The sequence below is a fragment of the Grampus griseus genome, assembly GCF_964374135.1.
Source record: "Grampus griseus genome assembly, chromosome: X".
Taxonomy (NCBI): domain Eukaryota; kingdom Metazoa; phylum Chordata; class Mammalia; order Artiodactyla; family Delphinidae; genus Grampus; species Grampus griseus.
Genome location: NC_138999.1, coordinates 32,908,314 through 32,980,402, shown reverse-complemented (window position 1 = coordinate 32,980,402; position 72,089 = coordinate 32,908,314). Strand labels below are relative to the sequence as shown.

General features: G+C 41.5%; 1 protein-coding gene across 1 annotated transcript; it reads right to left on the bottom strand.

Moving 5' to 3' along the window:
* Positions 1-18,930: 18,930 nt before the first annotated feature.
* Positions 18,931-71,294, bottom strand: XK (X-linked Kx blood group antigen, Kell and VPS13A binding protein). Its single transcript, XM_082680909.1, has 3 exons — positions 70,918-71,294; positions 63,685-63,947; positions 18,931-22,936 (listed from the first exon to the last, which is right to left on the bottom strand). Exons 1-3 carry the CDS (start codon positions 71,160-71,162, stop codon positions 22,110-22,112), a joined length of 1,335 nt encoding a protein of 444 aa, XP_082537035.1. The 5' UTR covers positions 71,163-71,294; the 3' UTR covers positions 18,931-22,109.
* Between the last annotated feature and the right edge of the window lie 795 nt (positions 71,295-72,089).

Genomic DNA, 72,089 nt, shown 5'->3' with positions numbered 1-72,089 from the left:
ATAGATCATAATGGAATAGAATATGAAAAAGAATATATATATGTATAATTTTTCCTGTACAGCAGAAATTAATACAACATTGTAAATCAACTATACTTCAATAAAATTTTTAAAATATTAAAACATTAAAAAAAAAGAAAACTACAAAAAATATCTGGCCAGGTATATATAAAGTGAGAAGCCTCATGGGAGGAAAGTTGCCCAAATTTGCTCGGGCTGCCATCATGAAGTACTACAGACTGGGTGATTTAAAAAACAGGAATTTATTGTCTCACAGTTCTAGAGGCTGTAAGTCCAAGATCAAAGTTTTAGCAGGGCTGGTTTCATTCTGAAGCCTTTCTCCTTGGTTTGTAGATGGCTGTCTTTTCCTCTGCCTTCACATGGTGTTTCCTCTGTGTCTTGTCTGTGTCCTAATCTCTTCTTATAAAGAAATCAACCATATTGGATTACAGTCCACCGTCAGGGCCTCATTTTAACTTAATTGCCTCTTTAAAGACCCCATCTCCCAAAACAGTCAAATTCTGAGGTTCTGGGGGATAGGACTTCAACACATGAATTTGGAGGGGAGGGGGACATAATTCAGCCCATATCAGTTGTAAATGAGAATTCCATTCTTAAAACAGTGCAGATTTGTCAAGGTTTCTGGTCATAGAGTAAGACACATTAGAAGCACAGAAGTAAAAAATGTTGAGAGAATATAAGTTAAGTTTTAATAAGATAGGATAATATTATATAATAATATACCAAAAGGGAAAATCGCTGAAGAACTACTCACTGAGATGCAAATCAAAACTGCAATGAGGTATCACCTCACACAGGTCAGAATGGCTATCATGAAAAAGTCTACAAATAACAAATGCTGGAGAAGGTGTGGAGAAAAGGGAACCCTCTCACACTGCTGGTTGGAATGTGAATTGGTTCAGCCACTATGGAGAACAGTATGGAGGTTCCTTAAAAAACTACAAATAGAACTACCATACGACCCAGAAATCCCACTACTGGGCATATACCCTGAGAAAACCATAATTCAAAAAGAGTCATGTACCACAATGTTCACTGCAGCACTATTTACAATACCCAGGACATGGAAGCAACCTAAGTGTCCATCAACAGACGAATGGATAAAGAAGATGTGGCACATATATACAATGGAATATTACTCAGCTGTAAAAAGAATGAAATAATGCCATTTGCAGCCACATGGATGGACCTATACTTTATCATACTAGGTGAAGTAAGTCAGAAAGAGAAAGACAAATACCATATGATATCACTTATATGTGGAACCTAAAATATGATACAAATGAACATATCTACAAAACAGAAACAGACTCACAGACCTAGAAAACAATCTTATAGTTACCAAAGGGGAAAGGAGGTAGGGGAGGGATAAATTAGGAGCTTGGGATCAGCAGGTACAAACTACTATGTATAAAATAGATAAGGAGCAAGGTCCTACTCTATAGCACAGGGAACTATATTCAATATCCTGTAATAAACCATAATGGAAAATAACTTGAAAAGGAACATACATATATACACACAACTGAATCCCTTTGTTGTACACCAGAAACTAACACAACATTGTAAATCAACTATACTTCTGGGAATTCCCTGGTGGTCCAACGGTTAGGACTCTGCACTCTCACTGCCAAGGGCCTGGGCTGATCCCTGGTTGGGGAACTAGGATCCTGCAAGCTGCACTGTGTGGCCAAAAAAGGAAAAAAAAAAACCCACAGAAAACCAAAAAACACTATACTTCAATAAAAAAAGAATTACTGGGAATTCCCTGGCAGTCCAGTGGTAAGGACACTGTGATTTCACTGCCGAGGGGCCCGGGTTCAAGCCCTGGTTGGGGAACTACCATCCTGCAAGCCGCACAGCACTGCAAAAAAAAAAAAAAAGAAACAAAAAAGAAAGAATTACTCACTGAGGGGAGAAATAAATAATGCATCCTGCTCCCTAAGGATAAAAGTATAAACTTGTTGAATCAAAGAAACAAATCAGGATAAAACCAAAAAAAACCTTGATGTGGGTAGGTGGTCTTTTTCTATATCTAAGGGCTGAGCTGGTATTTGGATATGTGTTTCTTCTTGGAAACATGGACATAAATGTTTCTTTGGAGTTTGAGCTATGGAAGAAGCTCTGCTAAAGAGCTGCAGTGATGGTGTTGCTGCCCTGAAGATACATCCTTGGAATTGATGATAAAGATGCAGTGTAAATTACACTAAATTATCTGAATTCTCTCATCCAGTCCTTATTTGGAGATCACACAATTTCAGGATGGCCACATAGGTATGGGAAGGAAACCAACATTTCTTGACATCAACCACTGGCAGGGTCTGTGATAGGTGGTCTGTATTCATTAATTTAATACAGTCTTCATATCAAGATTAAGAAGTATCTCTTCTCATCCCCATTCTACAGATGAGTGTGGTGAGGATTAGAAAAACCAAGTATTCTACCTGAATTCTTACGGTGGTAGTAACAGAGGTAGGATTCAAATTTAGGTTGATCTGAAAACAAAGCATTATTACATTTGATTATACCAAGCAAGTGGGTCTAGACCAGTATTGTCCAATATGGTAGCTACTAGCCACATGTGGCGTTTTAGATTTAAATAATTAAATTTAAATAAAATTTGAAATTTAATATCTCAGCTACACTAGCTGTATCTCAAGTGTTCAGTAGCCACATGTGGCTAGTAGCTTCCGTACTGGACAGCACAGATGTACAACACTTTCACTCTCACTGAAATTTCTATTGTCCAGTGCCGGTCTAGAACTAGTAGGCTCTGACATAATTGAATTTATAATTACTTCTGTGAATGTTTCACTGACGAGATGTTTTCCGGCAAGTCATAAAACTAGCAACTAATAAAAATATAGATTGAAAGGTAAAAATTTGATCACTGTACTTTTACAATTTTTTTTAAACTATGAAAGATGAATACCTAGAAATGCATATAACATAAACATATAATTTAACTAACAATGTTAAAGTGCATTCCCATGTAAGCACCAGCAGGGCTAAGAAACAACATGGTCAGTCCTCTGGTTTCCCCCACCTGGTGTCCCTTCGCTTCTGGGGTAACCATTTGCCTGACATGATGTAATGATCACTTTTTAATAATTTTACCACCTATGGATGTATCTGTAAACCGCAGAGTTTAGTTTTGCCTTTTAAAAATTTTACGTAAGCTGAGTCATAAATTACGTACTCTTTCTCATCTTGCTTTTTATGTTCAACATGATGTCAATATGTTTCATCCATGTTATTGTTTATAGCTATAGTTCATTCACTTTCTTTCCCATATACATAATATTCCCATCGCATAATTATGCCACACGCTATGTAGCTCTTCTACCTTTGATGACCATTTGGGTTGTGTCCAGTTTTGGACTACTAGGAATGTTTTTCTCCTCCGAAAACAAAGAAGCAAGATTTTCCCTTCTGTCAAGATGAGACTCAGGTTAGCAGCAGTTTACAAGCATTTGGGACCTCAGCTACAACAAGAGTCTGTTCTATACGGCGAGTCACTACACTCATAAACGTATAGAACTGAAACAAAAATGCCCCCAGAGAATAACTGACTTGACATATGCAAGGCACTCTGATATTTTCCCTTGTATTCAATTCTAGTCTATTTCTTTTTTTAAAAAAAAAAATCTGGTTGTGACCCAAAATTGATTTTGGGATGCATTAATGGTTTATACCTACAGGCGGAAGAATTCTGGAAGCCGCGTTACATAAGACACGGACGGCAACACAAGGCTAGTAGGGCCCTTCCAGAGCAGCCCTTCCATGGTTTCCATGACTACCCATTTTTCAGGCCAACAAAATCACCCATGCAGTGAACCAAAACTGTCACGGCAACCTGCTCCTTCCTCTCTTCACCAGCACGGGGATGGGAACGCAGCACCCAACTACAGCAGCAGGAATGTGGACTCTGTCACCAGCGCTCTCAGAAGGAATTTCGGCCTGGCTTTGTAGGAAGCCTCATGGCCCAGAAATGGTTTGTCAACGCATCCCACCCAGGCTATGGAGGCGCTGGCCCCTTCCCTTATGTCGGAGGAGAATTCCTCCATTCAGGAGCTGGCCCCTCCGTAGGGTGTGGAGGAATTCCTGGTGACCCCGAGAAGCCAAACCTTAGCTCTGAATCAGAGGACAGGCCTCCTCGTAGGCCTCCCTTTGTGTCCCCCTCCTTCCCAAGTTCACGGGCCTCCTTCAGCACTGCAGACGGTGACAGTCAGCTCCCTCACCATGTGGCCAACTACCACTGCCATGGGGCTGCCCTGCCCATCTGGGCCTCACATCTGGAGCCGGGATCCCTGAGTGAAGGACCACAGGCTTTCCAGAGGGCAGGTCAAGTTGCCAGGGCTGATTTTTCTGCAGAGTCATGAGCTGTGGGTGATGAGGGGAAGGCAATCTGGGAATTGTGGGTGTGGGGTAGGCGTGAGGGTGGTGGCCTTGTTCCACTTTTAGCTGCTGAAGCAAGAACATGTGATGTCCTGGGAGACCTCCAGCGAGTCGCGGGGCGGGGGTGGTAAGAGCGAGGGTTTTCAAGTCAGTGGCCTGGACTCAACCCCAGCTCTTCCACTTCGGGGCTGCGTGACTTTGACCAATTGTTTAACCTCAGCCATGGCATCCACCAGTGTAACCGCTACAGCTCAGCCCTGTTCTGAAGATGAAATGCGATGATGCCTGTGAACCACTGAGCACACGGAACAGGCTCACTGGAGGTGGCTGCTGTTATTAACACACCCCTCCATTCCCCCGTCGCAGGCCAGTGCTGCCTCAGAGTGACTAGGGACAGGGTCAGCCACATGGAAGTGCAAAAAAAGCCCACTAATGTGCATTTTAAGGTATGGTTATTACTCTCACTATAATTATATAGGAGCAGTTTATTGAGGACCAGGTCCTGTTCTGTGTGCTTTACATGAATTAAGTCATCTTAATCCTGATCACCACCTGATAAGCAAACAGGCACAGAGAGGTTAAGTAACTTGCCCAAAGTCACACAGCTGTCAAGATCAACTAGGGATTTGAATGTAGACCGGCTCCAGAGTCTATGTCCTTAACCTCTTCCCTCCCTGCATGAGGCCCCTTACCCTCTGCACGCTCCCCACTTCTCTTCTTGAGAGACACAAAGATGAAGAGCTCCCAGAAAACATGCTTTGAACATGGGAGGCCCATGTTATTAACACCTTGCTGTTGTCGTCATATGGGGTGGGGGAAATGGTGCAGAGGCCTAGGCAGTGGCTCTGGGAAGCAGCTAAACGCAGGTGTAGGGCCTGGGAACTGCACACACACTACACTTGAACCCAGAAGCTTGCTCTACCTGAGACGGCAAACATGGGTTTGGCTTGCTCTTCAAGGAGAACGGTGCTGGGAAGGACTCTGAAGCCATGGAGAGTGTCAGGGTGGCCACCGAACGTCAGGATTGGTCACCGTGGCCCGGACGTGGGCTTGGAGTGCAGAGGAGGGGAGAGACTGGAGTGGGGAGACCAGGGGGGCACTTGCCTTTCTTGCCCCTTTAGTGATTTACTATTTAGTGATAAAACCTTTAATCTTCCAGGATGTTCAAGGTGGCTCTTTAAAAAAACATTATTTCTGGTCAAAACCTTGCTGGGTGGTATGGAAGCCTCAACCATATTTCTGCCAGACCACAGTCTGCAAGGTGCATATTTGAGGAGGCCGTCAAATGTATAATGGAGGTGGGTCAAACAGTAGAGAGGAAAAGAAGAAGGAGGAAAGAAACAGCCAGCCACAGGACAAGGAAAGTAAACAGGAGGGAGAAAATTAGAACATGTGTAACTTCTGAAACAGTGTCCTAAACTCACGCCAGGTCCCAGCGTAAGGCAACTGCCAATAATCTGTACCTGACTGAACAACACTGCCACCTGGTGGCCAGGACAATGTGACCGTCGAGGGGGTTCCTTTGAAAATCACACACAGTATTGGAAAAAAGTGAGGAAGGTTCTCCAGGCTTCCCTGGTGGCGCAGTGGTTGAGAGTCTACCTGCTGATGCAACGGACGCGGGTTCGTTCCCTGGTCCGCAAACATCCCACATATTGCGGAGCGGGTGAGCCTGTGAGCCATGGCCGCTGAGCCTGTGCTCCGCAACGGAAGAGACCACAACAGTGCGAGACCCACACACCGCTAAAAAAAAAAAAAAAAAAAAAAAAAGTGTGAGGAAATGGGTGAATGGATAGGAAATTTAAATTCTTTAAAATATTGTGTTTTGTCACTTGCATGTAAATGTGTGCTACAACTAGAGGGCAGCATAAGTGAGACTGTAAGGTAAATGAGGAACATGCACCCATTTTTTTTTTTTTTTTTTTGGCGGTACACGGGCCTCTCACTGTCGTGGCCTCTCCCGTTGCGGAGCACAGGCTCCGGACACGCAGGCTCAGCGGCCATGGCTCACGGGCCCAGCCGCTCTGCGGCATGTGGGATCTTCCCGGACCGGGGCACGAACCCGTGTCCCCTGCATCGGCAGGTGGACTCTCAACCACTGCACCACCAGGGAAGCCCGCACCCATTTTTTTATAGCTGACATTTATTGAACGTTTACGACGTGCCAGGAGCTAGTCTAATTGTTCAATGCGTATTATCTCATTTACTCCTCATGCCAACCTTATGAGATAGTGCAGTTATATCCCCATTTTCCATTTGTGGAAAATGAGGCATGGAGGGTGAATGCATCTAGCCCAAAGCCACTCAGCAAGGAACTGGCAGTACTAAAATCTCAACCCAGGCAGTTTAGCACAGAGCGCAGTGCATATATTTGAAATACAAAGGAAGCCAGAGATTGAATTTAAGTTCCAAAGATTTGAAGGGTAAGCAAGTAGAGATAATTTATTTTTTCCTAAGTGAATCAATATACAAATATGTACTGAGCCCCTTCTCTGTGCTCCCTACTGTGCCCCCAAGTTGGGGAAATAAAATACACATGTAGGACACAATCAGGAAACAATATATAATCTCATCAGAACATGTTGTCAATTGTGCAGGGCCTAGTATAGTTGATGAACAGAAGGAATTAGGAGGCAGTCATGAGCGAGGCTAAGGAGTGAGGGTGGAAACATTTTATAATAAGCCAAACTAGGTTAATGGAGGTGTCTGGAATTCAACAGCGCCTGAAGCAAGGACTTGGACTCCGCAGAGACAGATTATATACTGCTGGGAGGGAGAGTTTTAATGATGGATAATAAACCCAACTGAATTGTCTTCCTGCACATATATTTACTTTTTAAATATTGTATTCCAGCTCCTTCCAAAAAGCATTTTGGTAATGAGATATCCTGGGCCTCTCATGTCCAAAGCATGTTTTCTGGGAGCTCTTCATCTCTGTGTCTCTCAAGAAGAGAAGTGGGGAGCATGCAGAGGGTAAGGGGCCTCATGCAGGGAGGGAAGAGATTAAGGACATAGACTCTGGAGCCGGTCTACATTCAAATCCCTAGTTGATCTTGACAGCTGTGTGACTTTGGGCAAGTTACTTAACCTCTCTGTGCCTGTTTGCTTATCAGGTGGTGATCAGGATTAAGATGACTTAATTCATGTAAAGCACACAGAACAGGACCTGGTCCTCAATAAACTGCTCCTATATAATTATAGTGAGAGTAATAACCATACCTTAAAATGCACATTAGTGGGCTTTTTTTGCACTTCCATGTGGCTGACCCTGTCCCTAGTCACGCTGAGGCAGCGTTGGCCTGCGACGGAGGAATGGAGGGGTGTGACTGAGGCTAGCACCTAAGAGAGAAAGGTAGTGTTGCCATTGGAGGTTGGCAAAAAGAAGAGTTTTTTGAGTTGTAGCCATGATGTTGAAAGCCAGGCTTCATTGTGAGAACCATTCTCCAAGTTCTTTGGTTCTCACTGAGCACATCAAAAGCAAATCCTAGAGGGCTGAGGCCTCTGGCAGAGCAGAAAGGACACTATTTCAGCCTGGGTCACCTAGAACAGACTTGCTGTTCCAGAGAAAAGTGGGCCGTGAGGGAGAGGAAGTGGGTGGCGGGCCCGCAGGGGGAGCTGTGGGAAGAGGGCGTACCCCTCATCCTCAGCCTGCGAAGGGACATATGGAATCAGTTGAGAGATTAGCGGCTTGCTTGTGCTTCTCCGCATTGGTGACTCTCTGAGGGATACTTGTCCAAGGCCCAACCTAATCACGAGCTACCAAGGAGGAGGCGAGGTCAGACAGAGGGCAGGGACTTGCCCTCCGGTGTGGCCTTAGGGATCCAGAAGCCCTGCCTTGCCGGGGAGGTGGGATGTGAGGCTGAGGCCGAAAGCCTTCAACGTACCCTCTGTGGAGCAGCCAGGTCGCAGGCCCTGGAGGAGGGAATGGTGCTGGCTCTGGGGTCTGTAGCTCGCGGTGAGCAGAGGAAGGCCAAGGAAGGCAGCAGAGGATGGGTCTCACCAGCTTCACACGTGGGCAGCAGAGCCCAGCAGAAAGTGTAGGGCCCAGGTGTGAGCTAACACTGCCCTGACCTGGCCCCAGGACCAGCCTCAGGCCAGAAGGTTCAGGTGCCCCTCTGCCATGAGGTCGGTTGCACACAGTGTCTCTCCCACACACAGGAGTACCACCATCTTAGTAAAGGAGGAGGGCAGGGAAGGCATCCTGAAAGACAGAGTGTTTTATATATGGGCAGAAGACCTAAATAGACATTTCTCCAAAGAAGACATACAGACGGCCAATAGGCACAAGAAAAGATGCTCAACATCGCTAATTATTAGAGAAATGCAAATCAAAACCACAATGAGGTAGCACCTCACACCAGTCAGAATGGCCATCATTAAAAAGTCTACAAACAATAAAGGCTGGAGAGGGTGTGGAGAAAAGGAACCCTTCTACACCGTTGGTGGGAATGTAAATTGATACAGCCACTATGGAGAACAGTATGGAGGTTCCTTTAAAACCTAAAAATAGAACCACCATATATGATCCTGCAATCCCACTCCTGCGCATACATCTGGAGAAAACTCTAATTTGAAAAGATACACGCACTCCAATGTTCATACCAGCACTGTTTACAATAGTCAAGACATGGAAGCATCCTAAATGTCCATCGACAGAGGAATGGATAAAGAAGATGTGGTACACATATACAATGGACAATTACTCAGCCATAAAAAGGAACAAAATTGGGTCATTTGTAGAGACACGGATGGACCTAGAGACTGTCATAAGTCAGAAAGAGAAAAACAAATATCATATGTTAACTAATATATGTGGAATCTAGAAAAATGGTACAGATTAACTGGTTTGCAAGGCAGAAATAGAGACACAGATGTAGAGAGCAAACGTACGGACACCAAGGGGGAAAGTGGGGGGGGAGTGGTGGTGGTGGGATGAATTGGGAGATTGGGATTGACATATATACACTAATTGTATAAAATAGATAACTAATAAGAACCTGCTGTATTAAAAAAATAAAATTAAAATTAAAAAAAAAGATGTGGTACGTATATACAATGGAATACTACTCAGCCATGAAAAAGAAGGAAATAATGCCATTTGCAGCAACATGGACGGACCTAGACATTATCATACTAGGTGAAGTTAAGTCAGACAGAGAAAGACAAATATCACATGATATCACTTATATGTGGAATCTAAAATGTGACACAAATGAACTTATCTACGAAACAGAAACAGACTCACAGACATAGAGAACAGACTTGTGGTTCCCAAGGTGGAAGGGGGGTGGAGGAGGGATAAATTAGGAGTTTGGGATTAGCAGATACAAACCACTACATATAAAATAAACAACAAGGTCCCACTGTATAGCACAGGGAACTGTGTTCAATATCCTGTAAGAAACCATAATGGAGAAGAATATGAAAAGAGTATATATGTATATGTATAACTGAATCACTTTGCCCTACATCAGAAATGAACACAACATTGTAAAACAACTATACTTCAATAAAATAAAGGTTAAAAAATTAAAAAAAATGAAAGACAGAGCATTTTAAGTCTAAGATGTCCAGTTATTCCAAAGCGACTATTCAATTTAGCCCAGATGGAGACAACCGGCTTAGCAAAGTTTTGTTTTGTTTGGGGTTTTTCGGTGTGTGTGCACCAAATGGGGATGGGTAGTCCATTCTAGAATATAAAGAAGCTCCATTTTACTTGGCTAAGTGTGAGGAAATCAGTGATTCTGTTACCTTTCGACACATATATCTGATGAAATATTCATCTGCTGTTAAGCCCCAGACACCTGCCTTTCTTATACAGCAAGATTTCTGGAATGCTAGAGAGCCCAGTTGCATTGTAATCATCTGGTGGAACTTTAGAAAAACCCTGATGCCCAGGTCACACTCCCACACTTTACCTCTTAAGTAGTCTGGGGTGTAGCCTGGCTTCAGAATTTTCTAAAGCCCCCAGGTGATTCTAATGGGCAGCCTAGGCCGAGAACCACTATACAGGAAAACATGGGCCCCGTTGTTCAGGACGCTCTGTTTGAACACAGAAATAATAGAGTGAGGACTACCTGTTCTTACTGCAAATACAATTTTCCTGGCATGAGGGGAGGAAAATGATATCCAAGAATGAGACCTGGCTGACCTGACATTTTTGTGATGCACTTAGCATTCTTCACAGAAAAGCAAGGCTTCAAGGCATCCAGCTTTCCAAACGTCTAGAGCAGCACCGTCCAACAGGACACAAACCACAAATGCCAACCGCATTTGACATTTTAAATTTCCTAATAGTCACATTAAAGAAGTAACTAGATGGGGTGAACCTAATTTTAATAAATCCCATATTTAGCCCAATATATCCAAAATATTATCATTGTAACATGTCAAACATAAACATTATTAATAAAAAAGTTCTATGTTTTTGGTACTAAGTCTTGGAAATCTGACGTGTGTTTTACATTTACAACACATTTCAACTCAGACTAGGAACATTTCAAGTGCTCAGGAATCACACGTGGGTAATGGCTGCCACACTGGTTTAGAAATCGTGGCATTCACGAGTATTAGATGCTGAATCAGAATGCTATCCAAGGAGATGACATTTTAGCATAAAATTTATTTCCCTGTGGAAATACCTCGATGATATCACGGCCCTGAGAATGTAATATTTGTTTCCTCCTGTAATCCCAGGTAGCCCTGTCAGGTTACGGGGTCCTGCCTTACCTGAGGAGTTCTTTGGGACCTAATAGAAACCTTACTTATCTCTTTCCTTCAGAATCATCTCTTCAGAGAAAGTAGAGAATGAATTCAGTCTGGGAGGTTAATGTAAAGCAAGTCCAAGAAGTTCTAAGACCAGAAAAAGTGAGGTCAACATTCAGGCAGGGGAATTGGGATCTTTTTCTTTTCCTGTAACTCACGGTACTAGGAGAGAGGTTATGACCCTGGTGGCTGAAGAATACCACTCTGCCTCCTTTCACAACTCTTGGGACCTTCTCTCTACTTTAAGATGTCCAGAGCTGACTGGTCAGATTGCAGGGCCAGGATTCATCCGTTTAATTAAGCCCTTTACAGGTGAAAGATGTACCCTCTGGCACAGGTGGTGATTTCCCTCCCATTTGTCCTGTAGTTCCAAGAGTTGAGTATTGGCAGTAACACAAAATCCATGGGGTAGGTCTCACAGTCTGCTGTGGAGAGAAGGGTTCTTCTAGATGTGTCAGACCAGCTACATCAGGCTTGGGGGAGATAATAAAAGCTCTTGCTTCTTTCTCTCAGGAAACACTGTCCTTGGGGACTTTGAAGAAAGAGGTGAATGGTCTGGGTCAGGACTGAAGTCTTTCTTGGGCCCTGGCCTGACACCGTCAAATGTCACTATGACCCCTTAACCAAACTCTTCCTCTACAATGTAAGCACTTAATAGTCTCCCTCCTAAACATCAGTTTGAAGAAAATATTTTTTTCTCATTTATCTACTTAAGCAGTGTTAACTTCTTTGGTTCCAAAGAACAAAAAAATGACTTGATAAACCAGGTTTTAGGCTCACCTGTGCTGTGCCTCACTAGTTGGCCTTGAGAAGTTCTATCAGTTTTTCTGGGAAAAGAGGACAGTGGCCCTGAGCAGAAATGTTGTTGTAGCAGAACAGGACTTCAACCCAGAGTTCTTTCCTCTGGGACCCTCATGGTTTCAGCCCAGTGGCCCCGTTAACGCTCTTCGGAGCAGGGCTCCAGTGCTGGGAGCTATGGGGGATACCCTGCCTCAGCCCCGCTGCTGAGGCCCCAGCAGAAACAACTCCTCCCTACTGAGTAAGGGCTGCCTTATACGTACTCTGCCCCTTCATTCCAGGGTACCCCGGGAAATGCCACCAGGCTTGCTTCTTCCCTCGGTCTCCAGCATCTGCCAGACTTAACCACAACTGCAGTTTGGGTAAAGTTTAGGAGTCAGGAGAGCCTAGTGATTAAATGCTTGAGCGTTGACACCAGGCACTGTTGAGCTTGAATCCTAACCATACCACTTACTGTGCAACCACAGGAAAGTTCCTTTATCTCACTAGTCTCGGCTTCCTTTTCTGTAAAATGGAAATCATTGCAGTAACAGTCACATAGGATCATTGAGAGGAATCAAAGTGGTCATGTGGATACGATGCTTAGCAGAGTACCTAGCTTGTGTCAACACTATCATTTTGTTCTCCCTCTCATGATGTGGCCCCTGATCCAACCTCCCCTCTCTCCCATGTTCCAGCAACACTGACCTACAAGCTGTTCCCTGATTATAAATGTCCTTTTTACTAATTCTGGGCTTTTGCACATGGTGTCCCCTTTACCAGGAATATTCTTTCCACTGCCTTCACCAGGCAAACACACCTACTCATGTTTCAGATCAGAGCTTTCATATTCTTCCCCAAATCATCATCTTAACTGAACCTTTATTTTTTAAAAATGACAGTGAAATGTCAGGTTGCCCAGCAAATGGCTGTTTCCCCACTCATTTTTGTCTGCAGAACCCTATTTTCGTGGGTGTTCTTCCTCCCATAAGCTAAAGGATGGTGGCCCCTTTGCCAGCCCCAAGGGGTGAATGCTGTGTAGTCAAAGGAAACCATGACAATGTCATTCTCCTTGCCAGAGACAGCTTTAGAGGTAAGGATGTGACAACTCCAGCCAATAAGAAATTTGGGGAATTCTGCTGGAGGGGGCTGGTGGCTTCTAGGAAGAGATTTTCCTCCTGAAAGTACAGAGATACCCAAAGGGAAATCCTTTTTTCTTATTTTGGATTCAGTTGTGTAAATGTGACGCCTGGAGCCCAGACGGTCATCTTGCAATCATAAAGAGACAATGTGAAGATGAAGCAACAAAACTTGCTAGGTCAGATAACAAAATCCTATTGTTTAAGCCACTTCTAAGCAGGTGTTCTACAAATTGTAGCTGAAAGCACCTTGATAGAATTTCTGATAAGGCCAAAGAGGTGAATCGGGAGGTGAACTGAAGAATGTCTAGAAATCATTTCATTATTTTGACAGTTATCATGATTTTTTTGTTTTGTTTTGTTTTTTGCAGTACGCCAGCCTTTCATGTTGTGGCCTCTCCCGTTGCGGAGCACAGGCTCTGGATGCGCAGGCTCAGCGGCCATGGCTCACGGGCCCAGCCGCTCTGCAGCATGTGGGATCTTCCCGGACCGGGGCACGAACCCGTGTCCCCTGCATCGGCAGGTGGACTCTCAACCACTGCACCACCAGGGAAGCCCTATCATGATATTAATATACATTTTTTAGTGCTTGGAAATTGTAAAAGCATTTCACCTTAATGACATAATTGACTTTCTGAAGGTAGAACACTCACCAATTCACATTACATTTTTAAAGTAAAAAGAGTTTCTCATCTCTTGACTCAAGCTGGAAATGAGAGGTGCCAAACGATTTGTGTGTGAACAAACCTCATTTCAAAAGGAAAAGAATACGGCTTCCCTGGTGGCGCAGTGGTTAAGAATCCGCCTGCCAATGCAGGGAACACAGGTTCCAACCCTGGTCCGGGAAGATCCCACATGCTGTGGAGCGACTAAGCCCGTGCGCCACAAATACTGAGCCTGTGCTCTAGGGCCCATGAGCCACAACTACTGAGCCCACGAGCCACAACTACTGAAGCCCACATGCCTAGAGCCCATGCTCCACAACAAGAGAAGCCACCGCAGTGAGAAGTCTCCACAGCACAATGGAGAAGCTAAAAATAAATAAAATTTTAAAATTAAAAAAATAAAAATATATTTAGCACAAAAACAGAAACATAGATCAATGGAACAGGATAGAAAGCCCAGAGATATACCCACGCACTTATGGTCACCTTATCTTTGATAAAGGAGGCAAGAATATACAGTGGAGAAAAGACAGCCTCTTCAATAAGTGGTGCTGGGAAAACTGGACAGCTACATGTAAAAGTATGAGATTAGAACACTCCCTAACACCATACACAAAAATAAACTCAAAATGGATTAAAGACCTAAATGTAAGGCCAGACACTATCAAACTCTTAGAGGAAAACCTAGTCAGAACACTCTATGACATAAATCACAGCAAGATCCTTTTTGACCCACCTCCTAGAGAAATGGAAAGAAAAACAAAAATAAACAAATGGGACCTAATGAAACTTAAAAGCTTTTGCACAGCAAAGGAAACCATAAACAAGACGAAAAGACAACTCTCAGAATGGGAGAAAAAATTTGCAAATGAAGAAACTGACAAAGGATTAATCTCCAAAATTTACAAGCAGCTCATGCAGCTCAGTATCAAAAGAACAAACAAGCCAATCCAAAAATGGGCAGAAGACCTAAATAGACATTTCTCCAAAGAAGATATACAGACTGCCAACAAACACACGAAAGGATGCTCAACATCACTAATCATTAGAGAAATGCAAATCAAAACTACAATGAGATATCATCTCACACCAGTCAGAATGGCCATCATCAAAAAATCTACAAACAATAAATGCTGGAGAGGGTGTGGAGAAAAGGGAACCCTCTTGCACTGTTGGTGGGAATGAAAATTGATACAGCCACTATGGAGAACAGTATGGAGGTTCCTTAAAAACTAAAAATAGAACTACCATACGACCCAGCAATCCCACTACTGGGCATATACCCTGAGAAAACCATAATTCAGAAAGAGTCATGTACCACAATGTTCATTGCAGCTCTATTTACAATAGCCAGGACATGGAAGCAACCTAAGTGTCCATCAACAGATGAATGGATAAAGAAGATGTGGCACATATATACAATGGAATATTACTCAGCCATAAAAAGGAACGAAATGGAGTTATTTGTAGTGAGGTGGATGGACCTAGAGTCTGTCATACGGAGTGAAGTAAATCAGAAAGAGAAAAACAAATACCGTATGCTAAACACTTATATATGGAATCTAAAAAAAAAAAAAAGTCATGGAGAACCTAGGGACAAGACGGGAATAAAGATGCAGACCTACTAGAGAATGGACTTGAGGACACGGGAGGAGGAAGGGTAAGCTGGGACGAAGTGAGAGAGTGGCATGGACATATATACACTACCAAACGTAAAATAGCTAGCTAGTGGGAAGCAGCCGCATAGCACAGGGAGATTAGCTCCGTGCTTTGTGACCACCTAGAGGGGTGGGATAGGGAGGCTAAGAGGGAGGGAGACGCAAGAGGGAAGAGATATGGGAACATATGTATATGTATAACTGATTCACTTTGTTATAAAGCAGAAACTAACACACCATTGTAAAGCAATTATACTCCAATAAAGATGTTAAAAAAATCTGCTGTATAAAAATAAAATAAAATTTAAAAAATACATTTAAAAATAAAAGGAAAAGAGTAGACTGTAAGTACACTTGAGAAAATATTCTGTCAGTGAAAAAACTTTCTAGGGTAATAATCCCGAACAGGAAGGGATAAATTTGGAGATTGAGATTGACAGATACACACTAGTATATATAAAATAGATAACTAATAAGGACCTACTGTATAGCACAGGGAACTCTACTCAATACTCTGTAATGGCCTATATGGGAAAGGAATCTCAGAAAGAGTGGATATATGCATATGTATAAGAGATTCACTGTGCTGTACACCTGAAACTAACACAGCATTATAAATCAACTATACGCCAATAAAAATGAAAAGAAAATAATTCCCAACATTTTCAATTACAAAGGACGTCTTTTAAGGTGACTTCCCACATGATGGTGGTTGAATTTTTAACACCTGTTCATGGTAGGGACTGGAGGGGTGATGACGAAGTTACTTTAAATACAGTGACACTTTTAATCAGTCCTGTTCTATCACTCACAACAGCATACCCATGGGTGTGAAAGACAATTGTACAAATGTGTGCCAGACATCTCTGGATAGTGTCAAACATCCCTAGTTAGTGGAGAGGAACACAGTGCCTCTGCAGTTCTTGGAGGTCTGCAGCTCTACAGCTGGGCATCGTTGTTCTAAAAAATTCTGCCACTCCACTCAAGAAGGTCACCTTGTCAGGAGAAGGCGACACCAGGGAAGCAGTCTCCTCTGCACTGGGGTGGTGGTGGGGACGATCCTGAAGCACCACTCCAAAAGAGAATTTCTAAATCCTGTTTTGTTTCTTGAGTGCTATCGCTCCTGAGAACCTGACTCATTAACTGTCGAATTTAGGTAATTAAAATAGGAAGCCGACTGATAAGAAATTAAACCAGTATGCATAATGCAGATATCTACGGAGGATGATATTCCCAGGGCTCTAGGAAACGGGCTAATCAGGCTTCAATCAGGAACTCATCATTCGGAGAGAGAGAATTAATTCTGGATGGGAGGCAGGGAGGGAGCAAAAGCACAGGCAGAATCTCAAAATCTCTCTGGATGAATCTCTCCTTGGCAGGAGGCAAGTGCTGAAACCTCACACAGGGGAGTCTGGGTGAGAAGTTTTCTGATAACCTGCTGCCAAGAGATGCTGCTGCTGCATCCTGCTGTATACTCCTCAAAGATGCTCTGGGTACCAAACCCTGCTTAAACCTGCACTGTTTTATACGTCCTTGTTCTGATAATTTCCAGAGAAACAACCACACAGAGAGGGTGACAGGGAGGCGTGAGGCATCCCCTCAGGCAGGCTTCTGCAGCGGACACACCTTCTTAGCAGGTTAGGGACCTAGTCTGATAGGGTATCTTGTGCGCTGGGAAAGAAGGGATCAGGGATGTTTCTGAATTCTCAGCTCTGTAGAAATCTCTTCTGATATGAAGTGCCTTTTTTGAAAAAGAGAAGAGGCTCAAAACATCACTCATATAGTGTAGAGTTGGTATTTCTGAGCCCTTTCCCAGCTGCAAAGATGTTCATAGAGAATACAGTCTCCTGGAAGGGGGCACCCGGAGAAATATGGTCATGGAGGAATAATATATACTGTACTTCCTTCATCCCCTTCCAAATCTTTACAAACTTGGGCCTGAACACTGTAAAATGAACTATCACAGTGGGGCAGGGGCAGGGTGTGAGCTACAGGTCCATATATTAAGCAGTCAACACTTGGTGGTTAAAATGGAGATTCATGAAAAAGAATTACCCACAGTTTGCCAGTAAACATCCCAAATTTATGCTTTTAAGCCATTAGTACTGATAACATGCATGTTTTCTTCAAATAGATTTTCAAAGTCTGCTATAGTTTTCAGAGCATTCATAGGGAAGTTAAAATTTACTCATACCTTTAAATAAAGAGAACCCATAAAAGAGGGCTGAGTAGATTCACATTGTTAGGGAAGCTTTGCGAAAACAAATGAAGTAATGGGTACAATTGTTAAATGGAATATGAACTCTAGATTAGATACTAGTATTGTATCCATGTTGAATTTCCAGAATTAGATCATCATTCTGTGGCTGTGTAAGAGAATGCCTTTGTTCAGAGCATAAGAGAATACACACTGAAGTATTTAGGAATAAAGGGTCAAAAGAAGGAAAGTAAGAATTATAAAGCAAACATGACAAAATATTAATAGGTGAAATTGATTGAAGGATAAATGAATTCTTTGCACTATTCCTAAGGCTCTTCTATTAGCTTGAAGTTATTTCAAAATAAAACATTTACAAACACCAAATGAAGTAATTTTACATTGACCTACTTAAACACTACACTTGTTGACCTTCAGTTTTCTCAAGGGGTTGATTTAATACCAAGAGATCTCTTTCAAAACATTTCTCCTATAGCCAAGTCTTTCCAAATTGCAAGGTCACCTTCAGAGGAAAGGAAATTATTGCAACAATCCTTGTCTATCTCATGCTCCGAAATAACCCCTTAAATAACTGATTGTTTTTTAGATTCCACATGTAAGTGAAATAATATGGTATTTGTCTTTCTTAAACAAAAAAAACCCCTCATAGATACAGAGAACAGACTGGCGATTGCCAGAGGGGAGGGGAGTTAGGGGGGTGGGCGAAACTGGTGGAGGGGATCAAGAGGCACAAACTTCCAGTTATAAAATAAACAAGTCATAGGATGTAATAAACAGCATGGTGATGGTATGGTAAATAGAATTATTGCAGTTATCATTTTGCAGTGTATACAAATATTGAATCATTATGTTGTATATCTGAAACTAATATAATGTTATATGTCAATTATACCTCAATAGAAAAAATAAGGCCTTTGGACATGCAGAAAAAACCTGATATTTTTTCCAACCACAGATCGCCATTTACAATTTGACTATTCATTTATGTTAATATCAAGTCGCTCATTTGATATTTTATGTTTCTGGATCAGTATACCACTTATGTTGGAGCAGAATTTTAGTATTGAGCGGTGCAGCTTTAACAAATGGAGTAAATGCTTATCAAACAAAATTTTCAGGTGAGGTTACAAAATCATAATTAATCACAACAAAACCATTTGCAAATTTGTTTCTAAAATAGTCCCTGAAGTCAAAAAGCCATGAAAGGACTGTATAAGGAATGAAAAGCAAGGAGAAATGGAAAAATTAATTTATTATATGAAGAAACATAAACAATATTTATTAGAGTGAATGGCTGCAGAGAAGCAGCCTGCAAAACTCACATCCGCAATGTACTGGCTGAGGAGTACTGACACATACAGTCATAACCCATAGCACTAATGTTCTAAGGAGGTTTCCAAGAAAATGCTGTATTTGACAATCAATTTTAAAGTTTATTTTTCCCATTTACAAGGCAGAAAAAATTATACCCACATTCAATTAAAGTCTAGCGGGATCAGGCATTCAAATTGTAAAGAAAAATTAACAAAAGAGGCTGCTATATCCTTTATGAAAGATGACATACAAAAATGATAAGCTCATTTGTTATCAAAAGCAATTTCTCAGATTTCAGTGGGTCTTTTTCCTCCAAGTACCATATGTTTGGGTGCTAATTTTTTTTTTTTTTTTTTTTTTTTTTGCGATACATGGGCCTCTCACTGTTGTGGCCTCTCCTGTTGTGGAGCACAGGCTCCGGACGCGCAGGCTCAGCGGCCACGGCTCACGGGCCCAGCCGCTCCGCGGCATGTGGGATCTTCCCGGACCGGCGCACGAACCCGTGTCCCCTGCATCGGCAGGCGGACTCTCAACCACTGTGCCACCAGGGAAGCCCTGGGTGCTAATTTTTATAAGCAAATGATGGTAAGAGAAAGGGCAACTGTTGAGTTCTCTCCAAGAGTAAAGGCCATTTACACTTGCCCTTCTGTAAGGCCAAAGGCCGACATATTCACTTAAGACACTCATGTGAATGATGCTACTTGTTTCTTCTCTAACGGTAAAAAAAAAAAAAAAAAAAAAAAAAACCTGTTATGGATTTGAATAACTATAAAAACAACTCCTTTAAACATGCATGGCACTTCAAAAATATTTTCAAAGCATTTTCACACCTATTATTTAATTTGTTCTTCTGACAACCTTGTGAGGTAGTCTGGGCAAGTATATCATGCAAATTTTGTGGGTGAGGAAACTGAGGCATAGAACAATTAACTAACTTGCAGGGTTGGACAGGGAGATGTCAACCTCTACACTGCACTGTCTCCAGTAATGAAGAAAGTCTAAACATATTTGATGATCTTATTTCAATATATTTCGAGGAAATACTTCACCTCCATCCAGCCAAATGATAATGAATCAGTTGGAGTATCTGTTGCGACAAGTTATGGTATGTAATTAATTAGACAAAGCACGGAGAGTTTTAAAAATTGGAATTATTACTGAAAAAGACATTTTAACTCTCAAGATAGGAGGAAATTTGCTGGTTTGTTTGTCTTTAGGGCAACCTAGTTGTGCAGTCTGAGCTATAATTTTGCCATTTCAGAGGTATAATACAAATAATTTAAAAACAAGATTTCTCAGTTCACTATGACTTAAATTGTGGCCATGAAGAAAAAAAGCAGTGGCTTCTCTTCCCCAAAGTGACTAGACGTATATGGCCCCAAAGCAGGGGTATCTGCATATCAAGAGTTAAAGATGACAAAATGTCCAATTTAGTTACCAAACCTCTTTATCCTTTTAAATGTGGCTTATAATTGGGCTTTAGGAGTGTGACAGACCATCACTGTCAGTTTGGTTTGGGGTCACTCAATAGGCTTACCTACATTCTACCTTAAAATGATTTTAAATGTATTTGAAGGCCCAGATTTTGTAGTGGTTCTTGAGACAGGCTTCCAAACCAAGGCTGGGGAAGTACCAGTCTCTCCATCCCTGGCTAATTCTGGCCACAACTCCTACTCAAACTCACCATTTTAACCTGTCCCCTGACAAACTAGCTGTTAGAAACTCGATGGGTCAGAAAGTTCAGCCATTATGAGTCCTAAGACTGTCAACCCTGATCGACCTGCAATGTCCAGCCTCGTCAGTGACGTCACCTGCTCCCAGGTGTTTCATCATCAAGGTTTTTATGGTAGAAATAATGGTACTAGATCTAGGCATTTTTCCAAGACAACTGAGGATATTCTACAAATCCTTTTATGAAAGAAATATGGTTCCAGATCAAAGGAGAAATTATACTGAAGATAGGAGAGTGTAGGAGGATAAAATTGAAGTTCTTATTCAAATTAACTCATAATCATACCAAATCAAAATGCATTCAGTTAAAGATAAAAATCTTCTGGTCATGTTAGCTGTTTGCAAAATTTAAAAGTTTCTGAAGTCACCATCTAACTGAAGGTGGGGAACCCTTTTCCTTCAAATAATGAAAATTAAAATGGCCTATATACATATGCTAGGTGAGAAATTTCTGTGTTTTCTAGAAGAACTTAGGTTAACCAAGGTAACTCTTGTCTAAAACTTTCCTGACAGGCAAGGAAGAGGTGGAGTAAAGACTATGGGTTTTATTTTCTTCTTTCCTAAGAAGGCAAATCCTAGCAAATTCTACTAGAAATTTCCCAGAACTGTAAGACAGGACTCAACCTTGATGAGGTTAAGCCTACCTTCTAGCAGATTCATCTTAAACTACCACAAGAAGGTAAGAACTCTGCTTATAAAAGCCTACAAACACTTTGATATTTTAACAACCCTCTTGATCCAGAATTTCTTCAACATATTGAAAGAACACAACTTTTCTAAAATTCTAGGGCTTCCATAACCAAATTTAGAATTCAATTTTGAATCCATGGATCCTTGAGAATAAAGTCTCCAAGGCTGCTACAGTTGGTTGTGTACAAAGAGCCCTGATGAGATGAAAATGGAACATCTGTCTATTCAAAAACCAAACTTGAACAGCCCTCTCTGAAAACTCTGACAGGACTGTTGTGGCTGATGGCAAAACCCCAGTAACCATCTGTGGTCATCAGATAACTCTTGGGTGAAAACTACGTTCAGGGATAATAAAACATTAGGCTACCTAGACCAGCAGTCCAGAAAACTAGAAAACAAGTAAGCCCCTGCCCTCATTCTACCTGATGGATCTAACCAGCCCAACTCAGATATCATGGGTACTTTGTCAATGAAAAGGCCAGTAACGTCTGGGAGAACATGGTCAACTGTGAATGGTGGTGCCTTAGGCTGCCCCTGCAACGCTCAGGGGTTTCCCTGGCTTCTCTCCATGGTTCCCACATGCCCACCCGAGAGCTCTCCGAAGGGGAGAGACTCACAAGGAGTTGAGAGATAACTTCCTGCTTTGTTAACTGTGCAGGGCCCATCACTTGTATGAAGAACAGGGATCAACCCAGCAAACAATACATCTGTGCCTCAAGAGACTCAGGTCCCATTAAGCAGAAAAGAGCTCATCGGCATTCAAGATCTGGCTGGGCATAGAACTTATTTTACTGCTAGAAGGGGTTTCCTCTCTGTCTGCGGATGACCTTAGATCCGTCTTTTCTGCAGACTCAGAGGATTTCCGCCGCCTGCAGTCACAGCAAGCACACTTTAGCCACTCCTGAAAGCTTTCAGAAACACTAGAGGAAAAGAGCTTTTTGCAAGGGTGGAAGAATTGATAGAACACGATCATGAACAGAATGGCCGTGCAGTAGCCAATGAGCAGCTGCAGGATCAGCAGGGGTGCGCACACATACATGTAGATGTCAGTCTTGTAAAGATACCACATGAGGAGGAGGAAGGCGTTCTCGATGAATCTCAACATGTAGTACACCAGCAGCTGGTACCAGTTCTGGGACTTGCTGATGAGGTCGGGGTTGTTGATTTTCAGCTGTACCGCTGACCAGCAGAACATGTTGATCCCGGCATAGAGGAAGGTGAGGAAGCACAGCACGATGGTGGTGCCCACCCGACTGAGGGCCTTCTCGATGTTCTCAGGGAAGGGGGAGCCACTGCGCCAGAAGAGGGTCCAGGGGTAGAAGAGGAAGCTGAGGAAGTTGAGGAGTATGTCTATCACCACCCAGGTCTTCAGGACAGAGGTAAAGAGGACCAGGACAATGACTCGAGTGGCAATCTCAAAGCTCCTCCAGAGGAAGATGCAGACATAGGCCAGGGGCTTCACTTTGACATCATATTCATCGTATTTGATCTTGATGGCGAGGATGTTACAGCGCAAGGCTCCATACACGATGGACAATAGGGAGAGGACCATGAAGAGACCTGAGGAGAGAAGAGAAAGAGCGCTCTCAAGTCTCACCTACACCAAGAATCCTACTGTGGTGGCTGCTGGCAGTCCTCTACCCATATTCCTTGGACCCCTCTGTTTCATGTGCACGGGCTGGCTTCCAGCTATCAGCGTCTGCTCACTGCACCTGAGGGCTTTTCCCAGGGCTGCAGAAGCCTGCTGTGCCCAGGTGCTGGGCAGGCTGAAGTGCCCAGGAATTAATACCCCTGGGAGAGCCCTTCAACACCCCAATCCTAGCCCTGAGAAGAGCTGGAATATAACGAGCCCAGTTCCCCTACCGTTTGGGTAGAGTAACTCGGAGGTGTGTGTTCTATACTGTTTACCGGTGTTTCCTCATAAGATTACTTTCTAGTCACCCACGGTGACTGTTGTCTAGTAACGTTGTCACCTTTATTGGCCGCCTTCCCTGTCTCACTTCCCTTCTCCCACGCTTCTTATACCTTCCTCCAGACAGACATGCACTCAAGTGCTTGTCTCAGGGTCTGCTTCAGGGTCAACTGAAACTAAAACACCTTTCAGACCCCATCTGCTCTGTCTGAATATGTGGAGTCCTTTACACGGTGCGTTTTGTTTCCTCAATCAGCTTACAAGCTCCTGAGGAGTCACGAGTGACCATGTCTGATATTTCTTCTTGATACCCTCAACATATACCAGTGTAGAAACTGAAACAGAAAGCACTCAATAATAAATTGTTCATGAGTTCCTCTCTATCTGCAGGACCTTTTAAATTTATATACTGACTACAGATTGCTCACTTTTCTTTGCTCTTCAGTTATATTCTTAAATTCCATACAGTGCTGAAGAAATGAGAACCTCACTGTTACTGAGTCAATCTGTCTTGGTCTAAAAGGCCTTAATGTTTCAAGGGGTCTCAACTCTAGCTGTTTATTTCTTCAAATGACTGACGGCTAATGGGTTTACCCGGTTTATACCGAGCAGCAGTGTTAGGGGACAAGATGTGGCTCATTTGAATGGAGCATGGTACTATGTTTCAGAGCATGACACTGCTGGCTGTGAGTTCTATTATCTAAAAAATGTACTGCCAACCCATGAGCACAGACTGTGTGGTCAAATCTGAAATACAATCACTTACTGCAGGCTGCCACGACCTCCAAATATTGGAGCAGGGAGGAACCGAGAGTCTGGCTGGGTTCTGTTTTCTTGCCCATAAAATTGAGATAATACCTTCCATGCCTACCTCCAACGTACATATAACAAAATTGTTTTTACTTATAATTTAAAATGCATGGGAATAAAGGGTTCATTTTCTTATTTAAGTTCTGAATCAATGGAAGACATCTACATTTGATGGGCATAAAAACTCGGAAGCTTGGGTAGTTAGTTGCCTGGGAGAAGCTCAGTTTTACTCAAAGCATCAACTCCTCTCATAGCCTTTTGGCACTGATTTAAATCATCGATATCATTCTCTGGAAAGACTGCCATGTACTAATCAAATTTAAAAGACAGAAATACTATCACAGGAGTAGCCTGGGAAGTAATTGGACTGAGTTATTTTTTCTGAGAGGCTAGTTCAATGGAGCATTATAAAGCAGTACCTATTGCTGATACACTGTTTTTATTGAAATACAGTTGATTTACAATGTTCTGTTAAGTTCTGCTGTACAGCAAAGTGACTCAGTTATACATACACATTCTTTTTTATATTCTTTTCCATTACGGTTTATCCCAGGTGATATACTTTTATATGTATTACACATTTCTACAAACCTTAAGAATCTAGTATTGGATCCTTTTCTTTTAGTCCTTCTGTTTTTTCTACTACAAGAAAAATAACTTCAAATGTAGAATATGAGCTAAGCGTAAATTACCATATAAATTATGTATTCATACACATGCAGTATTTACACTGTTAAATTTATGGTACTTCATCTCCAAGTTACTTATTACTTTTAACAATGCAATGACCCAAACAATTTTTTAACCATCAATCCATTTTTCTCATTAGGTCAATTATTTCCAAATTACGTTTTTTTCTCTGTCAAGAGAGTTAGCCAATTATTACCCAATTGCTGCTTAGTAGGAATTAACTGCTAAGGCCTTCTGAGAATGCAAAGAAATGACTGTGAAATCACTAACTTCAATTATCATTACCAATGTTGGGTGCTCCCTGCTCCCCAAGAAAGGGGCCAGGAAGAGAGAGATACTTGGGAGACAAGAAACTTGAACAAAATGCTTCGAATGTATATTTCTACCTCTAGAGTTAAGCTGTTATCTAATGAATAGCTAGGATGATATTTATGCAAATATCTACTTATTCAGACTTAAATGGAGAAAAGTTCCTGACATCATTTCCCAACCTTCTCTTCCCAGAGTCCACACAACAGGGGATCCGTTGGTGGTCCTGACCTTTTAAGTGGCATGTCATAGAAGTCTAACAGCCCCCAATAATCTTTTTTTCTAAACATCTTTATTGGGGTATAATTGCTTTACAATGGTGTGTTACTTTCTGCTTTATAACAAAGTGAATCAACTATACATATACACACATCCCCATATCTCCTCTCTCTTGCGTCTCCCTCCCACCCTCCCTGTCCCACCCCTCTAGGTGGTCACAAAGCACCGAACTGATCTCCCTGTGCTATGCGGCTGCTTCCCACTAGCTATCTATTTTACATTTGGTAGTGTATATATGTCCATGCCACTCACTCACTTTGTCACAGCTTACCCTTCCCCCTCCCCGTGTCCTCAAGTCCATTCTCTATGTCTGTGTCTTTATTCCTGTCCTGTCCCTAGATTCATCAAAACCATTTTTTTTTTAGATTCCATATATATGTGTTAGCATACAGTATTGGTTTTTCTCTTTTTGACTTACATCACTCTGTATGACAGACTCTAGTTCCATCCAACTCAATACAAATAAGTCAATTTTGTTTCTTTTTATGGCTGAGTAATATTCCATTGTATATATGTGCCACATCTTTATCCATTCATCTGTCGCTGGACTTCAGGTTGCTTCCATGTCCTGGCAATTGTAAATAGTGCTGCAATGAACATTGTGGTACATGACTCTTTTTGAATTATGGTTTTCTCAGGGTATATGCCCAGTAGTGGGATTGCTGGGTCATATGGTAGTTCTATATTTAGTTTTTTAAGGGACCTCCATACTGTTCTCCATAGTGGCTGTATCAATTTACATTGCCACCAACAGTGCAAGAGGGTTCCCTTTTCTCCACACCCTCTCCAGCATTTATTGTTTGTAGATTTTTTGATGATGGCCAGTCTCATTGGTGTGAGATGATGTCTCATTGTAGTTTTGATTTGCATTTCTCTAATGATTAGAGATGTTGAGCATCCTTTCATGTGTTTCTTGGCAATCTGTATATCTTCTTTGGACAAATGTCTATTTAGGTCTTCTGCCCATTTTTGGATTGGGTTGTTTGTTTTTTTGATATTGAGCTGCATGAGCTGCTTGTATATTTTGGAGATTAATCCTCTGTCAGTTGCTTCGTTTGCAAATATTTTCTCCCATTCTGAGGGTTGTCTTTTCATTTTGTTTATGGTTTCCTTTGCTGTGCAAAAGCTTTTAAGTTTCATTAGGTCCCATTTATTTTTGTTTTTATTCCATTTTTCTAGGAGGTGGGTCAAAAAGGATCTTGCTGTGATTTATGTCATAGAGTGTTCTGACTAGGTTTTCCTCTACAAGTTTTATAGTGTCTGGCCTTACATTTAGGTCTTTAATCCATTTTGAGTTTATTTTTGTGTATGGTGTTTGGAAGTGTTCTAATTTCATTCTTTTACATGTAGCTGTCCAGTTTTCCCAGCACCACTTATTGAAGAGGCTGTTTTTCCTCCATTGTGTATTCTTGCCTCCTTCATCAAAGATAAGTTGACCATATGTGTGTGGCTTTATCTCTGGGCTTTCTATCCTGTTTCATTAATCTATATTTCTGTTTTTGTGCCAGTACCATACTGTCTTGATTACTATAGCTTTGTAATACAGTCTGAAGTCAGAGAGCCTGATTCCTCCAGCTCCGTTTTTCTTTCTCAAGATTGCTTTGGCTATTCGGGGTCTTTTGTGTTTCCATACAAATTGTGAAATTTTTTGTCCTAGTTCTGTGAAAAATACCATTGGTAGTTTGATAGGGATTGCACTGAACCTGTAGATTGCTTTGGGTAGTACAGTCATTTTCACAATGTTGATTCTTTCAGTCCAAGAACATGGTATATCTCTCCATCTGTTTGTATCATCTTTAATTTCTTTCATCAATGTCTTATAGTTTTCTGCATGCAGGTCTTTATCTCCCTAGGTAGGTTTATTCCTAGGTTTTTTTTTTTTTTTGGCAGTATGCGGGCCTCTCACTGTTATGGCCTCTCACGTAGTGGAGCACAGGCTCCAGACGCGCAGGCTCAGCGGCCATGGCTCACGGGCCCAGCCGCTCCGCGGCCTGTGGGATCTTCCTGGACCAGGGCACGAACCCGTGTCCCCTGCATTGGCAGGAGGACTCTCAACCACTGCGCCACCAGGGAAGCCCTATTTCTAGGTATTTTTTTCTTTTTGTTGCAATGGTAAACACGAGTGTTTCCTTAATTTCCCTTTCAGATTTTTCATCATTAGTGTATAGGAACCCAAGAGATTTCTGTGCATTAATTTTGTATCCTGCTACTTTTCATATTCTCATTTCCTATGTGAGTGTGTGGAGTGGAGGGGCGAGGTCGGAGGGCATTTTGCTGTTTTTATCTTTTGTTAGAAGGTAAGACATCACTTTGGGTAAAGCTGAAAGGAAGGCTTTGGCAATATTCCAAACCCCTGCCACACTTACAAAGTTTCTTCCCATGTAATTCCAGCCAAACGAACTCCTTCCAAAGGAACTCTTCCTATTTCACAGAGAAAATAATTGCTATTAGGAATGAACTTGCTAATTTCCTGACTTGACATCAAGACCTTAATCTTTGTGTTAAGTGGTGGAGAACATTTTATTGCTCAGGATTCCTCTTCGGAGGGGAATTCTGTTTGTAGGACAAGGCAAGCACTTTCTCTGTGGCTTATCCTAGCATTCATTATAATAGCCTCTCAATTTTTTGTATGTAGGAAAATTTCTATTGATATAATAATGCTAAAAGGAAGAAAGGAGGGAGGGAAGGAAGGAAGGAGGGAGGGGAGAGAGGGAGGGAGGGAGGGAAGGGGGAAGGAGAAAGGAAAGAGGAAGGAAAAAAAGGGTGAGGGAGGACCCTTCCCTTTACCCTACACTCCTTTCTGTCTACTGCCACACTCTCTTTCACACTTTTCCTCAACCCTCTTACCACTAATCGAAACACTCGTTTTCCAATCCTCAACTCCTTGCAGTCTGGATTCTAGTCTTGCTCCTTCCTCATCTCTCTGCAACATTTGACATTGTTCATTCCCACTTTCTTGAAACTTCTTCTGTGGAAGTGATCATATCATTTTCTCCTAATCATCCTCTCACTTTTCTTGCAGTCCCTTCTCAATTTCATTCATAGGCACATCTTTCTCTTCTACTCAGGAACCATGGTCTTATTTTTCTCCTTCCTACCAGATTTCTCTTCCGAGATATCTTTATAGGTGCCTCAAAACAAAACAAAACACAAAACAAAACTTATATTTCCTTGAAAATCTCCTCTTACATTCCCTCTAGCAGCTCACAACACCATCACTCCAGATCATTCTATCCAGAAATTTACATGTTAATTAGGACTTTTCACTTTCCTCTCCCATCCCACTCAAATAGATCTCTAAGCTCTTGTTACTCAGTGTGGCTCATGGATCAGAAGCACTGACATTGACTGGGGGTCAATGAAGTGCTCTAGCTTAGACCCTGAAATTCTGAGTCAGAATCTCTATTTTAACACGATTTTCCGTTTTTCTCAGGCTTTAATGTATGACCATTAAAGTCTGAGAAGTACTGCTCTAAGTTCATTTCTTCCTCCCTTTCTGGCTGTGTCCCTTGTTAACTCTCATAATGGCTCTTACCACAGGGTCCTAACTCATTTGTTTCTCTGCCACCAGCCTTCCTCTCCTCTTCATCTGCCTGGATAAACCCTACTTGTTCTTCAAGGTTCAGTTAAAGTGTTACCGCCTCAATGATGCCTTTTCTCGGCCTTTATTCAACTATATTTATTCAGTTGTGCTAAATGCTTCCAAGACTTTTCTAAGCTCAGTTAACTGCCACTCTATTGGGAACTCACAGTCACTTAATGCATACGTCTCTTTCCTCACTTGGTACCTTTGGTTTAGTGCAATCTCCTAGAGGCAGCTACTGTTTCATACAGATTTTTATTACAGCACCTAGCACAGTGACTGGCACAAAGTTGGTAACTGATATGTCTGTTGAATAAGTGAAATAAAGATTGTACAATCTGTGACCTGCCCTTTTTTTTTTTAACCACTGAATGAGTAATTGAAGCTCCAAATCTCTCAGAGACACGACTGAAGTGAGCCATGAGAACTCTCAAAGCCCCTTCCCAGATGGTGACTTCTGGGGTCATGGGGTTCCTATGCAAATGCATCTGCTTTATGTGCCTTTCTCAATCAAGAAGTTGCACGTGTTTCCAGCACTTCCAGAGAAATAGGCTCCAAATTAGAAAAGGTCTTTGAGATTTAAGTTTACACTCTAAAGAAAACTCTTCTAGGTATATGAGAGGCTTGCAAAGCAGGGAGATTTAGGGACAGTGCAGTACTTTCTGACCACGGGAATAACTAAGGAAGGTAAGTCCTGCTTCAGGATGTCGGGCCCAGCCAGGATTAAGACAAGTCTGGATTATCTCAGCAGTGTTATCTTCCTGGTCAGTTATCCAGATCACTGCTCTTGCTGGATTCCATGAATTACTCTTACTTGAGTTACCTTCGACCATGTATTACAGGACCCAGGGTTCTGCTTTAATTCCACCCCAGGCCCTGACAACTGGTCAGCAAACTTTTTTTTTTAACATCTTTATTGGAGTATAATTGCTTTACAGTGGTGTGTTAATTTCTGCTTTATAACAAAGTGAATCAGCTATACGTATACATATATCCCCATATCCCCTCCCTCTTGCGTCTTCTTCCCACCCTCCCTATCCCACCCCTCTAGGTGGTCACAAAGCACCGAGCTGATCTCCCTGTGCTATGTGGCTGCTTCCCACTAGCTATCTATTTTACACTTGGTAGTGTATATATGTCCATGCCACTCTCTCACTTCGTCCCAGCTTACCCTTCCCCCTCCCCATGTCCTCAAGTCCATTCTGTACGTCTGCGTCAGCAAACTGTTAATGAAGAGAGTGAAAATGAGAGAGATCGTCAACACCATGAGCTTGTATCCACATCTGTCACCTTCTCTCCCCAGTTGCTATCATAAATATTGCTTTGGTCCTTTATTGTAACAGCTTTATTGAGACATAATTCGCATACCATACAATTCACAATTTAAAGTGTACAATTCAATGTTTCTTTTTTGTTAACAATAATTTTATTATCACAGTTATTACTGAATAATTATGATGTCCCCAACACCACGCACTTTACATATATGATCACATTTAATCCTTATCAGTTGGTTCTAGTTTATACCCATTTTCCAGATGAGAAAGATGAGGTTAAATAGCTTTCCCAATGTCATACAGCTAGTAAGTGGTCATGCTTGGATTCAAATTGAGAACTGTTTGTCTCTAAACTCTTTCTTTTTTAGTTGGAGTATAGTTGCTTTACAATGTTGTGTTAGTTTCTCCAGTACAGCAAAGTGAATCAGCTACACATATACATATATCCCCTCTTTTTTGGATTTCCTTCCCGTTTAGGTCACCATAGAGCAGTGAGTAGAGTTCCCTAAGGAGGCAAGAAAATACAATGGAGAAAAGACAGTCTCTTCAATAAGTGGTGCTGGGAAAACTGGACAGCTACATGTAAAAGAATGAAATTAGAACACTCCCTAACACCATACACAAAAATGAACTCAAAATGGACTGAAGACCTAAATGCAAGGCCAGACACTATAAAACTCTTAGAGGAAAACCTAGGCAGAACACTCTATGACATAAATCACAGCAAGATCCTTTTTGACCCACCTCCTAGAGAAATGGAAAGAAAAACAAAAATAAACAAATGGGACCTAATGAAACTTAAAAGCTTTTGCACAACAAAGGACACCATAAACAAGATGAAAAGACAAACCTCAGAATAGGAGAAAATATTTTCAATGTTTCTCTAAAAGCAGATTCGCAGATATGTGTATCTACTTTTAGTACGTTTCATCACCAGAGTCACATTTAGTACCTTTTCATCACTTCAAAAAGAAACCCTGTACACTTTAGCTCTCATTCCTCTACCCCCCTCCCCCACCCAGTCCTAAGCAACCACTAACTACTTTCTGTCTCTATAGATTTCCCTATCCTGGACTTCTGTATGAATGAAACCATATAATGTGTGGTCTCTTGTGACTGGTTTCTTTCACTTAGCATAACATTTTCGACACTCATCTATCTTGTAGCATGCATCAGTCCTTCATTTCATTTCATGGTCAAATAATATTCCATTGTATGGATATACTACATTTTGCTTATCCATCCATCAGCTGATGAAAATTTGGGTTGTTTCCACCTTCTGGCTATTGTGAATAGTGCTTCTACAAACATTTGTGTGTGATTTTTTTTTTTTTAATTTGGCTGCATTGGGTCTTCGTTGCTGCACATGGGCTTTCTCTAGCTGTGGCGAGCAGGGGCTACTCTTGGTTGTGGTGCGTGGGCTTCTCATTGCAGTGGCTTCTCTTGTTGCGGAGCACGGGCTCTAGGCACGTGAGCTTCAGTAGTTGTGTCTCACGGGCTGTACAGTGCAGGCTCAGTAGCTGTGGCACATGGGCTTAGTTGCTCTGCAGCATGTGGGATCTTCCCAGACTAGGGCTCAAACCCGTGTCTCCTGCATTGGCAGGTGGATTCTTAACCACTGCACCACCAGGGAAGTTCCTATGAATATATTTTTATTTCTCTTGGGTCTATAGGAGTAGAGTTGCTGGGTCATATGGTAACTTTGTGTTTAATTATTTGAGGAACTGCCAGACTGTATTCCAAAGTGATTGCACCATTTTACATTCCCACCAGCAGTGTATGAAAGTTCCAATTTCTCCACACGCTCACCAATGTTTGTTATTATCATTAAGTTCAATTTTTATTATAACCTTTTGATTCTAGTCATCCCAGTGGGTGTGAAGTGGTACACCTTTGTGATTTTGATTTGCGTTTTCATGATGACTAATGATGTAGAGCATCTTTTCATGTGCTTATTGGCCATTTGTACATCTTCCTTAGTTGCTTTGGTTCTTAACTATAGAACAAACTCATAATAGATTTCACACTTTCTCATATGTATCCCAAAAACTCTACCAGAATTCAAAGGCCAGATTTGCATAGACTTATTTAAGGACAATATATTAGCTTCACCCTCAGGTGTCAATGAGCATTTAAAATGAAAAAGAGAGAACAATTCTGATTTCTCGTGCTTTTTAACTTCCCTTAAAAAGGCATTAAAAAGCAAAAAAGAGGATTTCCATGCTGACAACGGCAGATTAGTTTGTTTTGGTTCAATATTTCTGCCAAGAGCAACTGGACAAACACCTGTTTAAAGGCATCAGAGATCTACCAAAGAAAGCAGTCAGTACTTTCGGGCCAAGATCTTAAAGAGAAGAAAAGTCCTAAGAGAAAATTCTGAAGCTGCTCTTCCCCTTGAGACATATGCCCATATGATACTGGGTACAGTATTATGGAACATGAACACAGCTTTCAGCAGTCTCTCAAATCTGGTGGGTGTGGGAGCAAATATTGATATTGTGGCCCTATAATGGTCCTGGAGACAGCCAAAGCTTTCTGGTGGGAACCCCGAAGACTAGACACTGGGAGTAAGGGTGACCAGAAATAGATAATCCCTCATAAAGGCTGAAGTACACATTTCAACCAACTCAAGTTATGACTGGATCAATTCAATCTATATCTAACCCAATTACCTGCCATAAACAAAAGTAAAATCTTCCTGGAGAAAGAGAACTCATCCAGAGACTCAAAGTATCTCTCTTTTTTTTTTTTTTTGCTGTACGTGGGCCTCTCACTGTTGTGGCCTCTCCTGTTGCGGAGCACAGGCTCAGGACGTGCAGGCTCAGCGGCCATGGCTCACGGGCCCAGCCGCTCCATGGCATGTGGGATCTTCCTGGACCAGGGCACGAAGCCGTGTCCCCTGCATGGGCAGGTGGACCCTCAACCACTGCACCACCAGGGAAGCCCTCTTTTTTTTTTAATATAAGCATCTGACATTTAATTAAAAATAACATGGCAAGCCAACAACAAAAACAAAAAAATAATCTAAATCCAAGAATTAAAATATATCCATAGGAAATAGAGATATTGTAATTATCTCACATGGACTTAAAAATATTCATAATTACCCTGAGGAAACCATAATTCAAAAAGAGTCATGTACCACAATGTCCACTGCAGCTCTATTTATAATAGCCAGGACATGGAAACAACCTTAGTGTCCATCGACAGATGAATGGATAAAGAAGATGTGGCACATATATCCACTGGGATATTACTCAGGCATAAAGAGAAATGAAATTGAGTTATTTGCAGTGAGGTGGATGGACCTAGAGTCCGTTATACAGAGTGAAGTAAGTCAGAAAGAGAAAAACAAATACCGTATGCTAAAGCATATATATGGAATCTAAAAAAACAGTACTGATGAACCTAGTGGCAGGGCAGGAATAAAGATGCAGGTGTAGAGAATGGACTTGAGGACACAGGGAGGGGGAAGGGTAAGCTGGGACAAAGTGAGAGAGTGGCATGGACATATATACACTACCAAACGTAAAATAGCTAGCTAGTGGGAAGCAGCTGCATAGCACAGGGAGATCAGCTCGGTGCTTCGTGACCACCTAGAGGGGTGGGATAGGGAGGGTGGGAGGGAGACACAAGAGGGAGGAGATATGGGGATGTGTGTGTATGTATAGCTGATTCACTTTGTTATACAGCAGAAACTAACACACCATTGTAGAGCAATTATACTCCAATAAAGATGTAAAAAATATTCATAATTAATATGTTTAAGAAATTATGACAAGATAGAGAATTTATCAGAGACTGGAAACTATTCTAAAAACTCAAATGAAAATTCCAGAACTGAAAAATACAATAAGGGCCATTAAGAAATCAACAGATGGGTTTAATAGAATAGAAATTGCTATAAAGATTATTAGTACTAAGCAGAAGGCAAGTCAGAAGAAAATGGAGAAACAAAAAAGCATGAGAGACTTACGGCAAAGTGAAAATGTTGGAGAGAGAGAGAAGAGAAGAAAAAGAATGGGTCGGAACCAATACTTAAAGTGATAAAGTCTAAGAATTTTCCCAAACTGCTAAAATATCAAACTAAAGCCCAAGTAGGATAAATACGAAGAAAACCTCAACTAAGAATGTTAAAACTGCTGAACATCAAAGTCAAAGTGAAAACCTTAAAAAGCAGTTAGAAACAAACGAACAACCAAAAATCAGATGAATTTCAAAGGAGCAACAATAACAAGAACAGCTGGTATCTCAACAGAAATAATGGAAGCCAGAAGACAAAGGGATGGTAACCTCAAAGTGGGAGGAAAGTAACCACTAACCTAGTCCTCCAAACACAAAGATGAAGGTAAAAGAAAGACATTTTATGACAAAACAAAAATGAGGGTATTTTTCACTAGTAGATCTACTCTAAAGAAAATACTAAAGGTAGCATTTCAGACCCAATGAAAATGCTCCCACATGGAAGCATGGAGATACAGGAAGGTCTGAACAGGGACCAAAAGGATAAATACAACTCAATTTTTATAATCAGCCAAAAGACTTGCATGGTCACTTGACACACACACACACACACACACACACACACACACACACACACCCCAAAATGGTCACTAAAAACACGAAAAGGAAGTCAAGCTCATTAGCCATCAGGAAATGCAAATTCAAACTAAAATGAGACACTACTACACACACCCACTGTAATACTGAAAGTAACACCAAGTGTTGGCAAGGATGTGAGGCAACTGGAACTCTTATACACTGCTTGTGGGAGTGTAAAGTGGTATAATGACTTTTGCAGTTTCTACTAAAGCTAAACATAGGCATTTCCTGTGACCAGCAATTCTACCCGAGTATAGGTGTAACAGAACTGTATATATATACGTATACTAAAAGGCACGTACAAGGATATTTTCAGCAGCATTATTTTTAATCCCAATCTGGAAAAAACCTAAATATTAATCAAGAGAAGAATGTGTCAATTCATTGTGGTATATTCATACAATGGAATATTACATTACACAGCAATGCTAAAGAACGAAGTTCTGCTACAAGTCACAACATGGATAACTCTCACAAATATAATGTTCAATGAAGGAAGCTAGACCTCTGATTCCAGTTATATCAACTTTTTAAAAACCAGGAAAAATTAATCTGTGATGTTAGAAGTCAGCTTTCTTTTTTAAATTTAATTTTGATTGGAGAATAGTTGATTTGCAATGTTGAGTTAGTTTCAGGTGTACAGCAAAGTGAACCAGTTATACATGTACATACATCTATTCTTTTTCACATTCTTTTGCCATGTAGGTTATTACAGAGTACTGAGTAGAATTCCCTGTGCTACACAGTAGGTCCTTGTTGATTATCTGTCTTATACATAGTAGCGGGTATATGTTAACCCCAACTTCCTAATTTATCCCTCCCCCCACCTTTCCCCTTTGGTAACCATATATTTAGTTTCTAAGTCTGTGAGTCTGTTTCTGTTTTGTAAATAAGCTCATCTGTATATTTAAAGATTCCACGTATAAGTGATATCATATGGTATTTGTCTTTCTCTGTCTGGCTTCCTTCACTTAGTATGATGATCTCTAGGTCCATCCATGTTGCTGCAAATGGTATTATTTCATTCTTTTTATGGCTAATATTCCATTGTATACATGTACCACGTGTTCTTTATCCATTCATCTGTCGACGGAGATTTAGGTTGTTTTCATGTCTTGGCTACTGTAAACAGTGATGCGATGAACACTTGGGGTGCATGTATCTTTTCAAATTATAGTTTTCTCTGGATGTATGCCCAGGATTGGGATCGCTGGATCACATGACAGCTCTATTTTCAGTTTTGTAAGGAACCTCCATACTGTTTTCCATAGTGGCTGCACCAATTTACATTCCCACCAACTGTGTAGGAGGGTTCCCTTTTCTCCACTCTCTCCAGCATTTACTGCTTGTAGACTTTTTTTTTTTTTTGGCTGCGCTGCATGGCATGTGGGATCTTAGTTCCCCAACTGGGGATTGAACTCGCACCCCCTGCAGTGGAAGCACAGAGTCTCAACCACTGGACTGCCAGGGAATCCGCCTGCCAATGCAGGGGCATGGGTTCGAGCCCTGGTCCGGGAAGATCCCACATGCCACGGAGCAACTAAGCCCATGCACCACAACTACTGATCCTGCACTCTAGAGCCTGCGAGCCACAACTACTGAGCCTGTGCGCCTACAGCCAGTGCTCTGCAACAAGAGAAGCCACCACAGTGAGAAGCCCGCGCACTGCAACGAAGGGTAGCCCCCGCTCACCACAACTACAGAAAGCCCATGCACAGCAACGAAGACCCAACACAGCCAAAAATAAATAATTAAAAAAAATTCTAAAAACATATAGGTGCATTACTACTATACTTACTAGGCAACTCAATATATTTGTATTAAATTGAATTTTTTTAAAGGCAAAAGACTACACTTTCATTATTGTAATGAAGTTATTTCAGGAATAGTTTCCTTGCCTACCCTGGCAAAATGCCATGGAGAAAACAAAACATACTATAAACACCTACTTGAATCACTATAGCAAAACTGGTTCTACAGATGTAACCAGGATGACATCCTAATACTGTAAAACACATCTTAAACTTCTAGCAACTAAGACCTTACTGTTACCAAAAGGCCTCTTGAACATGTGCCAGTTTACCAGATGTTTAGTCAGAAATTGAGGACTTTCCTTTCAATACATAGTTATATCCTGTTTAGTATTCAGAATTGTCAGAACAAATTATTATGGCATGTCAATCACAGTACATGTGATGTGATTATTACTGTTTACAATCCCTAAAGAGCCCGAACGATTTTTGCTATTTTTCTTCCAGACACATTTCAATTTCTTACCTAAGGAAACTGGGTGATAAAATCTCTTCTGGCTCATCTCTCTTACGCTGAAAAAAATTACTGTAGTCTTCTCATGCCAGGGACTATTGTAAGCACGTTACAGGTACTAATCACTTAATCCTAACAATTCTATAAAGTAGATACTGTAATTATCCTCATTATGCAGATGAGAAAATAGAAACACAAAGATGCTAACTAATTTCCCAGAAATCACTCAGCTAGCAGAGTTGGAATTCATACCTAAGCAGTCTTGCTCTAGAGTCTTGGTCTTAACCAATAGGCAATTCTGGCTAAATAAATATTAAATATAATGAGGCCTATTTCCCTAGCAGTGGTCTTTTTTTTTTAAACATCTTTATTGGAGTATAATTGCTTTACAGTGGTGTGCTAGTTTCTGCTTTATAACAAAGTGAATCAGCTATACATATACATATATCCCCATATCCCCTCCCTCTTGCGTCTCCCTCCCACCCTCCCTATCCCACCCCTCTAGGTGGTCACAAAGCACCGAGCTGATCTCCCTGTGCTATGCAGCTACTTTCCACTAGCTATCTGTTTTACGTCTGGTAGTAGATGTAAGTCCATGCCACTCTCTCACTTCGTCCCAGCTTACCCTTCCCCCTCCCCGTGTCCTCAAGTCCATTCTCTACGTCTGCGTCTTTATTCCTGTCCCCTAGCAGGGGTCTTAACTCTACTTTTTACCTCTTTTATCAATGGGAGGCAAGAAGCAGGAGCCTGCTACCCTTGAATCTGTCCAGGGCCTCAAGGAGTCTGGAGAATCTCCCCCTACCCCCTGCCTAGAGTATTTTGGGGAGTTGCCCAATTCTTCTTTACTCCACCTGAGCCCAAATTTAGTATCTATTTTCTATTATATGAGTAGTCTATATATAAAAACTTCTTGAAATCATGCTGTCTAGGTACCTAGGAGTTGGTAAGCCTCACTGCATTAAGCTGGTTTCTGGGAATCACCTCCCAAGGCACAACCGATGATCAGAAAGAAGAGGGGCAGGCTCCCCTATCTGCCCTCCCAATGTTCTTATCATCCTGCCTCAGGCAGAGAGAAGAGGCATCAGTGAGTTGAGCTAGAGAAAGGAACACCCTTGTCCTCCATAGCCAAACAAAGGAAGTTAGTACCTGACCCATGTGCGGGACCCTCTATCAGGTTTTCTAACAGCAAAATAGTTAGCAGGACCACTCAGAACCCCAAGGCAACAGTTCTGCATTCTGCTGCAGATTCTTACCTCTGGCAAGGCAGAGCAAACCTTCTCAAAACACAGTCACTCATGTACAGTGAACTCTGTAGATAATCAGGCACAGCCACTTGAGCCTCCACAACTGAAATAATCTCTTGTATTTTCTGCCTTCGCCAACACTTGAACCATAGACACTCACAAACATTTGCACACACATCCTTACCTCCACTAATCTTTTCTAGTATAATTTTTTCCCCAAATCTATCTTCCCTTCCCTCTTTTCAAATGCTTTATTCTATTCTTATTTAATAGTCTTGTTTTATATGCGTTCATAGCTATATGCAACATGAAAACTTAAAAAAATGTAGGAAATAAATAATTTTAAAAATGGATAAATAAATGGCTTGGAACTTGCAAAGAAGACCTCAGTTCTCCTGTGTATGACTGTACCTGTTCAACACGCCTGATTCTAAGCTGCACCACCAGGACCTACTTACTTTACAGACATGAGTGAGGAATCAGAAGGTCCTATGCTAGATTCTTCAAACATGCGCTCTAGAAGTAAACGTGAGAAGCTACATAAGCAGCACTGCTAGGCTCCAGTGAACCCAAGCACAGCCTTGACAATGCACTTACATGCAGGGTGGGGAGGAGTGTGTGTCTCCCCACTGAATAGCATTAAGTAACTTCCACTGGCTTGTGGCCACAGATCCCAGAAAAGAAAATCGGAGCCTATAACCAGGCAAAAGCCAAGCCTGAATGAAAAGTGTTGGTGGTATACAGAAGCATTTTTCCCCAGTGCATTTGGGGGTGAGTTCGGTTTCGGAGCCATGGATATGAACTCACCCACAAGTCTTGCACGCTTCATATTGTCTTACACACTGACATCCACCATTACACAATCATATAGACCACTGTTTAGACTGCTATAGCAGTTATGTATACTACACTGAGTATAGCTGAAAATGCTCTTTGGTATAGAAAAAATTAAATAAACAGTTAATATTCAACTATATATATATATATATATATATATATATATATATATATATCACATCGTTCTTGGATTTGTAAGAGTCAAATAAATTCATCTGGGTATACAGGTAGATGAGAGCAGTGTGGGATCCAAATCACAGACATCTAACAAGGAGTAGAAGTCTGAGAAACTTTCATACTGGAGCAGTCAACACAATATACCTAAATCAACCTTAGGGTAAGAAGAAAACAAACTACAGTAAATTATTTTACTGCTTAATTGAGCTATAATTTACATACAAATAACTGTACATATTTAATGTGTACAGTTTGATGATTTTGGACACATGCAAGTAAAATTTTTAGAAACTGAAATTTATTTTATTTTATTTATTTCTTTTTTTAAACATCTTTACTGGAGTATAATTGCTTTACAATGGTGTGTTATAACAAAATGAATCAGCTCCACATATACATATGTTCCCATATCTCTACCCTCTTGCGTCTCCCTCCCTCCCACCCTCCCTATCCCACCCCTCTAGGTGGTCACAAAGAACCGAGCTGATCTCCCTGTGCTATGCGGCTGCTCCCCACTAGCTATCTACCTTACGTTTGGTAGTGTATATATGTCCATGCCACTCTCTCACTTTGTCACAGCTTACCCTTCCCCCTCCCCATATCCTCAAGTCCATTCTCTCCTAGGTCTGTGTCTTTATTCCCGTCTTGCCCCTAGGTTCTTCATGACCTTTTTTTTTTTTCTCTTAGATTCCATATATATGTGTTACCATAGGGTATTTGTTTTTCTCTTTCTGACTTACTTCACTCTGTATGACAGACTCCAGGTCCATCCACCTCACTACAAATAACTCAATTTCGTTTCTTTTTATGGCTGAGTAATATTCCATTGTATATATGTGCCACATCTAGAAACTAAAATTTAAAATAATCACAAACTTCAATTTGCCCATATTTAACCAAATTTCCAATTAACCAATGCTCTACTTTTAAGTAAAAGAGAAATATTCATATCCCTAACAGAATACAAGCTCAATACAAACAGAAATTTTGTTTTATTCACTGATGCCTGGTACCAAGTACAGGGCCTGGCACACAGTGGGTCTTCAATAGATATTGTTGAATAAGTTAATTGATAACAAGGACTTATTATTAAATTTTAAAAAACATTGTATTCAAGCCAGTGTTACACAGCTTCCTCATTTACCAAACTATATGCTACAAACATGTTCCAAATGGTACACCTCAATCATTGAAGAATGTTTCTAATATTTATGGGCTCTTCTCCAAAGAAAGGTATACAGATAACAAATATAAGGCTGAAAAACACACAAGCAAAATATACTTTTGGATGGCCTATGTTTACCAGAAAATCAAATGCCCAGAAATCTCCATTCCCTTTGGATTGTTTAACTGAGTTTCATGGCACATTTGACACATTTGTTCTGCCAGTCACTTACTTTGAAAGAGAAGAAATTGGATAACCAACTCTCTGCTCAACGTATTATCATCCTTTTTACTAAGCATTCACTAAAATAATTCAAATGTACTTCTAAAAGGCTTAAAGATGAATAAGAAAACTTTGAAATCAAAGATTAATAAGCAAGTTTTCTAGATTCTTTCTAGGTATTCATCACTTTACACACACACACACACACACACACACACACACACACACACACTTCCTTTAATTAACCTTGTCATTTGGATCCTGGTCCACATACAAAAGAACAACTCAGAAAATGTTTACAGAAGCAAATGATAACAACTGCATGTCCTTAAGTAGCCAATTCTCAGAAGGTCTAAGGTCATGAATTTTATTGTCTTACTTTTTCCTCAACATAGTGAACATATACCATTGTAATAACCTTGTTATAAGATGCTTTCAATTTATGTTTAACATTATCTTCCCTAGAGAAAATTCAATTTCATTCTATCCACTGAGCCCAAATTACTTTTTGGTCTCTTGAGGCACAATTAGAAATACCAGAAATAGCTTCCGACCTGAAGCAAGCATTAAAAACTACTTATCTCTGGAAATACAAAGGTTGGCTATCTAAATCTTCTTTCTCAGGCTCTTAAATGCGAAAAAACTGCAGAATCAGCCTTAATAATGAAAGGCCAGCAACACCAATGACTACTACCCATATCATAATATAGCTGTGAGAGCCAGTCTGACCCTTTCCATGTGTTCCCCTTGTCCATGGGCAAATCTGCAGCCCTTAGCCAACCTAAGGGTAAGGCGATCTTTAACTGCAGAGGATGTGGAAGGATCGAGTACGTCACATCTGAGAAATGAAAATGTGAATTCGGTTCAACTTTTTAAAAAAGCCTTTAGTATGTCCACATGCCTGACACCAGGCTAGGTACTATTAACCATGTGTTTAAGGCATTAAAAAAGGTGTTTGTAGTATGGTATGAGGGATGCTATTATTTATGCATATTTTTCTCAAATTAAAGTTCCCATTTTGGGATAGTTTTAAAAGTAGACATACGAAGGTTGATTCTTTGAAAAGATCAACAAAACTGATAAACTCCTAGACGGACTAATCAAGAAACAAAAGACACAGAATGAATTATGAATTCCACAAATGAGGGAATAGCATTACAGTCCTAGACATTAAATTATATACGGGAATATTACTAAACAACTGTTGCCAATAAATTCAGTAACTTAGGTGAAATGGAGAAATTGGTAGGAAAATAAAACTTACCAAAGTGACACAAGATGAGGTTAAAAATCTGAACAGCCGTCTAGCCATTAAAGAAATTAAATTATTAGCAAAACTTTCCTACAAAGAAAAATTAATTCATCACTGCTTTGCATCAAGACCAGAGAAGGTGCTGAAACACCTAATCCAAGCTCACCTTACTCATCTTTTGTAAGGTTACAAGTTTCATTAAAATCCATTCAAGTTACCAGTGCTATACAAAAAAAGAGAAAAGTAGGCACATACTCCTTGTGGACTTGCTGTCTAGTGCAGGGACCCTCAAAGGGGACCCTCTGTAAGTAAACAATAAATTATAGTAATTAACCTCCATAAGTAATATAGTAAATTAACCTCTAATGAGCATTTCACCAAGGGTCTGCACCACATACCAACATTTTTAGCTCATCATGTTTAATTTTCACAACAATCCTGTGAAACCCGTGTTGACAGATGCAGTTGTGATAGATGAAGAGGCAAAAGGTCTGTGAGGTGAGACTGGTCACACTGCTATTCGGTGGCAGAACAGGCCATCTGCCCAGACCTTAGTCCAGCACATTTAAACAAAGTAACAGCTGTGTTCCACTAATAGGCTGCCTAGAATGAGAGTGCGTCCTGAATTTCCCAGCCACGGATGCCCCAGAGCTGCAGAGAAACTGCCAGCAAGAACGTAACATTATACACTTTGGGCTCAGGCCTCCCCAATCCCCCATTGCCTGATAGTGTCTTCCCGTGTGTCTCTGCCACCTAGATTTCTCAATGAGCTCCCATATTTCTTCATGGAAATTCAATTGAGAGCCTACATAGGCCAGCAAAAAGGAAGGAGGAGGAAGGAAAAAGAAAGAAAAGGGAAGTGAGAAGAGAGGGAAGGAATAAAACAGCCTTTAAAAAAAAAACATTTCAAAGCACTTTCATATCCATCATCTGCCTTATCTTCCTACCCTCCTGAGGAAGCAGGCAAGACAATCATTCTGCTTTATAAAAGGAGAACCTGAGACGTAAAAAGCCATATATATCAAAAGGAGGATGGAGAAATAGTGTTAGAGTCAGATGGTAGAACAGGGGTTGGCAAACTAAGACCTATTTTTGTACAGTCCAAGAGCTAACAGTGTTTTACACATTGTTAAAGGGTTGTAAAAACAAAAACAAAGAAGACTGTGACACAGACCATAGACGGCCTGCAAAATCGAAAATATTTTTTATCAATCCCTTTTAGAAAATTGTTGCCTGCAATAGAATACTTAGCCACAAAAAGAATGAACTAGCACTACATTCATCAGCATGTATAGTTCTTAAAATATTATGTTGAGCAAAAAATGCAAATTACATAATGATAGCTGCAGTATGAGCAAGTTTAAGACCTACGAAACCAATATATATTACTCATAGAGACGGTGCATATGTAGTTAAGTTATAAATCATGCATGAGAATGATAAACTCTGAAATCATGACAAGGAAGGGTCACGGGTTGGCCCAGCTGTACTAGTAATGTTTTGTTTCTTAAAGAAAAAAAAAGATAATTCTGAAGCAAACATGTCATGTGAATATTCGATAAAGCAAGCAAGTAGGTATATGGGTGTTTGTTATATTATTCTTCATTCCTGTCTACATGCTTTAACATTTCATTAATGTACAAAGAAAACATCTGCAGTTAATAAGTGAAGAGATATTATAGATATCGTGTGTGGTTTTCAGCAAGGCCTCCAGAAAAAGCCCAATAAACCAAAAAAAGCCCTCTCATGATGTCCTTGTGAATGAGTCAGAGAAAATGCATACGCTAATATGAGTGCAGTGGAGATGCATTTGCAACTGGATGTGCAATCTGCTCTCATACGCTTCACTACGTCCTTTCAGGCTGAAGGGCAATTGTCAAGGCGTCCGCAGGGCTGTGGTTTTGGGACTGTCCTAGTCTCACTTTCTTGTTAACTACTGCATGAAGACATAAACTTATAGTTGGCATAAAACTAGGAAGACAAGAGAATCATGATTCAAAATTATCTGAACAGGCTGATATCCTGGGCTTGAATCCAAGAAAAGGAAATATAACAAGAAAAAATATCAAGCCCTACCTTTATATATGTAAAACTATACTGAGCAGGTACAGGATGGGTAAATCTTGATTTAGCTGCTCTCAGTATGAAAAAAGAACTGGGAGAATTTATAGGACCATCGATCAATATAAACCAACTGTGTGATTCAGTTCTTCCAAAAGCTACATTTGGGCACATAAATAAAATCACAGAGTTCAGATTAAAGCAAAAATAAAATAAAATAAAACATAGTCCCACTGCTATAAGCTTATCAAAATAAGTCTGCAATGTCACATGCAATTATGAATGCCACGTGTTAAGAAAAAAGTGACAAGTCAGATTGTATCTCAAGTACAGCGACCTTGGTGGCTACCAAGCATGCCATTAGAGAAATGACTGGAGGGTCTGGAGATCGGAAAAGAAAAAGAAGACAGGACAGTTGTGAGTATGTGCATATTTGGAGATCTGCCATATGGTAAGGGGAAGTAGTTGTGTTAGTGGTGCTTTAGCAGGGAAAAATCAGGTCTAACCAACAGGTTGAAGACTAAAGGAGGCTAATTTCCATATAATATAAGTGAAAATGCTCTACTTAGTAGTGTCACCTTGGTGGGGTACTATCACGAAAGGGATTTAATTTTCTCCCCCAATCTCCTCTCAACTGTGCTTTGTGGAAATAGAATGTGGAAGAAGTGACAGAGTCCCAATTCTGAGCCTAGACCACAAGAGGCTTTGCATTGCACGCTTTGACTCTCTCAGAGCCCTGCCACCACCAGGCCAGCCTGCACAGGAAGTAATCACTTGGAAGAGAGCCATTCCAAGTGCAGCCATCCTAGACCAGTTATTCCCAACTGACCCACAGGCTGAGTGTGAACTCATAGGTAAGCTCAGTCAAGATCAGCCTAGCCGGACCCAGACCAGAACTGCCCAGTTGATCTGTAGACTATTGAGCAACAATAAATGCTTATTGTTTAAACCACTAAGTCTTGGGTAGCTAGCTGATACAGTGGAGACTTCTCGTCCCCTTTCCAGGCACATGGCACCATAGTCTCTCCTCACCCAGGCTAGTCACTCAAGTCTCCCTCCTTCAGAAACCTACAAATGAGAAGCAGGCCTCAATCTCTATGATCATGAATGCTCCTAAACTCCAGGGTACCCACAACAAGCTATTTCTGAGGGAACCAGCCGTGGGTTGGACCTGAGGGCTCCCAGCTTAGAAGGCGGGGAGTCAAGTGCTTGGCTACCCATGTGGTGAGCATCCTCCATCTTGGAATCTCACTTTAGGTGGCTTCTAGGAGGGCAGGGAGTGGGCTCTACCATAGATAGCATATTACAGAAACCCCTATTCTCTCACCCCTTCCCCCAGGTATTTCCTTATAGAATCTGAGAGTGGGGATGCAGGGGGTTGACCCTGGTAGGGCTGGTTTGTCACTCTTGGAAAATCCTGAAAAAAGGAATCTGGCCAATTCTTAGTGGCATTTTTTTCTGAATGTGGTGTATCCAGCACCTAGGACTGATATCATTTTTTGGTGGAAAAGTCTCATTTAACTTACTATACAAGGAAGAACATTCTAACAAGAGTGTTTTGTCAATGGAACAGTGAATTTTGAGTACTGAGAGCTCTACTATTGAACATAATCAAGAAGAGAGAGGCTGGTGGACCAACTTTGAGGGACACTAAGGAAGGGATTTCTACAGAGAGTGCAAAGTCAGACATGATGACCTCTTAGATCCCTTCTACCTCTTAACATTCTACAACCCTGTGCAAAGCAGTGTTGGTTAAAAGAACTAGCTGTGGGTCAAGCATCCAAAAACCTGGGTTTGGGTCTCAGCTTTAAGTTGGGCCCTTAAACTTCTTGAACCTTGGTATTGCAGATACTATGGGCCTTCCACTTAATTGGTATCCTTTTTCCACTCTCCCTTGAAGGCAGAACTCTAATTGTGATTACATGCTAACCCTCCCATGTGTTCAAAAAAAAGATGATACAAGGTTCAGCCCCTGGAGTAAATCAAGATTTGTGTAAGACCAGTCTCCTATTTTTTTGTGTGTCACAAATAGAAAAAATGATACTTGCATGGTGTATTCACTGGGTTAATTGGATGAAGTCGATCTATCCATTCTGGGCCCTATCTATACCTTAGAGGCCTCTGCATTCTACTTTCTATCCCTGTGTCTGGGGATCAGTTTAGCATGCACCTGTGACCCATGTCTGGCCAATGGAACCTGAGTAGAATTATGCTGAAGGAAAAGGTATTCATCCCCACTAAGAAGAAGTATACAGGAAGAAACCTCCCTCTTCTTCCTGACTTGGTCATACCTGCATATGATGTCTAGGCCTATAAAGACCTGTAGGTATTTTAAAACATGGCTCCCCAAATTCTTTACTATTCCTCCCATCAAGAAGTAGAGTTATGTCTCCTCTTCTTGAATCTGAGCTCTTTTGACTGCTTGAATGATAGAATATGGCAAAAACGACTGCCAGTTTCTGGGCCAACGTTATTAAGAAACAAAACTTCCACTTCATCTCTCTTGGGACACTTACTCTTAAGACCTAGCTGCCATGCTATGACGAAACTAAGGAGAGGCCCACATAGAAAAGAACCAGCTAAGCAACCAGGAGGAAACACAGTACCAAACTGTCAGCCATGTGAGTAAGCCATCTTGGAAGTATCAATAGATTCTCCAGCCCCCAGTCAAGATGCTCCAGCTGATGCCACATGGAGCAGAGGTAAGCTGACCCTGACAAGACTTGTCCAAATTACAAATCTGTGGGCAAAAGAAATGACTATTTTTAATTTAAGGCACCAAGGTTTCTGGTGGTTTGTTACGCAGCAATATATAAAAGATACACAGTCTTCTTGCAATCATGAGGGGAGAAAGACACAAAGATAGAAAATGCCTAGGTCCTTGATGATACTGCTGTGCTGATAAATGAGCCGATCGTGGGTTCACTCTGCCTCTGAATTTATTATACAAGGCAATCATTTTTTTAAGTCCCTTTTAGTTGGGTCTTCTATCACTTGCAACTGTGATATCTTAAATGATACCCTGTTTTTTCATCTATAAAAATGAGATCAATATAATTGCCCTGCTTGTTATTTTTCACCATTCACTGACCATACATTGAGAACCTGTATGTGTCAAACTAAGCATGCAGAAATCAGTAAGACAGAGACCCTCGGCTAGCCCCAGTAGCTCATGCCTGACCATCCTCCCTGCCCCCAACAAAAACTAACAAACATTCATTGTGGAAACATGAAAAACACAGATAAATGGAAAGCAGAAAAAAATAACCCATAACCTCTGTATCCTAAGACAACAACTAATTGACATTTCGTTTCTGACTATTTTTGAAGTTTTATATTTTGTGTATGTTTCTGCATATGTGTACACACATGCAAAAAACTGAGATGTTGTGGCAGAAGTTTATAAGCTTATAACATGTAGAGCAACACACATGCTTGTGCACGTGTACACACACACACACACACACACACACACAGAGCTATCCTTCAACTTCTCTCTCAATGGGCCTCTGAGAATGTATGAATTAAAGCTATTATTTTTTAATTAAAAAAATTTATTTATTTTTGGCTGCATTGGGTCTTCATTGCTGCACGTGGGCTTTCTCTAGTTGCAGCGAGCGGGGGCTAGTCTTCGTTGCGGTGTGTGGGCTTCTCATTGTGGTGGCTTCTCTTGTTGCAGAGCACGGGCTCTAGGCGTGCGGACTTCAGTAGTTGTGGCTTGTGGGCTCAGTAGTTGTGGCTTGAGGGCTCAGCAGTGTGGCTCGTGGGCTCTAGAGCACAGGCTTAGTAGTTGTGGTGCACGGGCTTAACTACTCTGCGGCATGTGGGATCTTCCCAGACCAGGGCTAGAACCCGTGTCCCCTGAATTGGCAGGCAGATTCTTAACCACTGTGCCACCAGGGAAGCCCTAAAGCTATTATCTTTAGATTAGTTCATAAACTGCAATTGGTTCTGGAAACAGGCAACACATTAGATGTTTTTTTCTGAAGCTAAACAATGTGTCTGGCCAAGGTATATCTTGGAGCAGTAAACTGAGTAAAAGAAGGCAATTGTGTCATGTTACCAAAGTTAAAAGAACTGTATTATAAATTTAGACTTCTGACTCCTAGCCTATTCAGCCTTCCCTCAAATACAGGAGAAATGAAATAGTAGGGATGAGTTTTTAAGAGTGCTTTCCTAGAAATCCAAGATGCAAGAAGCACGTCTGAAAGCACTAATTGAAACACCCTATGCCAACTACCAACTTCTACACATTCAACTCACTTGTCTAAGAACTACCGTAATTTTTTAATATCCTTATCAAGCCCTCAAATCAAACGAACCCTCTATTTTCCCTCATCCAGCTAAGAATCCTTGGTGCCCAACTTCATTCAATCTGTTACGCAAACCTCTCTATTCTTGCTCCTCTATTCTTTTGCAGCCTCCATCACAACGTGTACCCTGGAGGAACTTAGCTGCCTTTTCCACAGCTGCACGTGCTGGGCCTGCTGTGACTCAAATGACCACCTCCACTCAGATGACTACACTAATGGCAGAGCCTGAGACAAACATTTGGATGCAGGCAGTTCATCTGGGAGGGGAGCCTAGGAAACAGAGTGAAGGAGGGAAGGAAGCCAGGCTCATAAATACTACATACACTATTAAAGCTGGTTACCACTGTGGCAAATGGGCCTCATTCCCACTGGGGATCCACAAAGGACCATATATACCGGACCACCACAGGAGGGAGACCACCTCCTGTGGTGGTCATGGGCCTTGTTGCTTGCCAGCTCCAAGATCCAGGCTGTCAGGTCACAGATACACACGCAAAATGCATTATCCAGTAGAGGTTCAATTGTCTTCCCTCTCACAATGTAATAAAACCAGTCTTATTTCCAATTACACACTTTTTTCAATATTCCTACTCAACATTCCTTTGTTCCCTTTTGAACTGGTTTTAGCATCTGTCCATTCCCTCATGAGTAATAAAATCTTTAATGTGTCCATATCTATATGAGCGACAAGATTTCATCCTTTTTGAAAAATATCTTTTAACCGCTCTGGAGCTCACAATGAGATACTCAATAGATTCACCTGTCAGAGCCAGGTAAACACTGTTCACGGAGAAGTGTGCCTTGTATGCAGTTAAAGCCCAGTCGTGTCTTTTCTTGGCTCTCCTGGGTGAAGCGAGAGCACGGACAGAACTGTGTTGACTCTGTGTTCCTCTAACTTTAAATTGCCTCTCTACTAATGTCGTGTTTCGGTTTTGTTTTCTTTCATTTATGGCCATTAAGTTATTCCACATCGTTGGCAGAAATGGATGGGGATTTGGTTTGAGGGTCTGACCATCTGGAGCCCTCTCTAAATGGGTTCATGGTTTAGAGAGATTCAGGTCCATACGATTCAGGTCTCTGCTAGGTGTGAGGCAACAGAGAATCTGGTTTGTCAGATTTATTTCTCAGTCCGTTTGTTAGTTCATATCAATTTAAAATTTCATGCCCTTTGGGAAGAAAACAGCTCTTTGAAATCTGGACTGGGGAGATTTTCTGTTTGTGTTTACTCTTGATCTGTGACTGAAATTGTAGAACTGAAGCTATTTCTCTGTGGCTGTATGTCTATGTGTCTGTAATTCAGAAATTTCTTCATCTTTGTGTGAGTATGTAACATTTTCCTACCTTTGGATAGTATTAATACATTAGATTATAAAGTCTCTTAATTTAAAGGACCTCTGTTCTGATTGGCATATCTAAATAAACAATTGCTTATATAAATTGAATATAACTAAAATTTCCTAAAATACAAACACTGAACGTGGATGCATCTAGAGACTGTCATATAGAGTGAAGTAAGTCAGAAAGAGAAAAACAAGTATCGTATATTAACTCATATATGTGGAACCTAGAAAAATGGTACAGATGAACCGGTTTGCAGGGCAGAAATAGACATAGATGCAGAGAACAAATGTATGGACACCAAGGGTGGAAAGTGGCAGTGGGGTGGTGGTGGGATGCATTGGGAGATTGGGATTGACATGTATACACTGATGTGTATAAAATGGATGACTAATAAGAAAATAAATTAAAAAAAAATTGAACTACTAGTATTTTAAATGTGCTAGATTTTAGAATACTTTAATAGTTCAAATTTACATAATTTATGTAAATCTTTGACAATGACGACTAGTATAATATTTTGGGTTTAATGACACCTAGGTCCTCTCTGATTCATCAGTGTTAAGTATAATACAAGCATACATTTTTAAGCCTCTTGGGTACATTTTTCTTAAATTTGTATAGGTTTATGATCAAATGAGCTAGAATTACTCCTACTGAAGGTCTAAGATTATGAAAAAAAGTCAATTTATGTTTAAGCAAATCGAGTCATTGTTCTGACAAACCAGTATTTTCCACAGTAATGAGATTTTGTAGTACGTCCCCTTGAAGAGCATTTCCAAAGTCTTTAGATAGCTGAAGTCTCTGGACTGATATTATGAGATAATTTATAGAAATTCAATGGATGCCTAGAAAATGTCTAAGAAAGGATACTAAAACACTGATTACTAAGTATAATTTGAGTTTATATACTTTTGCTTCTTATTTATATATTCTACAAAGAGGCTATATCTTTGGGTTTGTAAATGAATATGTTCATTTCTGCCATGATGTGAAACTATAGAAAGGAATTGCGTGGCTGAATAAAGCTGGGTTGAATGTATTCATGAGTTCTACTAAAATGACAGAAATTTACAGCGATCAACCCCCTAGTTTGCGCCATGAAATACAAGTGAGTGCTTAAAAGTTATACTTAATTTATGTAAATGAGACTCTACAAGAATGAGTCTCTACTAGGAGTCTGAAGATAATGAGACACTTTTAAAATTAGGGGCAAAAAAGGGAATGTTTCTGTCCTGAAGTAAAATGACTTGTTCCAGAATGGAAAAGAGGAAGAATGGTGAAGAAAAAAACCTGAATGAATACAGAAAGCTGTAAGTCTGTGGAAAGAGAATCTGAAAAGTAACACCTATCTGTGTTAAAAGTTTGCCAAATCTGCCTCAGTTTTGATGGGTTTACTTGTAAGATTGTCAAAAAGAGATTGTGGGTCCTTTAAAATGAAATATTACATTGAAGCAAACCTAGAATTTATTTGCTCTCTGTGAAAATGAGAAAGTTTTTTGGAGTATTGGTCTGCTCCTAATAAGAGGTTACTCTGCACCTGTATTAGTTTCCTATGGCTGCTGTAACAAATTACCACAAACTTGATGGCTTAAAACAACACACATTTATTCTTTTACAGTTTTGGAGGCCAGAAGTCTCAACTCAGTTTCTCTGGGTTAAAATCAAGGTGTCATTAAGGCCATGCTCCCTCCAGAGGCCCTAGAGAAGAATCCATTTCCTTGACTTTCCAGCTTCTAGAGCTGTATACCTTGCATTCCTTGGCTAGTGGCTCCTTCCTTCATCTTCAAAGTCAGCAGTGTAGCAACTCGCTCCAGTCCTCACATTATCATCTCATTCTGTAATCAAATCACCTCCTGCCTCTCTAAGGACACTTGTCATTACATTAAGGGCCCACCTGGCTAATCTACAATACTCTTCACGTCAATCTCTTTATCTGGATAGTCCTTTTGGCCATATAAAGTTCACAGGTTCTGGGGATTAGAAACTAAATATCTTTGGGGTCATTAACCAGCCGTCGACCTCACCTTCTACGTAATCTGTCCAAATAGCAGAGATTCGATATCTCACCACAATAACGCTTTGCTATGACTTTATCATGCCCTTGATTATTCTCTTTAAAGTAAAAGAAACAATAGAAGTTCTGCATTTACCATTGTGCTAATGATTTTTTTGTATTTAATTAAATGCTATATTGTCACTTTATTTAATAAATAACCAAGCTATAATCATTCATGTACTCAGATACCCACGATCTTATCTTAATTCTCAAACCTCCTGGAAATTTTTCAATTTTGCCTTCCAACACTGAATCCAAAATGAAAAGTGAAATGAAACTTCACAACATCTTTTGGATTTAAAACTGTCTGAGATTTCCCAGAGGCCCCCAGAAAGTAAAAAAGATTTGTTCCTTCACCTTATAAAAAGAGAGGTGTTAGAAATAATTGGCTTCATTTCCTATGTTAGTATTGATTAGTTGCATGAAAAAAAGTCAAATCAAAAGAGGTATTAGCCTTCCCTAGATTAAATGTGAATAGGGAAATATTATTAATATCAATATTTCAGAAGTTTTATGTTGTAAGTGACGTTCTTGGATATTTGTCAGCACCCTTACTGTCCATTATATGTTTCTAATTATCAGAGCCCTGCTGGTGCCTTCCCTGACGATGTTAGGTAAAAAAATTATAGTGTTTTTGGTCATATTTAAGTAAATTAAAAAAATAGTCGGGCACACCTTTCTTCTTAAATTTTACTAACAATTTCTAGACCAGTGCTTTTATACACACACATATATATATATATATATATATATACACATATATATATATATATACACATATATATATATATATATATACACATATATATATATATATATTTTTTTTTTCGGTACACGGGCCTCTCACTGTTGTGGCCTCTCCCGTTGCGGAGCACAGGCTCCGGACGCGCAGGCTCAGTGGCCATGGCTCACGGGCCCAGCCGCTCCGTGGCATGTGGGATCTTCCTGGACCGGGGCACGAACCCGTGTCCCCTGCATTCGCAGATGGACTCTCAACCACTGCGCCACCAGGGAAGCCCTAGACCAGTGCTTTTAAAATGAGGAGGCACATCAAACCCTTCTATGGAGTTTTATTAACATAAAGATGTTTAAAATCTACTTTAGACTTCATTGGAGACAGGCTTAATCATTACATTTATAGATATTTTCCCTATACCTCTTTTTTTTTGGATTGGCTTTATTATCCTATTTTGCATGTTACAAAATTTTTCCTCTTCAACTGTACCATTTTCATTATGCATTCGTACCAGACTTCTCACCTGTGAAAATTATCACAAGTCATAAGTGACCCCCAGACATTTAAAGTCTCTGCTATCTCCAGATACATTTTTACTAACTCTGAGGCTACCCTGAAGGCCCTACAATCAGCTACAGGACAGAACTCTTGTCTTCAACAAAGCAGGATGGTCTCAGAACTCTGTGGAAAACGACAGTAACTCTGGTACTTCAAGAAAAGGCTGTTGAGCACAGGCTTCTGACGTCATCACATAATCCCCTTTGAGACCACGTCAGTGGACAGAGTCAGAATTTCAAGAACACCTTAATTGAGAAGGAAATGGATTCATCACACGGCTCTCACACTGTCCAATGGAACAAGGCCTAGGTATACAAAGTCTGAAGACCTGTACTATAAAATCAGCCCTTTGATCCTAATCTGTCTGGCCTCCAAATAAAACACAAGTGGAAGTTTTGAGAGTGAATTGTTGAGAATGTTTTCCTAGAAACCCAGGACACCTTGACACCTCTACACTGAAGAGTTTGGCTTCTTTTCCCCAGGGGAGACCATTAAACCCTTTCTATGTCAAGACCACCCATTTCTCAGGATACAGCAGAGGAGGCTCAACAACAGGCAGCAGGGCTGGGCTCTCGTCCCTACTGTGGACCCACTTGCCACGTGACCTTGGGAGAGCTGATCGGCATCTCTGGGCCAAAGTGGCCTCAGCTGTAAAATGGAGACCCTAAAACCAATCCCTGTCCTCTGTGCCCCACTTTCAGTAGAGAACTTTCCTTAGGAAAAGATCACAGACTGGTAACTGTACACCTCGAGCAGATCTTTGAGATAATTCAGTCCAACCTCCTCATCTTATAGCCATGGAAGCTGACGTGCCCCAAGTAAACTACACTTACGGGAGACCAGAACACAGTTTCCCCCCATCTTCTTTCACTATTTTGCACTTTTGTGCCATGAAGACTCTCTTCCACAGTCCAGTTGGTGAATTCTTCTCATCCTACATCTCAGAACCCAAGTATCTCACAGCCGCATTATCTAACCTGTCTCTCTGCTGCAAATTGGTTTCCTTTAGTAGATTTTGCTTTAACAGAAGTTCAGACAGATTTTCCCCACCGCGATTCTACAACCCTAAATATCAGAGAAACCAATCTTCCGTGTTCACGAAGAACTGTAGAGAAATACTAAACGATACAAAATGAAGTTCCTTAGATTTAAAACCATACCCCTAAAAGAATAAAATAAAATAAATTCATTATCTCAATCTGTTTGAACTGTGGATTGCGGACTGGTACTGGTCAAGGAACTGTTTGTTACTGGCCAGCTCCAAAAATGGAAATTGAGAGTCAGCATTTAGGAACACAGCAATCTGGCTTCACCCCAATATTTAAGGGAGTGGGCTCATCCAGTGAATAGGGTCTACACCAGTCCTGGAGATGTGGTACTCCAGTGATGAGTCAAATGTGAGCTGTGTATCAGTCATGCATAATAGGACCTCCTATCAGTTCATAAGGAATTAGAACAAAAAGAACAGATAATACTGGCCCTACACTAAAGGCAGTTTGAGAAGCCCTGTACTATAATACATCATCAAATGAGAAAATTGATCCTTCTGAATACTGTGAACTGAGAATTAATCTGTGGTGTGAGTAACAAGTTCAAGTCTCTGTAGTGGCCAGACAGTTACTAGAAGTGAGTGAAGTGGGTGAGACATGAAATCCAAAAGAGACAAGTGGCAGACCAGAGGCCTGACCTTAATGGGAGAGCATCTCGTATCTCCAGTTCACTGCAACCACAGGGACACCCAGACATTTTGATTTCACGAGAGAAGCCAGAAATCCAGATATTCAGGGAAAAAGTCTGTGATTTTAAATGTCAGCAGCTTATGAATTTTCTTTCAAGACGTCTGTGTAGGACTAACAAATGCCATCCAGATTAGGTCTGTAAGCTGCCACTGTGCAGCTTATGCTTTAGGAAAGGATGTATTAGAGGTTACTAGAAGGTCCCTCATTTTAAAATTCTAATTTGGGGCCCCAAAGTCCTGTTCTAAAGAGTCAGAGCCACATGACTGCAGGACCTGTCAGACTCGGGGACCAGGGGAGCCTGGGCCTTCAAAACACCTCTCTTCTCAGAGGTTGTCTTCAGTGGGAGGCCAGCCTAGGTCCCAGGCCTCGTGTTCATGCCAACAGCAAACCGACGTTACTCTCCAAGATCTTTCCAGGCTCGACTCGGGGGCTCATGCCGTCCCACACGTGATGTTTTCCCGTGTGTTGACCCGTGTCTGGTGTCTGACCCTGGCCGGCCCTGACACTGCTTTTGATCACAGACCTCGTTTGGCAGCCACACCCTCCCCAGCATCTGTCCCTACTCACTCCGGTTTTAGTTTTCCCACTCCCAACAGGGCACTGGTCGTCACTGGTGTTCTCTCTGCAGGGCTCGCATTAGAATAAATCCCTCTTCACCATCCCCCTTCCCACCTCTTCAAAATGTACAAAAAGCCTAAACCTGGTTGCCTCATGCTTTCCCAGGGGCAGTGGTTCTCACCCTCTGCCTGCCCTCCTCCCCTGCGTGGACGATTCCCGGTCCCGTGTAGGAGGGGATTTGGCAGGGGGCGCAGTTAGACTGATGACGTGCTGGCCGGGGGCCCCATGTCTCCTGTTAAAGCCACAGGCACAGCTGAAGCACGATTCCTAAAGGGATGGTGGTATAACTCTGCCTGATTCTCCCATGTCCAGGTGACTCTGCAGAAGGTTTGCCAACACGAGGTCAGTAAAGCTCAACCTCCAAACTCGGACATCAAACAGAGAGTGTAAAAGAGCTCAGGAAGCCTGGCTCCCTGCAGGTGTCCCGGGGACCACTACTGCTGACTACGGCATGGACTGTAAGGGGACCCCCGAGCACACACACCTGCTAATCTGATGTGGCTTACCCACCTACTATGACTTCTCTGGCCCTTAAGGAATTCCTCTGGTGTGACTTTTTTTTTTTTTCCACATCTTTATTGGAGTATAATTGCTTTGCAATGGTGTGTTACTTTCTGCTTTATAGCAAAGTAAATCAGTTATACATATACATATGTTCCCATATCTCTTCCCTCTTGCATCTCCCTCCCTCCCACCCTCCCTATTCCACCCCTCCAGGCGGTCACAAAGCACCAAGCTGATCTCCCTGTGCTATGCGGCTGCTTCCCACTAGCTATCTACCTTACGTTTGGTAGTGTATATATGTCCATGCCTCTCTCTCGCTTTGTCACAGCTTACCCTTCCCTCTCCCCATATCCTCAAGTCCATTCTCTAGTAGGTCTGTGTCTTTATTCCTGTCTTACCCCTAGGTTCCTCATGTCATTTTTTTTTCTTAAATTCCATATATATGTGTTAACATATGGTATTTGTCTTTCTCTTTCTGACTTACTTCACTCTGTATGACAGACTCTAGGTCTATCCATCTCATTACAAATAGCTCAATTTCATTTCTTTTTATGGCTGAGTAATATTCCATTGTATATATGTGCCACATCTTCTTTATCCATTCATCCGATGATGGACACTTAGGTTATTTCCATCTCTGGGCTATTGTAAATAGAGCTGCAATGAACATTTTGGTACATGACTCTTTTTGAATTATGGTTTTCTCAGGGTATAGGTCCAGTAGTGGGATTGCTGGGTCATATGGGAGTTCTATTTGTAGTTTTTTAAGGAACCTCCATACTGTTCTCCATAATGGCTGTACCAATTCACATTCCCACCAGCAGTGCAAGAGTGTTCCCTTTTCTCCACACCCTCTCCAGCATTTACTGTTTCTAGATTTTTTGATGATGGCCATTCTGACTGGTGTGAGATGATATCTCATTGTAGTTTTGAGTTGCATTTCTCTAATGATTAATGATGTTGAGCATTCTTTCACGTGTTTGTTGGCAATCTGGATATCTTCTTTGGAGAAATGTCTATTTAGGTCTTCTGCCATTTTTGGATTGGGTTGTTTGTTTTTTTGTTATTGAGCTGCATGAGCTGCTTATAAATTTTGGAGATTAATCCTTTGTCAGTTGCTTCAGTTGCAAATATTTTCTCCCATTCTGAGGGTTGTCTTTTGCTCTTGTTTATGGTTTCCTTTGCTGTGCAAAAGCTTTGAACTTTCATTAGGTCCCATTTGTTTATTTTTGTTTTTATTTCCATTTCTCTAGGAGGTGGGTCAAAAAGGAGCTTGCTGTGATTTATGTCATAGAGTGTTCTGCCTATGTTTTCCTCTAAGAGTTTGATAGTTTCTGGCCTTACATTTACGTCTTTAATCCATTTTGAGCTTATTTTTGTGTATGGTGTTAGGGAGTGATCTAATCTCATACTTTTACATGTACCTGTCCAGTTTTCCCAGCACCACTTATTGAAGAGGCTGTCCTTCCTCTACTGTACATTCCTGCCTCCTTTATCAAAGATAAGGTGATCATATGTGCGTGGGTTTATCTCTGGGCTTTCTATCCTGTTCCATTGATCTATCTTTCTGTTTTTGTGCCAGTACCATACTGTCTTGATTACTGTAGCTTTGTAGTATAGTCTGAAGTCAGGGAGTCTGATTCCTCCAGCTCCGTTTTTCGTTCTCAAGATTGCTTTGGCTATTTGGGGTCTTTTGTGTTTCCGTACAAATTGTGAAATTTTTTTTCTAGTTCTGTGACTTCTGGTCAGGCATCCAGGAGACTATGCTTTGTGCTAAAACAAGCCACGGCCAGAAGCCAAAGTAAACAGCTTTTCCTAATCAAATGCTATTTAACCAACATGGCAGGATTTGAGTATCATGATCGATTCCCTGGCACCACCCACCCTGGAGGCATCTCCCTGTTGGCTGAAGGTCACTGGAAGATGAGGAACCATGCCCTGGACACCAAGAGGCTCCACTTCAGGGACGGGGTGGCACTGTTGGTGCCATGATGTGACCAGCTGAAGGTGACTCTCCACCTGCAGTCGCTGGGGAGAGGCCTGCTAGCCACTCATGTGAGCAGAAGAGCAAGAGGGGGGCTTGGCGGAGGCCAGGAGGCCTTCACGGCTCTTCTAACGAATCACAAATTTGTGCGGTGGACATCTTGGCAATGAGGCTTCTGTAAATGTTTGGCTGAATGAGCACCAGGTGTCAAGAAAAGTTTCCTGGATTAAACAAGCACCTACTCCACTGAGCTCTAAGCACACCCGACATTGTTACTCTAGATAATGCTGTGAAGTTGGCAAAGGCTCAGTCAGCTCCAAGCTTTATTAGATGGTACAAGGAAGCAGAGACGGTGAGTCACCGGGCAGAGGGGAGCAGACAGGGCGAGGGCTGTCTGGTTCCCGGATGCAGCCCTGGCTTTCCCCCTGCACAGGAGGCACTCTCACTCTTGTCCCCCCACGAGCTTCGAGCTTTGGCAGGCCGGGGTTTTCACAGCCAGAGGCCCAAGCATCCAGCAGTCACGGGAGAACCAGGCCTGGCAGCACCTTGGGGAAACCTGTCTGAGCATCTGGTACACGGGGAGGGAGACACAGGCAGCCATCTGTTAAGGGCGTGCCCTGTGCCAGGCTCTGTGTTAAGCCGCGGTTTACAGGCACACGGTGACTTAGTCTTTGGGAAAATCCCAAGATGGAGGAACGCTGATTATCCCCGTTTTACAGGTGAGGAAGCTGCTGCCCACAGGAAATAGATGAATGTCCAAGATCATGTAGCCAGAAAGTGGGGAACTGGGATGGTGAACCCAGGTCCACTGATGCCACAGTTCAAGCCAGCTGTGCAGCCTCTGATCAGTCCTTTATGACAGGCCAAGAGGCAGCAGACGGTGGCCCTTCAGCATATGATGAACAGGAGAAAATGCCAGATGTTGACATGGCTAGGAGAGCGATTAGATTTATTCTTCACTTGATGTGACAACTCCTTTTTTAACCTAACACAGCACGTAGAGTGTTTATAAGAATTGTGTGTACTTTTGAGTCTATCACTTGGGACAGAATTTATATACTTATACATCTTAAAACATGTATTCAGCCACTGCTAACTCTGTTCCTCTCTCAAATAAATGATCATAGGTTAGGTGTTTCATCTGAGAATGAGATTTATAATTGTGTTTACAATGGGATACATTCAAAAATAAGTCCAGTAATATTTAGTAATCACAAGAACTGCTTGAATTGCAGATGGTAGGTTTATATAATATTACTATTTAATTTACCAGTGTCCACAAGAGAGGACAGAAGGGTATCTTCCACAGAGAGTATCACAGAACTAGCTAAAAAGCCCTGTCTCAAGTCCTTGTTTTGTAATGAGGCAGGATATAACGAAATAATATATGTCAGGAACCTGGGAACCATTTTTGACATCTCTCTCTGCCTCACCTTCCCATTCAATCAATCATCACCTTGTTCCACTTCTACATCATTAATATGGCTCCAATAACTCATTTCTCCTGTTCCAGCCCACGCCATTATCATTCTCAACTTGACCACTGTAGCAGCCCACTTCCTGGCCTCCTTGTTTCTCCCCTCACCCCTTCCAATCCATTTTCCAGAGTAATCAGCTTCTAAAACTAAATCTGATCATGATACTGTGTTGTTTAAAAATCATGAATGGCTTCCTCTTGCCTCTGGGATAAAGTGTGAAATGCTGGGATGCCCTTTCTTGCTTTTCCTTCATTTGACTTCTCCTCATCTACCAGATTTTGGTTTCAACTTAAGTTCCTCTGGAAAATTTTCCCTCATCTCCCAGACTTGGTTAGATTCCCCCAATAGACCCTTACACAGGACTTTCACTTTGCAGGATTGACCTGAAATAAAATAAGTATATGACTATCTGTTTCATGTTTCTCTATCATGTTCCAAAAGGATATGTGCCGGTCCACCCTGTTCACCACTTTACCCTCATAGCCCAGCACAAGGTCAGGAACACAGGACGTTTTCAATACATATTCATTGACTTCATGAATGAATTCACATAAATCTAACCCCAAATCCTGCCTCCTCTGGTAGACAATGAGTACAATTTCCAACTTTAATAAGATGGAGGTAATCAGATCTATCTCACAGGGATGCTGTGAACATGAAACACAATCATGCCAATCACAGTGCCTAGCACAAAGCAAGGATCTGAGAAACAGTCATCATTACTACCAACAGGACCACCTTGACTGGAAGAGACAAGGGCACTTTGAGATCCAGGCAGGCCAAATGGCAGGACGCGGGGGCCTTCACAGAGCACAGTAACCTTGGTGCACTCACCTGGGCCTCAGACCAACCTATCTTCCAAGGTCCAGAGACTTGATCAAGCCCCTGAGAGCTGACTAGTCTCACGCAAAGACTGAGGCTCATAGACAGTGTCCATTATTCACTGACTATGGGAAAAAAACTCTCCAATAATGTATGATTTCATTTATATGAAATATGTACAATAGGAAAATCCATAGAGACAGAAAGTAGGTTAGTGATAGCCAGGGTCTGGGGAGGGGAAATGAGGAGTGACTGCTAACGGGTATGGGATTTCTTTTCTACGTAAGGAAAATATTCTAAAATTAGATAGTGGTGATGGTTACACAACACTGTGAATATCCTAAAATCTACTGAATTGTACTCTTAAAATGGTGAATTTTATGTTATATGCATTATACTGCAATTAACAAAAACCTCTCCAGTGGACCACGTGGCCAGCTCCACCTCCCCTTTAAGCTCTGCCAAGGCCAAATTCATCAATGTTTGCTCAGTGAGCATAGAATCAGAGAGGAGGGGTTATATAGACTTTGAAAGTTGAATGGGGTCAGGTTCTGATGGACTTCATGTCCCTCTCCTGTCAAGAATGGACATTTCTATCGGTCTGGACACAAGGTGTGGCAGATACTGTTAGCTGCCCACTCAATATCCATTCCTCCTCTTAGTTTAAGAAAACATAATTTCCTTGTGGGTGGCAAGGGGCCCAACCCTGGGCAGGTTATGACTAGTCTAGTCCAGTGTTCCCAAACTTTGCTGAAGATAAAAATTACCTGGAGCATTTATTTAAAAAACAAAAGAGAAAAAAATCAAGAGACATATCGTAGGCTCCCATTCCATACCCAGCAAATCACAATTTCCAGGTTATCTGTAGATTTTTAACAGCCCCCCCCCCAACCTCCTGTGACTCTAATCAACGTCAGCAAAGTTGAAGGAATGCTGCTGTAAGCCACTGGTGGCAATCATTTCTATGCCCAGCTTTCCTAGCATTTCTTGCACCGAGGTGACCATGTGACCAGTCCTGGTCAATGAGACCTAAATAAAGTCTATTAGGGAGGTTTCTAGGAAAGCTTTTCCTTACTAATAAAGGAAGAAAGACACTCGCCCTTCTGCCTTCATCCCTCTTCCTACCTTGAATGCAGCTACGATGGATTCTATGCAGTAGCAACCCAAAAGAAAGACCAGTGGAACTTCAGGAACATCAACTCTACCATTGTGAGCAGCTGATATAATGCCAGCAACGGCCTAACTCCAACTTCATCTTAGATAAGCAAAATAATGGGTTGTTTAACCTTGTAGTCAAGTGTTTATTCCTTGCACCAAATGCATTCCTAATCATATGACAGATATTGCCAATGTTTGCCTCTGTGACACACCCCAGCCTGTCCTCCAATTACAACTGCCTTTCCCCTTCCGGGTGAGGGATCCCTTCCTCAGATATGTTAAGGCAGTGATTAGGGTTAGTCAAAACCTATACAACTGGCAGTCATCTACATTTTTAAGAGGACCATGCCCACTTCCTTTCTCTCTATATATTTGATTGATCATTTAATTCTCAGAGGACTTATTCCAAGTTCTTGGGGGGCATGTCACAGATATTCTTTGTGACACTGACATTTTATGAGATATCTCATATTTTATGAGATAGACATTTCATTTTCCTGAATAGAATTCTATCTGAAAAACTGTAACTAGGGTTGGCAAACTTTCTGTAGAGAGCCAGACAGTAAATACTTTATGCTTTGTGGCCCATGCTTTCTGTGTTGCAACTATTCAACGACTCAACTCTGCTAAAAAAACAAACAAACAAACAAAGCAGACATAGAGAACAGGTAAATGAAAGGGTGTGACTGCATTCCAATAAAATTTTATTTACAAAAACAAGCAGTGCCTGATTACACCCATGGGCTGCTGTTTGCCAACTTCTGAACTAAAAGACAATCTTCATTTTCAATAACTTGAGAAAAAAATTGAATCTACTTGTAAAAATCAAATAGGTTATCACCACATCTGGTCTCTTGCTGTGTTCCTGCCACATAGAAAAATAATGAACTGGGAAAAGGGTATAGTGGCATGCAGAGGACTCACCTTGGTCAATGCCCATTCTAGTTATAAGTCCTTAGAGAACAAGGATGCTGCTACATTTATTGAGCACCTACTGTCTACCTGGGGCTGTGGGAGGCATTTTCACATAAATGTTAATCCACCAAGGTCCAAGATCTCAACCTAAAGTCCTGATATATCTTAAGAATTACAGTCACTCTGAGGTAACCTGGATAAGGGATACAGTTGTAACATGCAAATATCCTGTGACCCAGCCATAAATTAAAGTCATTTTACCATCCAGCCTAGATTATAGGCAGAAAGAGGATAATACTGAGGGAAGTGAGATTAATGAGTGATTTATTTTAAAAGATTCCAGTTTCAGTGCTGTCTTAAATATGTATTTTTTCAGCCTAAGGCTTTTAACTCACTTTTGTTTATCTATATAGCAAAACTTACCAGAATATCTGGTTTTCATTTACTAATAATATTAATATTTGTGAAGGATTCTTTCCTCTTTTCATATGAAGGTTTTTCACTTGTGTCCAATGCATGTACAGGTTTTTTCTTTAAAATATGGCTTAATCAAAACCTGCCCTCAATTTGATGATGCGAGAATAGCCCAAAGGTTAGAGAACTGTGTTCATTTTAAAGCTGAGATACCTATTAGAACTTCAAGAAAACAGGACAGTGCTCTTGATTCCCTCATTCACCACAAAAAAGCTGTTACAACCAACTGTGTATCAGCTGGTTTACAACTATCACTGAATGACAGAGGCAAAAACCAAAGAGGCCCAGCCTCTGGCGGCTGTATTTTCAGCCTACGGCAAGTTGTATTTTCCAAAATGGTCACAGCAGTGAACTTCTAGAACTCTGCCATTCCCCAACAAAAGTCAGAGATTCCTTTCCTCCCTTTCCCTTGAACCTCTACAGGATTCCTGACTGCTTCAACAAAGAAAATACAGAAGTGATGCTGCATGACTTCCAATGCTGGATCACAAAAGGGATACTCTACCACCTGGCCCTCTCTCACTCTTCGGATACTTGCCCTTGAAAGCAGCCACCATGCTGTGAGGAAGCCCAAACTAACCTACATGGAGAGATGAAGTGGGGAAGATCTGAAGCCCCGAGCAACAGCCAGCATCGACCATAAGAAATGCGAGTGAATGAGTCCTCAATGGATTCTAACTCTACATCTTTGATCCACCCCGGCTAATACACAGTGGAGCATAGGTGAGCCCTGCCTAAAGGGCAGATTCATAAGCAAAATAAACGTCGTTATTATTTTACTTCACTATGTTTTGAGCTTAGTAACTGGAACACAGACTTAGGATTGGATGCACATATAAACGAACTTCGCCAAAAACAAGATAAACCTTATGTTTTGCTCTCCACTTTGATTCCCAAATGCAAATAGAAATTAAAAAATATACATACATCTTCCGATAGTGACATCCTGCTGCAGGGCGGTTATATACAGCTGCAGGGTCAGTTGAGGGGCTGAGCCCAGGAAAGCCTGGATCACTGATGCCCGGCTGAATGCAGATCGGTGGGTGAATAGCTTGCCCTCTGCCTGGCCCACTTCCTTCTCAATTTCCTCTGAGAGGCCATTTTTTGGCATCTGTCGCTTCTTGGTGATGCTGACATAAGGCTCTTCAATGTGGTTTGACTGACAATAGATGCAGAAGACTTCAAAACACCTGGAAACAAACCAGCAAGTCATGACAATCAGAGGCAGACAGGATTCTGTCTTTTCTCAGTTACCCTGCTTTCACTTAGCCTGATTCTCAAAGCCTTGACTTGGTTACTCTGAACCGTAGCCTCTCCTCTAAAATCATCCTCTCTAAGGACCAGTTCTGAGCATGCAGTCCTCTTGAGGCCCTCCACCAGGCCAACTGGCCTGAGTGTGAACCAAATTCAGAGGTGATACCGAAGGCCACTGAGGCAAGGAAACCAAGTAGAGAATGGAATAGGAAGTGGTTCAGGCTCCAGAGCCACAGAAAAACATTCCATTTCCCTTCCTGACACATATTAGCTGTGCAGCCCTGGACACGTCATTTAACCCAAGCCCTTTCCCTCAATTACAAAGCAGAGATAAAACCTACTTTGCTGCACTGTTATGGAGATAATACAGTATATGGGTATGTGTGTATGCATGTATATACACACACACATATATTTGTGTATATATATAGATATATATATATGCACATATATATTTTTCACATCTAATAGATGTCCCAAATCACCTCAGTTAAAACAGCAGCTACGGGACTTCCCTGGTGGCGCAGTGGTTAAGAATCTGCCTGCCAATGCAGGGGACACAGGTTCAAGCCCTGGTCCGGGAAGATCCCACAGGCCACGGAGGAACTAAACCTGTGCGCCACAACTACTGAGCCTGCGCTCTAGAGCCCTTGAGCCACAACTGCTGAGCCCACGCACCTAGAGCCCGTGCTCCACAACAAGAGATGCCACCGCTCGCTGCAACTGGAGAAAAGCCCACGGGCAGCAACGAAGACCCAACGCGGCCAAAAATAAATAAAATAAAATAAATAAATTTATATATATTTAAAAAAAACAGCAGCTATGGTTGGAAGATCCCCCAGTAGTTTCCCATCTAGAATTCCCCTGGAAGACCACATTACCATCTCTGCTCTCTTAAGCTTTTACGGGACATGACTAAAGTCAACCATGCCTGGAAGCCTGCCAGCTCTGTCTTATCTATGGAGTTTCAAGCCTGCCCTAGGGATGGAGCCTTAAGCAGTCACCTTTCTAGACTGATAGAGTACCTGGCTTTTAAAATTGGATTTCCCTCTTTAGGTAATGATATGGGTATCAAAGAGAGGAAGAGTACTGACGTATACGATTTATGCACACACACTCACAAATGGATTGAGGGATTGATATAGGAATGGACAGATGTGTGAAATAAAACATTAACTGTAGAATCTAGGTGACAAGTACTTGGGTGTTCACCGTACAATTCTTTCAAGTTGTCTTCTGTATGTTTGTAAATTTTCCTAACAAAATGTTGGGGAAAAGTATTTTTTTCCTAGGAATAAGAAAAACGTTCATGGCCTTAGGTTTAAAAATTGTTAAAGGACATTTTTTTCCCCAAACGTGCATTTTTATAACAACCTTATAATGCTGCCAGAAGATTTTATGGCTTCGTTTATTTTATTGAGTATTGTTAACTTTGTTCTCTCACCTCGAGGCAACCAGGGCAACAAGAATACACGCATAATTTGAAAGAATAAAACCTGATGTAAGAAACGAAATGCAGGAACTTCTTTAGTGAATACAAACTGGATATATTTTGTGATTATTATCCTTGTTCGTTTGTTCCTGAGAGAAAAAAAGGTACGTAGTAGTATGGGGGGAAGGGGAGGGAGAGTGACAGGCAATTATCTGCTACATTTTGTCCACTGGGGTCATGGACACTTTATTACATGAAAATATGTAAAACAGTGTGGACCAGCTTGTTCAGCTGAAAACAATGAAGTTCAAGGTTTTGAGTTCAAGTCCAGCTTATCCAACTGAATTTGTTCTGAGGAAAAACTCAAATCTATGACTGAGGACTGCTTGAGGCCTAGCAACTTTACACTGTTGGACCACTGACCACAACAAGGACTAGAAGACAGAATAAACTGACCATCTTCTTTATTCTCAAATATGTGATGAATGCAGATGCACTCTGCTAAGTGCTGTGGGGAATGCAAAGATAGCTGGATACCCCGCCTCATTCAGAGGTGCTCACAATCTAAGCAAGAATATGGGACCTATACATAATAAGGATAATAAATAATTAATACAACTAATATTTATATAGCACTTTCAGTTTATAAGATATTTCTCATATATTTCCTCACTTAGAAAGAAAGCCTACTGCAAAAATTTGAATCATACCATTATTTGTAATAGCAAAATTCTGGAAATACTCTAAAGGTCCTCAAATAAAACAGTGATTAAATAAATCCTAATATATGTATTCAATGAAATATTATCCAGTCCTTAAAATTGACAGTATACACATACATATACTGATATATAAAAATGTTTCCTATATTTGGTAAGCAAAAGGAGTAAATTACAATGGAATATATATAGAAAATTCCATTTTTAATAAAAAGAAAATTACATATATATACATACACACAAATCACACACACATACACACCTATACACGTAAATAGTAAAGTGCCTGAGCTGGCTCATACTGACTCATGAGACAATTAAGTAGTTCGGAATTTTTTTTTTTTTTTTTTTGGCTGCATTGGGTCTTCATTGCTGCACACGGGCTTTCTCTAGTTGCAGCAAGCAGGGGCTACTCTTCGTTGCAGTGCACGGGCTTATCATTGTGGTGGCTTCTCTTGTTGCAGAGCATGGGCTCTAGGCACACGGGCTTTAGTAGTTGCAGCATGTGGGCTCAGTAGTTGTGGTACGCAGGCCCTAGAGCACACAAGCTCAGTAGTTGTGGCTCGCAGGTTCTAGAGCACAGGCTCAGTAGTTGTGGCACATGGGCTTACTTGCTCTGCAGCATGTGGGATCTTCCCAGACCAGGGATTGAACCCACGTCCCCTGCACTGGCAGGCAGATTCTTAACCACCATCCCACCAGGGAAGCCCAATAGTTAGGAATTTTGTGAGCCAGTTCTTAAACAACTTCATAACTTGAAATAGGCCATAATGGAAATACTTAAATCACAGAAATCAGCAAATACTACAAATCAGGGTTTCCACTCCCGCCCTGCCACCCCCAGACAGTTTACGGTTTACCAGCTTACCACTGTAAAAATATTAGTAAGGATATACAACAAAACATTAAGAATTGTTTTCTTTAGTTAGCTGGATTAGAACTTTAAAATTTTTTTAGTTGTGCTTATCTGTTTTCTGCCCTTCTGTTGTTTCAACAACAAATATATTTTACTTGAATAATAAAATCAAGCTCAGAATTTTTTTTTTTTTTTTGCGGTATGCGGGCCTCTCACTGTTGTGGCCTCTCCCGTTGCGTAGCAACAGGCTCCGGACGCGCAGGCTCAGCGGCCATGGCTCATGGGCCCAGCCGCTCCGCGGCATGTGGGATCTTCCCGGACCGGGGCACGAACCCGTGTCCCCTGCATCGGCAGGCGTACTCTCAACCACTGTACCACCAGGGAAGCCCAAGCTCAGAATTTTTAAAGACTAAAACAAACAAACAAGTGAAACACCAGCACATGTTAAGAGCTGAATGAATAAAATGAAGGTTCAGAGGAAAAAGCAATTCTCTGGATGCTGAGGAGGGGCTGTGTTTAATGGAAAGCATTTGCAGTCTACCAATGGAAATGAAAGAAGGTCCCAGAAGGAGCTAATCACAGAGGTGGCCCTGAAACCCAGGCGTACCCCCTTGCAATCCACTGTTCTTCCCAACTAATAAAAATCTTAGCACAGAGTTTCACATGTAGTAGGTGTTTAATAAACTTGTGAAAGGCCTTAAGACTTCTGCTATTTGCCACTACTGGTTAAGAAAGCTGATAAGAAACACACTCTACTATTCTTCTTGGAATTCTGCAAGACTCATACAATTACTCCAAACGAGTTTTGTTTTGTTTTGTTTTGTTTTACTTGAGAAGTTGTCTAAATGTAGCCATAAATTAAGTATTTTCATCAAAATCATTCAAGGTAGTTTTTCAGTATTGTGTAGACCAAGGTTTGGCAAACATTTTCTGTATTTACAAAGAGTAAATATTTTAGGCTTTGCAGGCCCTGGTCTCTATTGCAACTACTCAACTCTGCCACTGTAGTGCAAAGGCAGCCACAGACTACACAGAAATGAATGAGCGTGGCTGTGTGCCAATAAAACTTTATTTACAAAAACAGGCCATAGGGGGATTTCACCTGTGGGGCATAGTTTGCTGATTCCTAATGTAGGTAATCAGCAGGTTGATCTATTTTTTTTCCACTTTATCCCATTTTCAAGCGCCATAGTGGAAAGAGTTTATTCCTTAGCTGAAACCATGCATGTTGGTGTCAGCACAAATAATCTGTGGTACCAGAGACCCTCTAAGGTAGTTAATAAAAACACGTTTTCAAAAGAAATACTGATTATGATTTCCTATACGCCACGTTATCTTCCTATGACACACATGCTCTGAGAAGCTACACAAGAACCAAACTGGTTAAAAAGAAAGAAAAGCCACTTGCATAATCTCACTGAGCCTCAATTCTCAACTGTAAAAAAAAGATAATGACAGTTAGCTCACAAGGTTTTACAGTGGATGGAATTAAATACTGTATGTAAAAGCACTTTGCAAGCAACAAGAAAACTCTTCAAACTTAGGCCATTATTATTTTAAAGTCTTTTGAAAGTTTACTAAAGAGAGAAGTACAATGGTGAATCATCTTGCAATGTTCTATAAAAAATACTAGACTCACAGATATAGAGAACAAACTAGTGGTTGCCAGTGGGGAGAGGGAAGGGGGAGGGCCAATATAGGGGTAGGAGATTAAGGGGTACAAACTATTAGGTATAAAATAAGCTATAAGGATATATTGTACAACATGGGCAATATAGCCTATATTTTATAATAACTATAATTGGAGTATAACCTTTAAAATTGTGAATCACTATATATTGTCCACCTGTAACTTATATAATATTGTGTATCAACTATACTTGAATAAAAAAATTACTAGAACTTCTTAGCTTTTACTTTATAAAGCCAGATTTTTATGTACCATTTTTCCTCATTATACCAGTGAAGAAGAATGGGGGAAAATTCCTAGAACCTGTAACTCATTTATATTTACTCCTTCTCCCAGTTAATTTAAAAAGTTAACATAACTGTAAAAGAATGATAAACAAATTTTGCTGTTGTTAAGAGGTGCTTTTCCCCACTCTGGTTTTCCAGAGTATCTATTATCATTCACAGTAAGATTGTCCTTAAAATAGAAAAAAATAAATTCAAGACATTATTCAATGTTTGTATTGTTCCAACCTAGGCTTAATGAGGAAACAACCCTTCAAATTGCAACTACAGTTTTAAATATAAGACTGATATAAATGAAATATGGTGCTCTCCCAATGCCTCCCTGAAGAAGGAGCGGGGCCTAGTTTGCGGTCTTTAGCCCATAATTATTACAGTGTAATGTAATGCAGCTGAACTGAGTGAACTCAAAAACATCATCTCACCTAAAAAGAACATGAGTTTGGTTAGTTAGTACCCACCCCAAATTAAACAGAGCTAAATTATCCCAAAACAGTTTTAAAATATTACTAAGTTCAATCGATAAGAAGGGAAGAGAGACTCTCCTTTGTTTGGGGGAAATAATTTTGATCTTTATGTGAAGCTGATGTCTTAGAGTTAGAATAGAAGCAAACAGTCAGCAGGAAGAACTTGCAATAAGATATTAAGTCACACTAATACACAACATCAACTTGCTTTTCTTTTCATCTGGAAGCTAAGAGGCTTGGAACCACAGTTTGCGTATCTCAGCGTGGGTCCAATATCTTCTTGAAAGAAATCAGCTGCATTAGAATGAAAGCGCCCTTGTTAACGGAAGCGGGTTGTTTATTCCTTTGTTTTTTATGTTTTATTTTGCTTTTCCCCCAAAAAGACATTGACCCGTTCAGAATTTTCTGGAAATAGGTCTCTTTATGGTATTGAAACTTTATTTATAGTTGAGAAGTTATCTCTCCAAAGCACCATGAAACATGTAGAAAAGTATAATAAAAGAGTAAATGATGCACTTTTCTATATTTTTCAGGAGAAAATGAAAATCACCCATAACTCCATCATCCAGAAATTACTACTCTTGCGTCTCTGGCCTTTCCACCTCTTCCAATTCTTCTACCACCTACATCTAAAGTTCAGTATTATAAATTTGTTTCTAATCCAGATAGAAACCCTTTGTTTTGCTTTTCCTACAGAGATGAAAGATATCAAAACGACACATTTAAAACTCTCTTCATGGTCCTTAGATAAGCCAAACTCTACTTCATTACCAGGGATTTCTTTTTCTACTTGTTTTGTGTTAATACAGTTTAATTTCCAGAAATGTCACTAACAGTTTTTCTCAACGCCCAGCAAGTGTTGGGGTCTTCATGACACTTGTGTTCCAACTTCACTGACTGCGTTTAGAAGTTAGGCAGGGCCCCGAAGACATTTCTACAACCCCGTGTGTTACACATCCGAGAGAAAAGAAAGATGCGTGGATTTCTAGAGTCATGTATGTCATGTATGAGAATTACGTAAGTTAATATTTGTAAAAAGTGCAGAACAGTGCCTGGCACACTCCACGTGTTTGATCAATTTAAATTCAATCAGCTGTATACACTTCTACTCTAACGGCCATTTAGAACCCACTTCCTAAGGGCCCGTCATGACACAAACTCATCCTGCCAGATCTCACCTGATCTCAGGGAAAGCATGTCTTTTATGAGGTCGAAGTGTATAAAACTGACCTTTCTGTTCGTCAAATTCAGTTGACTATCAGCAATTTCCTACGCTCGCCCCTAACAGGAAGGCTGTACGCCCCGGCTCGATTCCCACTCTCCCAGGTTCCTGTCGCATTCCTGTGACAGCAACGGTGGAGCTCAGGAGCCGAGGGGCCGGCGTGGGCCCGGTCCGCGACGCCGGCCACCTGTCCCCTCCCCCGGGAGGCCCGACCCCGCCGCCGGGGGTCCCGCACGCACCTGAAGAGTGGCCCGAGCTGTAGCAGGTGCAGCAGCAGCACGAGCGGCCGGTCACGGCTGAAGTCGCGGTGCACGAAGAGGAGCGTGAGCTGCACAAGGGCGCAGGGCAGCAGTGAGAAGAGCAGCGTCAGCGCCTGCCACATGCCGTCCCCGCCCGAGCGGTAGGTGCTGCTCAGGTACAGCGCCGCCGTCGTCTCGGCCACGAACAGGAACACGGACGCCAGCACCGAGCCCGGGAATTTCATCTCCGCGCGTCAGCGGCGCGCACCGGCGACAGACGCGGTGGCGGTAGCGGTAGCGGTGGCGGCGGCGGCTGTCCCGGGGGCTCCCGGCATGCCCGGCCCCAACTGCTCCCGCGCTACGCGTTGCCCGCCAAGGGCGCGAGACCCGGGCCCTGGAGCTGGGCCTGGGGTCAAGCAAACCCGCGGGGCTGGGGCGGGGCGCGCGGCCGGGTCGGGACACGCCCACGCGCACCGTGCGCCGCCCGCGCGCCTCAGTGCCTGCCGCGTCTCTGCGGTGACGAACCGTAGGCAGGCCGCGAACCTGCGCCCAGCTATAGCCCGCGCCGAGCCCCACAGCAGGCGGCGGGTCCCGCCGGCCCCGCGCGCAGCCGCTGGGTCCTAGAGCCCTTTGGTCGGCGCTCGCGTGGGAAACCGTCACATCCCTTCGAAAACCCGCAGCCCATGGGGCCCGGAATCGGGGTCAGGATGCCTTTCCAGCCCAGTCTCTATTTTCTGGACCTAAATAACGCCTAATTCCTCAAAGAGCCAGCGTTTCCGGTCACTTAAAAATAAGCAGACCACACAGATGCTTTTCAAAGTACAAGCACCCAGGATGTACCTTTTCACTGGGCCAAGTCTGAAGCATTGCTTCCAAGGTGAAAGAGCATCAGTGATAATCCCTAAGAGCCAACGCTCTCTTTCCCAGAAAAACTGCCTTCAAAATATATTCCTCGGGGCTTCCCTGGTGGCGCAGTGTTTGAGAGTGCCGTGGGCCATGGCCGCTGAGCCTGCGCGTCCGGAGCCTGTGCTCCGCAACGGGAGAGGCCACAGCAGTGAGAGGCCCACATACCGCAAAAAAAAAAAAAATAAAAAAAAAAAATAAAAATATATATATATATATATATACATATATATATATATTCCTCTGTGGGCTTCCCTGGTGGCGCAGTG

What these genes read in the sequence shown, in the direction of transcription:
- XK (XM_082680909.1), bottom strand. Translation starts at nt 71,162, where the DNA reads ATGAAATTCCCGGGCTCGGTGCTGGCGTCCGTGTTCCTGTTCGTGGCC. An exon ending in CAGCTCGGGCCACTCTTCAG is followed by an intron (nt 63,948 to 70,917) that starts GTGCGTGCGGGA and finishes GTTTGTTTCCAG; the next exon opens with GTGTTTTGAAGTCTTCTGCA. An exon ending in GGATGTCACTATCGGAAGAT is followed by an intron (nt 22,937 to 63,684) that starts GTATGTATATTT and finishes TTCTCTCCTCAG; the next exon opens with GTCTCTTCATGGTCCTCTCC.